Genomic DNA, 72,089 nt, shown 5'->3' on the forward strand with positions numbered 1-72,089 from the left:
TGGCCACAGGACTGGAAAAGGTCAGTTTTCATTCCAATCCCAAAGAAAGGCACTGACAAAGAATGTTCAAACTACCACACAATTGCACTTATCTAACACACTAGCAAAGTAATGCTCAAAATTCTCCAAGCCAGCTTCAGCAATATATGAACCGTGAACTTCCAGATGTTCAAGCTGGTTTTAGAAAAGGCAGAGGAACTAGAGATCAAATTGCCAACATCTGCTAGACCATGGAAAAAGCAAGAGAGTTCCAGAAAAACATCTATTTCTGCTTTATTAACTATGCCAAAGCCTTTGACTCTGTGGATCACAATAAACTGTGGAAAATTCTGAAAGAGATGGGAATACCAGACCACCTGACCTGCCTCTTGAGAAACCTGTATGCAGGTCAGGAAGCAACAGTTAGAACTGGACATGGAACAGACTGGTTCCAAATAGGAAAAGGAGTACGTCAAGGCTGTATATTGTCACCCTGCTTATTTAACTTATATGCAAAGTACAGCATGAGAAATGCTGGGCTGGAGGAAGCACAAGCTGGAATCAAGATTGCCAGGAGAAATATCAATAACCTCCAATATGCAGATGATGCCTCCATTATGGCAGAAAGTGAAGAACTAAACAGCCTCTTGATGAAGGTGAAAGAGGAGAGTGAAAAATTGGCTTAAATTTCAACATTCAGAAAACTAAGATTATGGCATCCAGTCCCATCACTTCATGGTAAATAGATGGGGAAACAGTGGGAGACTTTTTTTTGTTGTTTTTTTGGCTCCAAGATCACTGCAGATGGTGACTGCAGCCATGAAATTAAAAGACACTTACTCCTTGGAAGGAAAGTTATGACCAACCTAGACAACATATTAAAAAGCATAGACATTACTTTGCCAACAAAGGTTCGTCTAGTCAAAGCTATGGTTTTTCCAGTAGTCATGTATGGATGTGAGAGTTGGACTATAAAGAAAACCGAGCATCAAAGAATTGATGCTTTTGAAGTATGGTGTTGGAGAAGACTCTTGAAAATCCCTTGGGCTGCAAATAGATCCAACCAGTCCATCCTAAAGGAAATCAGTCCTGAATATTCACTGGAAAGACTGATGTTGAAGCTGAAACTCCAAACTCCATTTGGCCACCTGATGTGAAGAACTGACTCATTTAAAAAGACCTTGATGCTGGGAAAGATTGAAGGTGGGAGGAGAAGGGTACAACAGAGGATGAGATGGTTGGATGGCATCACTGACTCAATGTACATGTGTTTGAGTAAACTCTGGGAGTTGGTGATGGACAGGGAGGCCTGGAGTGCTGCAGTCCATGGGGTCGCAAAGAGTTGGACATGACTGAGCGACTGAACTAAATAGAACTGAGGAAGAAGCCTGGCATGCTGCGGACCCTGGGGTTGCAAAGAGTCAGACTTAACTGAGCAACTGAATTGAATTGAGGAATGAAGAAATTTCTGGCCCCTGACTTTGAAGATATCTGTCTAACAACACAGCATCAGGTACAATATCTTTCACCAGTTTAATTAGATATCTATTATCAGTTCAAGAAATTACGTTCTAGTACTATGTTTATTACATTTTATTTCACTGATGGATTTTTAATTTTAAAAACTTATTTTCTCTCATATATTTGTCTTTGTATTTTAATTTGATGACATGATGTATTGCTTTAATAGATTTTCAAAATGAAATCATCCTTGCAGTTTGAGATAAATAACTTTTGAATTTTTAATACATTGCTAAATTAGATTTTTCACTATTTTATTTAGGTTTATTACATTTGTATTTATACATGAAACTGCTGCATAATTGTGGTTACTTGGACTGCCCTTATCTTGTTTTGAATCAGAAGTATACAAACACTATAAAATTAGCTGGGGGCATTCTAGTGCACAGCTGAACCACCTGTTTCCTAAAGATTTCATAGAATTTCCTGAGCCTGGTAGGTATTTTTGATAGTAGAGGGGTAGGGAAATTATGAACTACTTATTCCAGTTGTTTGATGGTTTTAGACTCTTGTCGTTTATTGTTACCTTTTAAAGTGTGTTTCCATTAAATATGGAGTTGATATGAAATATACTCATAATAATCATCAGGAGAATTAACATCTTGTTTCCTGTCTTTTGGTACACTTGATCAGTCCCTCCCCAGGTTTCCAGGCCTCTGTCTGCTGTTTTCCCTCCAGCTTTCTGGCTGTGCTGTGCAATCTCTAGTCGTGTTCTTCCTTACCTGCCTGGCTTCTTCATGTGGAGCGGCCCCCAGTGATCTTTCCCGGCATATTTTCAGCCCATTCTCATTCCCAGTGATTTCTTCTTATGCCTTTACATAGCCAGCTTAGACCTCTTTCCTGAAGTTCAGACCCATATATCCTACTGGCTGCTTTCTATCTTTCTCTGGATGTTCAATAAGCATCTCAAAGTTAAAATGATCAAGTTTGTGTCCTAGTTTTATCTACCTATTCTTCTTGCAGTTTACTCTCTCAGTTAATAGCAACTCCACCTTGATTGCAGCCTTGGGAAAAACTTTGAGCCAGAGAACCCACCAAAGACCTACCTAGATTCCTGAATTATAGAAGCTGTAACATGATTTATGTGCTTCTCTAAGCTACTATGTCTGGGGATATTTTATGCAGCATAGCTAATACAAAGTATATTTAATCTTTTTTTTTTTTTTTTGCCATTCTTTGAACAAATTTGTATAAGACTTATGGTTTTTGTCTCTTAACTGTTTGGGAGAATTTATGTGTAAAGCCATCTGTCCTAGGGCATTCATTGTGGGAAGGTCTGTAATTATTTTTTCAAATTTTCTTTAATAATCATATTAACTATTTCTCCTAGTGACAGATTTAGTGAGCTTTATTTTGCCATATGTGTCACAAGCTTAGAAACTGTAGCTTGATAATGAAAGTAAAAAGTAAAATACTAATTGAAAAGGTGATGATGGTAAATAACTTTGACTGTCTTGAGGCCACTGTTTCATAAATGGAAGAAGGTCAAGATTGGTGCAGACCATGACTCTCTAAACATTCTTAAACCTCAAGTCTTTTTCACCTCACCACGGTTCAGTTTTAACTATAGACAGCTGTACTAGTCAAGGTTCTCCAGAATTTAATCAACAGTATATACATCTGTCTATTCATATACTTACACCCAGAGTTATATATCCTATTTATAAAGAAGTGTTGCTCTCTCAGTCATGTCTGACTCTTTGCGACCCCATCAACTATAGCCAGCCAGGCTCCTCTGTCCATGGAATTCTCTAAGCAAGCATACTAAAGTGGGTAGCCAATCCTTTATCCAGGGAATCTTCCAAAACCAGGGACTGAACTCAGCTCTCCTGCATTGCAGGCAGATTCTTTATGATATTTGCCACCAGAGAAGCCCAGTGAGTTCAGTTCAGTGGCTCAGTCATGTCCAACACTTTGCAACCCCATGAACCGCAGCACTCCAGGCTTCCCTGTCCATCACCAACTCTGGGAGTTTACTCAAACTCATGTCCATTGGGTTGGTGATGCCATCCAACCATCCCATCCTCTGTCATCCCTCAATGTTTCCCAGCATCAAGGTCTTTTCAAATGAGTCAGTTCTTAGCATCAGGTGGCCAAAGTATTGGAGTTTCAGTTTCAACACCAGTCCTTCCAAGGAACACCTAGGACTGATCTCCTTTAGGATGGACTGGTTGGATCTCTTTGCAGTCCAAGGGACTCTCAAGAGTCTTCTCCAACACCACAGTTCAAAAGCATCAACTCTTCGGTGCTCAGCTTTCTTTATAGTCCAACTCTCATATCCATACGTGACTACTGGAAAAACCATAGCCTTTACTAGAAGGACCTTTGTTGACAAAGTAATGTCTCTGCTTTTTAATATGCTATCTAGGTTGGTCATAACTTTCCTTCCAAGAAGTAAGCATCTTTTAATTTCATGGCTGCAATCACCAACTGCAGTGATTTTGGAGCCCAAGAAAATAAAGTCTCTCACTGTTTCCACTGTTTCCCCATCTATTTGCCATTTGTCATGAAGTGATGGGACTGGATACCATGATCTTAGTTTTCTGAATGTTGAGCTTTAAGCCAACTTTTTCACTCTCCTCTTTCACTTTCATCAAAAGGTTTTTTGTTCCTCTTCACTTTCTGCCATAAGGGTGGAGTCATCTGCATATCTGAGGTTATTGATATTTCTCCAAGCAATCTTGATTCCAGCTTGTGCTTCTTCCAGCCTAGTGTTTCTCATGATGTACTCTGCATAGAAGTTAAACAAGTAGGGTGACAATATACAGCCTTGACATACTCCTTTTCCTATTTGGAACCAGTCTGTTATTCCATGTCCAGTTCTAACTGTTGCTTCCTAACTTGCTTACAGGTTGCTTATGAGGCAGGTCAGGTGGTCTGATATGCCCATCTCTTTCAGAATTTTCCACAGTTTATTGTGATCCACACAGTCAAAGGCTTTGGCTTATTCAATAAAGCAGAAATAGATGTTTTTCAGGAACTCTCTTGCTTTTTCCATCATCCAGCAGATGCTGGCAATTTGATCTCTGGTTCTTCTGTCTTTTCTAAAACCAGCTTGAACATCTGGAAGGTCACTTGGCTTGGAGAATTTTGAGGCATCTATATATAAAAATGTATGTAGAATATATACATATTTATTAAATATACAAATATATAAAATAATCTATTAATATATATATTTATTTTCTTTATATTTATGTAAGCATACCTTGGATATTTTGAGGAGTGGTTCCAGATCACTGCAATATAGCATGTTATACAAATTTATTTGGTTTCCCAGTGCATATAAAATTTATGTTTACCATGTACTATAGTCTGTTAAGTATGTAATAACATTGTGTCTAAAAAACCTACATACTTTAATTAAAAATACTTTACTACTAAAAAATGCTAATCCTAACCCTAGCCTTCAGTAGTCATATTTTTTTTGCAATAGTAACATCAAAAATCACTGATTACAGATCACAAGAAATATAACAATAATGACAAAGTTTGAAATTCTGTGGAAATTACCAAAATGTGACACAGAGACATGCAGTGATCAAAAGGTGTTGGAAAATAAGCCCCAACAAACTTGCTTGGTGCAACGGTGTCACAAACTCGATTTGCAAAAAATTCAATATCTGCAAAATGCAGTGAAGCAGAGCACTATAAAATGAAGTATGTGCAGTGCTTAGTTGCTCAGTCATGTCAGTCTCTTTGTGACCCTGTGGACTGTGCCTGCCAGGCTCCTCTGTCCATGGGGATTCTCCAAGCTAGAATACTGGAGTGGGTTGCCATGCCCTCCTCCAGAGGATCTTCCCTACCCAGGAATCAAACTGGGGTCTCCTGCATTGCAGGCAGATTTTTTTATCAGCTGAGCTACTAAGGAAGCCTAAAATAAGGTATACTTGTATGTATATGGTCTTCTCTCCTAGCTCAGTGAGTAAAGAATCTTCCTGCAATGCAGGAGACATGGGTTTGATTCCTGGGTTGGGAAGATCCCCTGGAGAAGGAAATGGCAACCCACTCCAGTATTCTTGCCTGGTTATTCCCATGGACAGAGGAATATGGCGGGCTACAGTCCATGGGGTCACAGAAGTATGTATTTATTTGTTACTTTTACTATATAAATCATAACTTATAAATAAGGAAGTGATTCACATCATTATGGAGGCAGGTACCTCCCAAGATCTGCAGGGCCATTCAGTAACCTGTAGAACCAATGGCTTACTTCCAGTCTGATCCCAGAGGTCTGAGAAGCAGAACTAATGGTGTGGTTCTAGTCTGAAGGATGGTATGCTCAAGACTCAGGAAGGAGCATATTTCAGTCTGAATAAAAAGGCAGGAAAAAGTTACTGTCCCATTTGAAGGCCATCAGACAAGAACTCTCTCTTACTTGGGGGAGATTCAGTGGTTTGTCCTTAGAAGGCCTTCAAGGATGACCTGAGGAGCAACCACATTAGAGAGAACCATGTTTTACTCAGTCTATTGATTTAAATGTTAGTCTCAGCCAAAAACACGCCCACAGAAATAGCCAGAATAATGTTTGGAGAAACACCTGGGACACTGTGGCCTAGTCAAGTTGACACATAAAATTAACCATCGAAGTAGCTTACAATAATCTCCATTTTAGCTTCATAAGTCTTACAGTGAGAAGAAATACCTCTAAATTTCTTAAATGGATCCTTTGCTTTGTCAATATTAGTGTGGTTTTTCATCTCCTCAGACTTTTCAAAAACATTTTAATGTTTCAAATTGCATGGGGTATATGTGCCATGCAATTCTACTTGATTTCTAATTCAACCAGATGCCTGAGTTGGCATTTAAGAAATATTTTTAACAAATATTTTAAAATATATTCTGATGTAAAAGGTAAGTGTTAGAAGTAGTAAATATTTATAATATAGGCCTTGTTAACAGTATATCAACTACATTTTAATTAGTTTTTAAATTTTGTGCCTTAATCAAAAGAGTCAAAAAAGTGTCAAGTGACTCATTTGCTGAGTAACAAGGGTTCTATTACAATGAATATTGAAGAGTATACCTTTGGGTATCTTGTAATTATAATTTGAGCATTTTTCCAATTATACAAAAACATTTTCATTTCGTTTGAATCAGAATAATTTTAACCAAAGAAATAGTAATAAATCAGAATCATTTTACTTGTCAGAATTTTTACGAAAGAGGTCTTAACAGCCAGTGTGTAGACTTACAAAATTACTTCTATGAAATGGCTCTCAAGCAAATTCTTCTGCTTCTATTCAGAGGATAGTTGGCTTACTTTAAATCGATGTTTGGTAAACACTTCCCCACTTAAGAAGGTCGTAAAGCAACTCAGCATATCTTTATTTTAGCCTCCTATGCTCAGTAAATTCTCTATTTTTCAGTAAAGAAAAAGAACATTACCTAAGTAAATAACTTTGGATAGTAATTACTCATAAGACCTGAGGAAAAATAATAACAAATATCCAAGTGTCAGATTTAAACAAGTTTCTTAGCTAGAAGGTATTTGATTACTTCGATTTCTGATAGTATATGACCCTTATCTCATAGTAGTCCTGCAAGAAAATTATGGTATGAAGTTTCCTTAAAAACCTAAAAACAGAGCTATCATATGATCCATCAATCCCACTCCTGGACACACATCTAGAGAAAATCATAAGTTGAAAGGATGCATGCGCCCCAGTGTTTGCTGCAGCTATTTGCAATAGCCAGGACATGGAAGCAACCTTAATGACTATTGACAGAGGAATGGATAAAGAAGATATGGTGCATATATACAATGGAATATTAGTCACAAAAAAGGATGAATAATGCCATTTGCAATAACATGGATGGGCCTAGAGATTGTCATACTGAATAAGTCAGAGAAAGACAAATGTCATATGATGTTTCTTACATGTAGAATCTAAAACAAAGAATACAAATGAACTTATCTATAAAAGAGAAATAGAGTCACATACACAGAAAATGAACATGGTTACCATGGGTTAGGGGGATAAATTGGGAGACTGGAGTTGACATATATACACTACTGTATGTAAAATGCTTCCTTGATGGGCCAGATGGCAAAGAATCTATCTGCCTGCAATGCTGGAGACCCGGGTTCAATCCCTTGATCAGAAAGATTTCCTGGAGAAGGGAATGGCAACCCACTCCAGTATTCTTGCCTAGAGCATTCCATGGGCAAAGAATCTTGGTGGGCTATAGTCCATAGGATTGCAAAGAGTCGAACACAATTTATCAACTAACATATTCACTTTCTCATATATAAAGTAGATGACTAATAAGGACCTACTGCATAGCCCAGGGAACTCTAATCAATACACTCTAATGACTGATATGGGGAAAAGATCTATAAAAGAGTGGATATATGCATATGTATAACTGATTCATTTTGCTGTATATCTGAAACTTGCACAACATTGTAAATAAACTATACCCCAATAAATTTTTTTTAAAAAAAATCTAAATGTGTAAGATAAACAATACCGTTTTTGGAAACAAATGCAGAGAAGGATATTTGTAATATTGATGCAATTAGTTATTTCTTAAAAATGAAAAGTGCCAATCAAACAAACCCTAACCTATATTAGTTTTATTTTTGAAATTTAAAAATATTATTAATCAGGACACTTTTAAGAGACTTGAAATTCAACCATGGATACAAATAATTAGAGTGCATGTAACTTATTTAAAGAACTACACAGCATTAGGAAAAGAAAAAGAAAAATGGACAAAGAAAAAAATCTTTACAAAAAAGCATATGCAAATGATGATAACAGCAATGATAATGAAAAAGAACTAGAACTGGGAGTGGGAGTGGGAGAGGGAGGGAGAGACAGAGGGGAAGAAGAGAAGGAAAGAGGTAATCAATCCATTCATTGCTAGAGAATGCAAATTAATGAGATACATTTCTCTCTCACTAAAGTAGCTAATTTGAAAGAAACATGCAAGTCTTGAAGAAGACATAGAGCAAAAAGGAAGAACACTCTTCAGGTGACAGAATATGTTGTAAATAACCTTAAGCATTTATTTATACACATACACATATGTATATGTATATAGACATGTATTTATACACACAGAGACATATATGTGTGTATATATATATTTACAGGTATAATGCTGATGGAAGCACTGTTCTTAATAGCCTTAAACTAAAACTATTCAAATAATTCACATCCTCAAATGTAGAGAACACAAGAAAAATTACGGTATACGCACATGATACATGCAACGTAACAGTAAAAACAGAATCCTGACACAAAGAGTACAGGCTATGTGGTACATAAACATATACTTTATATAAACTGTGAAAAGTACAATAATAAGCAAAATACATTTATGTTTTTAGACAGATAGCATATTTGAGAGGGAACAGGGGCTCTTCTGAGGACTGGTGATATTCTATTTCTTGATATGGGTACTGGTTCCACAAATGTGTTCAGTTTGTGAAAATGTATTGATATTATGTATATAGTTATCTGCATGTTTATGATGCAGAGTTACAAAGATAGTAAGTCAGTGAGGGATACAAGGAGAGGGTTGAGGATGCAGTAAATTTGATCATATATTGATAATTGTTGAACTGTATGGTGGGTATGGAAGATTTCATTCTACTGTTCTCCCTACTGTCATAAGTTTGAAATTTTCCCTAATAAAAATTTAAACTAAAATATATAGAATATACTTAAGAAAAAAGAGGAAAGAACTTTTTTTTACCAGCTAACACATAGACTCCATAAAAGACTTTTTAAGACTCCACAAAATAACTTCTGGAAAAGCTAACATATTGATCATGATGTTTACTGATATACAAGTCCCTAAAACAACCCATAGCACATATTCGTCACTCAATATTGCTGAATGAAATAATGGTTATGTCTAGAAGGCAGCACGGTTAAGACATTATGATAACAGAACACACAAAATAGCTCACATTCTAAATTAGGAGATTTTGTTTGTAGTGTATTAGTGTAGACAAGACAAAATCTGTCTTTCATGCATCCTAGCTCCACATTCTTTCCCATAGGATTAGAAATCTAAGCCACTCCCTATGTAAAGGTAAGCTCTTCTTCATTAGTAACAAAGCCTGTTTGCTCTGTGAAGCAAATGCTTCAGCTTCACAATCGTACCTAAGCTACTTATGTGTGTGTGTGTGTGTGTGTGCTTTCTTGCATCACAAACATGAGCTCTTTTACTACAGGTAACCAAGAGTGTATTTACTGAAAAATGACATGAGCTTCCAGTTCCAAGGAATAAAAGCATATTTGAATTTTCAGAGTATCTGCTTTTTAAGAATGACAGGATAAGCTTTTGGAAAATTACATTATTTTTTGCAAAAACAATTTTGGTTAAATATATAACATTTCAGATTTTCTGTTTCTCACAAAACAAACTCAAGAAACTCATCTCTTTTAAAATGTTAATAGTAAATCTCTCTAGAAAATGTATGTAGAGTAGTTTATTTATAGTAGTTTATTTATACTTCAGTTGATCCCGAGATTTGCAGCTATGATTACAAGTCAAGTTCCAGTACATTTCACATCAATTATAAAGACCTATAAAGTACTCTGGTATGGAGTTGGTTAGCTTCACTTCCAGTGTTATGTGTCTGTATTCATGTCCCTCATAAATGTGAATAAATACATTTAGATTATGATTATCTTGCAAATAATAATAAACAATTATATATACACACATATATATATGCATATGTATATATATATGCATATATATATATATATATATGCTACTGTAAACTTTCTGTAGTTTTAAGTTTATGTATTTAAGATATTTTGGACATAACCTCTGGGGTACTTATAACAGTAGACTTGGACCCAAACTGAAAAGTGGTCTCCACTCTAAACCAGAGCTTGTATCTCATTATCTAAAATGAAATTCTAAGCTGTAAAATACTTTTATTGGTTTTAAAATAAGAATGAAATATACTTAGATTATTAAATATTAAACATTGCTTTAAAATAAATATCTAAAGTTTGGAAATTTTTTTTCCCCAAAGAATCTGTTTCCATTCATGCTTATATCCATCCAACAATAAGTTTATTTAATAAAGACTCTAGAAGGTTGTCCATTTGGATGTATTTTCAAGCAACATTCTATATTGATTGCAGGCCATTTGGCCAACAGTAATTAGTGGTGGAGTTTTACCACCTACCTTCAATGCAATCTGTTGTCTAGTAGAAGTGCTTAATTTAGAATTCAGATTTTGAAAACCTTATAAAACAGAAAATCTGAGACAATGACTTAACAAAAGTTTGACCAGAGGGATGGGATGGGGAGGAAGGTGGGAGGGGGGTTCAGGATGGGGAACACATGTACACCCATGGAGGAGTCAAGTCAGTGTATGGCAAAACCAATACAATATTGTAAAATAAAATTAAAAAAACAAAAGAATGGCTGGTTTCCAAATTCTCTCTATTTCCGGTCTCATCTCCCTCCAATTCATTCTCCTCTGAAGTAGAAACTGAGCATTCTAAAATGTAAATTGATTAAATTGCAATCCTATTTAAAACCCTTCATTGACTCCCCATCATTATTTGGATAAAGTCAATAATAACTTCATAAGCCTTTGTCCTCTGCTGTCTGAACACTTCTTGGGGGTTACTTTGGAGGACTATCTCTTTTGCTTTCTATAATGGTTCTTCCTATGTGTCATGCTGTCTTTTGTCTTCAATTTATTCAGTCTTCTTTACCTGATATTTCCCCACTCAACTCTACCAACGTGAAGACTCTCAAATTTCAAATTACTTTTCCTGTAAGACTTCCCTGGAACTAAGTTAATAATTCTTCCTATCGGCTTCCATAACACAAATGTTTATAGTAATTATTGAACTTATTTTTTCTGTGTTGTGGTTATTTACTTGTCCATCTCCACCATTTCTTTAGAAACTTCTGAGAGCATGAAATAACTTTCATTTGAAATTATGTATCAAGTATTTAACATGATATCTAGCTTATAATAAGTTCTCAACAAATATTTGTTGAGATAACTAATGAATAAATTAAGAGAATCCAAGTCATTCAGTTTAAGTCCTGAAGACACAGGTCATAAATAATACAAATACAGTCCTATATTATTGTAAATATTTATCATCCTGATCACTTACACTCCAGGCAAAACATGCTTCTTCAATGTATACTTAACATCCAGCTCTCCAGTTCTTAAAATTTGCACACTGGCCTTTTCAATATAACTCCCTCTCCATATTGAACTTTTTATTAAATTACTTATATTGACAACTGAGAGCTTCTCAAAAGTCTCCCTAGAGAGATGGAAACAAAGAATACTTGACCAGCCACAGTTAAGTTTAAGAAAGATGAATGATTCATCAAATGCTCTGGCGTATTTTGTTTTCCTTCCAAGTCACATGAATTGTTTGCCACCTGAGTACTTCTCATTTTTATTTTAACGTTTGCATATGTCAAATACAACTTGGATCTCTGAGCAACAAATAATTTATGGCTGGGGACTCTTTTTAGATGGAAAAACTCCCTCCTGTGTATAGCTGGAAGTGCCAATTATAATAAGTAGCCAATTCTGAACAAAAACAAACAACCACCTGAAAGTTCCTGTCATAGCTGGCGCACTAAACAGAAAATAGCTCATGCATCAGTGGAGGGCATTAGAGCATCAATAAATTGAATTTGTTGCAGGGAAAAAATCATCTGTGTAACTGTTATTCAAAGTTCCTCTCCCTGACCAAATCCAATCGTTTCAAGAAACTAAGTAAGTATGCTTACACTCAAAGGCTCCAAGAATACTGAAAAAGGCTATAGAAATTATCCAGCCAGATTTCTTTATAGAATATGGCTCATTTATTTGAGTTTACAAGAAAGTACTTCTGAGTATCTAAGCAACTCTGTCCATAACTTTTCAGAAACTATGCTATGTCATTAATGGTCAGTGTATCCTTGTCTAGTCATGAGACAAATTTGTACTCAGAAAATAAAATTCTATTTAAAAAAAATCAAGGCCAGTCTACCTGACTTAAGATACTTTAAATGTAGTATTCTTCAATTTGCTTGATTTCTGATTCTTTTCCCTTTTCTCCTTACTGTCATAAAGAGCTGGAATCCATTTCTGACATTTGACTGCTGACAGTTCTCAAGCCACAACTCTCCCTCTTGGACTTCAGCTCCATATCTTTGTGGACCAACTTTTTTTAGTCTTTACTGAATTTGTTACGATATTGCTTCTGATTTATGTGTTGGTTCTTTGGCTGAGAGGCACGAATCTTAGCTCACTGACCAGGGGTCAAATCCGCACCCCTGGCATTAGAAGGCGGCGTCTTAACCATTGGACCACCAAGGAAGGCTCCAGTGGTGCAATTAAGGTTCATGTCTAGGTAAGGTGATAAGAAAGCCTGGGTGTGCTCTCTTTGGCTGCCAGTGGGAAGTTCAAACCATACAAGCCCCTACTTGGGACAGAACACTTAGCCCTAGCCACCCTGCCCCTTCCACCGCAAAACCCAAGTTATTCCCTTCTCTCAGTGCTTTTAAGCCACTTCAGACCTATTTCAGAAGCCTGCTCTGCTCAACTCCAGAAAGCCTCCTTATGTGAGTAATAAAACTTTTTATACCATCTTGGGGAGTGTGAGACTACATAAGTCTCAGCATACACATCAAATTTCTAGTGACCACACAATCTCACACATTGTCTATGTCTGGGAGTCAATGTACTAATAACACACCAGAAAGCTGTGAATCTGCAGGATGTATTTCAAATAGGAGTGAGAAAGGAACGGAATCAAATTATTAAAAGTGAAAACCGAAGATCAAAACAGGTTAAGCTCACTTTAGAAATAAAATGTGTCACACAGATCCAACAACAAATAGGTCTATGTCGTTTCATTACAAATAATCTGGATAATTGTGAGGACTATATAATCTGCAGGGAGTGTCAATCGGTTTATAAGGCCAAAATGGAAGGTAAATAAAAAGAACTGAAACAGGTAGAAACTGTACAATCTCCCAAGCTTAATTTACATGTTGATGAGATATTAAAACAAAGGTATACCTCACCATGGGAAAGATACATTCCTGGAAAGTAATATATAAAGTAATATAGCATTCTATTCTAATGTTTTCTCACTGATTCCCAATATAAAATAGAAGATACATTCAGTAGAAGAAAACAAATCACCAACTCAATTGTTTAAAAATTATTTTTAAATAACTCATTTAAGATGGAGAAGTTAGTATCTTTCTTATGTCATTTTTTTTCATTTATTTTTATTAGTTGGAGGCTAATTACTTTACAATATTGAAGTGGGTTTTGTCATCTTAGAAGTTTATTCTATTAAGGAATAATTTGCATATAATAAATATAGTAAAATGCACATATAATAAAACATAATAAAGGTATGCATTTTAAGTGAACAGTTTTCTGAGTCTTAACAGATGTTTATATTTCTGTAACCATTGTAAAAATTAAGATATAAGATATTAATAATATTCAGAAAATATTCTCATATCCTTCTGCAGACAAATGATCTCTAAACTTATTCCCAGAAAATCACAGATATTATTTCTTTTTTTTCACAGATCTTGTTTTTATCACCCTAGAATTACTTTTACCTGTTCGTGAAATTCACATAAATGGAATTATAATGTATGTGTTCACTTGTGCATGATTTCTTTTGTTCAGCATGTTTTTGAGATTCATGTACTTTGTTTCATTATTTGCATTGCTGTGCATTATTCCATTAGTAATAATAGACAATAATCTGTTCATTCATTCAACTCTGGTGGACATTTAGGTTGTATCAAGTTTTTTTTCCTTTAAAGATGTTCTGGACTTCCACGTGAAAGTTTTTAATTGCAAGGCCATACAGTTTTTTCCTACCTTTTTTTCCTGAAAGTTTCATAACTTTTGCACCTACATTTGGGCTGATTACCAATTTCAAATTAATTTTCTCTATGGTGAGAGGTAAAAGTCAATAGTCATTACTTTCCTTTCAGAAATCCCTTTTCCAGCATCATGTAATTTAATTACCTTGTAGTCTTTGAAGAGAAAAATTAACATATATACATGGACTCTCTATTTTGTTTTATTGATACTTGTGTTTATTCTAACTCAAGTACCATAGACATTTGATAAGTGAAACTTTTTAAAAATTCTTGAAATTAGGTAGTAGAAGTCATTCAAGTATCTTTTTTCCCCCCAAGATTGATTTGGTTGGTACACTTTGTTTGAATTTCCAGATACATTTTTAAAACAATTTCAGTTTCTACAAAAATACTTTTGAGGATTTTTAACTCATATTGTGTCAAATCTATTAATCAATGTGAAGAGAAAAATTTAACAATATCAATCCAATTCATGAAATTAGTTAACACTTTCATTTCTTCTCAGAAATGTTTTGTAGCTTTCAGTCAGAATACATTAAGCAATTTTTCTTAAACTTAGGCTAAAATATTTCTTTTCCAAACTTCTGTATGTGAAAACAGTTAAATTTTATTGTAGTTTCTTTCTAGATTGCTTAGGATTTTCTATATAAACAATCATGCCATCCATAAATAGCAAGTCTTTTTTCTTATCTAATTATTACATATTTTATTTCTTATTATTACCTTATTCTGTTATCCATAGGGCTTCCCAGGTGGCGCTAGTGGTAAAGAACTCACCTCCCAGTGCAGGAGACTTAATAAGAGACACAGGTTCAACTCCTGAGTTGGAAAGATTCCCTGGAGGAGGGCATGGCAGCCCACTCCAGCATTCTTGCCTGGTGAATCCCATAAACAGAGGAACCTGGCAGGCCATAGGCCATAGAGTTGCAAAGAATCAGACATGATTGAAGCCACCTAGCATGCATGCACACATGTTCAGTTCAGTTCAGTTCAGTCGCTCAGTCGTGTCTGACTCTTTGTGATTCCATGAATCGCAGCACTCCAGGTCTCCCTGTCCATCACCAACTCCCGGAGTTTACTCAAACTCATGTCCATCGAGTCAGTGATGCCATCCAACCATCTCATCCTCTGTCATCTCCTTCTCCTGTCCCCAATCCCTCCCAGTATCACGGTCTTTTCCAATGAGTCACCTCTTCACATGAGGCGGCGAGGCGGCCAAAGTATTGGAGTGTCAACTTCAGCATCAGTCCTTCCAATGAACACCCAGGACTGATTTCCTTTAGGATGGACTGGTTGGATCTCCTTACAGTCCAAGAGACTCTCAAGAGTCTTCTCCAACACCACAGTTCAAAAGCATCAATTTTTCGGTGCTCAGCTTTCTTCATAGTCCAACTCTCACATTCATACATGACCACTGGAAAAACCATAGCCTTGACCAGATGAACCTTTGTTGGCAAAGTAATGTCTCTGCTTTTTAATATGCTATCTAGGTTTGTCATAACTTTCCTTCCAAGGTGTAAGCGTCTTTTAATTTCGTGGCTGCAATCACCATCTGCAGTGATTCTGGAGCCCAGAAAAATAAAGTCTGACACTGCTTCCACTGTTTCTCCATCTATTTCCCCTGAAGTGATGGGAACAGATGCCATGATCTTAGCCTTCTGAATGTTGAGCTTTAAGCCAACTTTTTCACTCTCCTCTTTCACTTTCATCAAGAGGCTTTTTAGCTCCTCTTCTCTTTCTGCCAAAAGGGTGGTGTCATCTGCATATCTAAGGTTGTTGATATTTCTCCTGGCAATCTTGATGTTACCCATGACCAAAAACAAAACTTTGAGTAGAAGAGATAGAGAGGAGGCATCTTTGACTTCTTCCAAAACTTAGGGAGAGAGCATTAAATATTAATTATTAAATATAATGTAAACAATGCCTTTTTCATATATGTGTGCTTTATCAGATTGAGGAAATTCCATACAATTCAAAATCCTCTGCAAGTTTTTGTCATGGATGGGATTGTGTCCTGTCAAATTCCCTTTTTGCAATCACTGAGTAGATCACAAAATTTGTCTTCATTTTGTTAATGTGAGAAATTGATTGATTTTTGAATATTGACAGCATTTTGCTTTCTTTGAACCATCTCTTCCTCATGCTAATGATATATCATACTGTTTTACATTGCTGTGCCAAAATTTTATTGAGGATTTTTGTACTTATGTTGATAAGGGTACAAATCATTTTATTAATTATTTCATGAAATGAACTGCTGACATGGACAAAGTTCTCTAATGTTTGATGTTTAGTTGATAGTTTGGTCTTTCATTTTTAGCTTATAAAAAGTAAAAATTTTTTTTCCCATTCCAGGATTTCATTGTATGTATAATATTTTTTTAATATGTTGTATTTTCAATATCTTATGTCAAACCTTTTTGTGTGCTTGTAATGTCTTCTTTGATCCATAGCATAATTTAATGCTCAAATATTAGGGGATTTTGCATGCATTTTGTTATTGAATTCTAATTTGATCCATCACAGTCATGTCTGACTGGGACCCCATGGACTCTAGTCTACCAGACTCTTCTGTCCTTGGGGATTCTCCAGGCAAGGATACTGGAGTGGGCTGCCATGCCCTCCTCCAGGGCATCTTCCCAACCCAGAGATAGAGCCCAGGTCTCCCACATTGCAGGCGAATTCTTTACTCTCTGAGCCAGCAGGGAAGCCCAATATGATTTCTAGCTTTGTTCATCTTGAGATCTGTGGAAAGCCCAGGGTGCTTCCTATTAATAATATTCTCTACCTTAGAAAGACTCAAACACTAAACTGTGTCTACCCTGTGGATTTTGTTGAGACTTTCTTAGAGTAAGTGTAAAGAAGGTCTTCCTTTAGGACATGGTCATTGTGACCAAGGCATGTTTTTTCTGTTGTCTTAGCTCAGGGTGTTAAGATAACTTTTTCACTCTGACTAAACCAGAGTTCCACTATCTCCCAGCATTGCTTAGTTTCTAGTATCTCTGTTCTGTTTTCTGCCCTGTAGCAGCCAATTTTGGGCAAGCCTTGCATAATCTCACCCTTTGCCTGGGTACTTCTACCCTTGGTGAAGAATTTGTGAGGATCTTTCTGTTCTGCACACTTCCCCATGCAGTCCGTTACTCTCCAATGCCCTGCCCATTACATTTCAGCCATTTCAGCTGTCCTGAACTCTGGTTTCCCCAACTCAGGGGCTCCACCGTGATCTCCTTGTACTGTAGCTATCTGCACTGTAGTCAAGAAAGAGTCCCCATGCAGACAGACAGTGAGAATATGGGTTTCATTTCATGATTTTCCCGTCTGGGTTAGATCACAGTCTTAGTCTGCATATTGTCCTATGTTTAATAACTGTTACCTGATATATTTTCTCCAGTTGTGCATATATGTTTTTCGTTGGTCTTGCTTTTTTAAGTAAGAAATCTAGTCCAGTAGTATTTACTTGATCAGAACCCAAAGTGAAAGCTTGTTTAATTGGTTTTGTTTGTTTAAAATCTTGAGTCCGCATCTTCCATCAATTGCAGTTTTCTTTAAAATGTATAAAAATGTAAAAGCCAGGTAATTTATTCAGGAGTGGGAGGAGTTTTTCCATTTTTTTTTTCTTTTAAAGTTGCCTGTCTACAAAAGTGATAGAGAATTAGAAAAAGGGTCTTATGTAGTTAGACACCCAGATGTTTAAAGGAAATACAGCTCTAGTCAAAAGATAGTGTTTACTTCTTTGAGAAGAAAAAAGAAAAAGGGAAACATTCTTCATGAGATGTTTCAGTAAGAGTGGAGACCTGACCTTCTAACAATATCCGGGCAGGAGAGGTTATTATGCAAATTGGTGTGTCCAGCTGTTGTTCTTTTCTGTGATGGATAAAATGAAAGAAAATAGGCTCAAATTGCTGCATGGGGGACTAAGGTTTGGCAGCTTTACAAATGGCCCTTTAGTTACTGACCCAAGGAAAGTGACAGCTGATTGCAGGAGAGTATTAAAAAATACTGATTTCACTATTGATTTATTGTTTCTCCATTCCCAATCAGAACTCAGTTATTGCTAAATTGTTACTGTTAGGAAACCGTATTTAACTTACATATAATGAACAAGTTTTACACACAGTAAAGAGTACAGAAAAAATTTGTAGATTAAAAAAAATTAAATTATGTTCTTCTCGAACAGAGAGTCATTTTTTTTATCTCCCTGACTTGATTTTTTAAGTGTTTTAGTTCAATGGTTTCTGATTCATAGTACAATCATAATAGTAGAAATAGCCAATGTATATAAAAGGATTTAGTGTTTTCAGTAACTTTTCACCTCTGCTATCTCATTTGTTGTTTCAGATATGCTCTTTCCATTTTATAGAATAGGGAACTAGAGTCCATGAAGGTGTGTAACTTGACCAAGTGAGTACTGATAGATCTTGAAATACTATTTCCATGTCAACCTTTTCTTGTTTAGCCCACCAATCTTTTCACTGAACGTCTTAGTGATCTCTCAATAAAGTGGTGATGTGCAACTCTGGACAGTGTTGATGTGTTCCTCTGGACAGTGACAATGGGCTTGACCAAAAGAGCCAACCATAGTGACTGTCAAACCCTCAGACCCTTCTAGAAACTCTTCACAGGAACTGGAAATAGAAAATAAGATAGCAGCAAGTTCTGCTGGAAAGTCTGCTGCTGCTGAGTCGCTTCAGTTGTGTCTGACTCTGTGCGACCCCATAGACGGCAGCCCACCAGGCTCCCCTGTCCCTGGGATTCTCCAGGCAAGAACACTGGCGTGGGTTGCCATTTCCTTCTCCAATGCATGAAAGTGAAAAGTGAAAGTGAAATCGCTCAGTCGTGTCTGACTCTTAGCGACCCCATGGACTGCAGCCTACCAGGCTCCTCCGCCCATGGGATTTTCCAGGCAAGAGTACTGGGTTGGGGTGCCATTTGCCTCTCCTGCTGGAAAGTCTAGGACCTAACAAAACAATGTGGAGTCAAGAGGAAGCAGAAATTATAAATATTCAGAAAGAGTATGCAGTACAGAAAGAATCACTCATTAGAGGGTGGAAGGGCAGAAGGCAGTTGAATTTCAAAGGGAAAAGAAAAGAGAAAGAAAAAAAAAGATGATATGTGTCCAAATACGACATGGACACATAACATAACAGGGTCAACATTCAATGCTACAAGGATCAGAGATCTGTTTTGCTCCTTAGGCCCCCCTCATAGTCTCTGATTCTGAATCAGTTCCTGGGAGGGAACCCCCCATAGTGCAGGTGTCTCATGATTCCCCTCCTTCCTGAAGGCAGGCTCCACGCTACACCCTTGCCATGAGATCTTCCTGAAGCTGCATTGTTGATAACTTCCTGGCTACATAGGCATATATATCTCCCCAATATCTCTACTATCTCCCAATATTTCCGGTTTCTTGAAGATCATTTGTCCCTTGTCAACAACATACCTGAAATAGACCATATCACACAGCATTGATTCCAGCAGCTGAGAAAAATTAACGCTGACAGACCAGAATAGAAATGTCTGGAGAAAATAATTTAAAATAACAATGACTCTAAGTTACATCAAGTTGTTTGGTTAGTAGAGTACTTAGAAACATTCTTGGTTGTGAAAGAAACGTATGTATCAGAGATGCAGAAATGAGCAAATGGCTTTTTCCTACACAAGTTTTATTTCTTTGAAACTCTAGGGCAATTATTTATGGCCACTACTGCAGTATGCAATTTTTATTCTAATCATTTAAGGTACTTTATCTTTTACATGCCTGGCTAGCTGTAGTGAAACTCACTGAGATGAAGAATTCTGTATCATTTTATTTACATATTTCTTCACAGCACTGAACCTTTGTGCTGTCCTGCACTCAAGGCAGTACCTTTGAAGTAGCCACTGACCAAATAAAAGAGGGTTACTTTTACTGAACACCATCACGATTCATGTAGAGTACTATGTGCTTCATATTCCTTGGCATGTGATTTAATATTCATAAAAGTCTTAATAATTATGAGCTATTACATGTGAGTATATGGCATCTCAGAATGACAAGTAGCATAGCTGTTGTCCCACAGTTTATATGTCACAGAGTTAAAGTTGGAAACCAGAACCTCTGATTTAGTAGCCTCTGTTTTCTCCACCACCCATACGACTTCCCATCAGTTCTACATTCATTCAAAAAACAGAAATTTAAGAGATGACTGCACCAGGAGCTAGAGATAGACCGTTGGAACTGAGGATACAGTGTTAAATAACAGCACCATTACCACCAACAAACCCCAGGCTGTTTGTATTATGAACGGAGCTTTTACTCTAATGAGTTTCTTGAATTTTATGGCTCACAGATTGTCCCCAATCCGTAATCTCTATTCATTTCTTCTCCCTCACCTTGCATATGTATATGATGTCTAACATGCAAGATGACCATTTTGCATATACAGAATTAAAGATCATGCCCCTTCAGCTTTCCTCATACAACTAGTGCTACTCACCCATCACAGACCTCCATCCCATGGGTATTAATAGGCTTCTGAAGGCAGTGAAAGCATGTATGTGTGTGTGTGTGTGTGTGTACACACGTGTGCATGCACACACAGTCACGTCCGACTCTTTGCAACCCCACCAGGCTCCTCTGGGCATGGGATTTTCCAGGCAAGAATACTGCAGTGGGTGCCATTTCCTTCCCCAGGGGATCTTCCTGACCCAGGGATGGAAGTCCTGTCCCTTGTATCTCCTGCACTGGCCACGTGGGCTCTTTACCAGCTGGGCCATCGGAGAAGCCCAATGAAAGCATGTGCATATCCAAAGACTGGATTCTTTCAAAGACAATTTTCTTTCAAAAGATTCTCTGGTTTGCAATAACAAATTTTATCCTTTCTTGGTCACATATTGAAATTAATTTTAATTTGCAGAACCTTCTTGGTTATGGTATAGAATTATGTCTGCCCAATAGATATGTTGAAATTCTACCTCCCTATACCTCAGAATGTAATCTTCTTTGGAAACAGTGATGTGGCATACGTAATTAGTTAAGTTATAGTCACACTAGAGTCAGGTGGGTCCCTAACCCAATCTGACCAATGTTCATATACAAAAAGGGAAATCTGGACACAGATTCAAGAGGGAAAACAGATGGAAGAGAGGGGTAGAAGACAGCCATGTGATTGGGGAAGCAGAGGAGGGAGTGATGCGTTGATAAGCCAAGGAATGCCAAGGATGGCTGACAAATGCTAGAAACTAAAAGAAACAAAGAAAGATTCTCCCCTTCCCTTCTGACATCTTGATTCTGGACTTCTAGCCTCAAAAACTGGGGGACAATGAATTTCTGTTGTTTAATACATCCAGTTTTGATAACAACAGCCAGAAGAAACTGTTTCATTTTTCTACCCCTTTCTTTCTTCTTCCTCTACCCTCTTCCCTTTTACTCTTTCCTTCCTTCTCCCTCTTTTTCTACTTCTTTGGGTTCTGTTTCATCACCTTTCACTCACTGACTTTCATAGATCCCGGTGGCAAGAATCAGTGACACTCTGCCACCATTTCTTCTTACTTGATTGATTTCCCATGTCTGACATCTTCTCCATAGCTGCCTTGCAAAACCACTGTCAGAGGTGTTTAATATAGATCCTCTTTTATTTATGAATGCTGAGGAATGCCTGGGAGGTTCAGAAACTCTCCTCCCAGTCCATCTTACAAGATGGGTGAACTGATGAAAAAGTCTTGGAGTGATGTTGCTACTCCTATTTAAAGATGCTGAAGCAAGTGTTTCATTGGTCCTCTGGCATCTTTATGTCTTCAGAGATTTGCAATCTCCTTCATTCAGAGAGTTATTCAGCGTGCAGAAAATGATGAGCAAGTCTGAGAACATGTCAATGTGTGGATGCTCTCCGGTTCCAGGCAGACAGGCCATTTTCCTCCGTCCTGTCTCTGTGTCACACCAGGAGTGTTTTGCTTCTCACAGAATCACTGGGCCACTTCACAAAGCAATTTTCTGCTCCCAATAATCACACTACCCTGCTGGCTATACAAATCATCCAGTATAGAGTATCCTTCCTGAAAATCTTTTCTCAAGGAAACGTTACTCGAAGACCTGATTTTGTGCAATGAGAAAGGAATACTTGTCAGTGGCTATTTTCTTCTCCAAAACATCTCACCTTGCAAAGTTTTCTTGGTTCCTTTGCCCTTTGATGTCAGGAAAAATGAAGAAAAAGAAAAAGGCACAAAACCATTAGTGAGACTTTACTACATTTTGGTAGGTCAATGTAATTTTATATGTATAACACACATTTTAAAACAAGTAGCAAATAATATTTTAGAGGCTATTTTGTTTAGCAGATAATTACAGAGTGATTTTTATTGTTCCTAGAGACTAATGCTAAGAGAGTCAGAGCTAAAACCCATGCAATCTATTTCCTTATGGAGTTTACAGTCTAGTGGGGGACGGAGATGTCTGTATGTACAGATAGCTGCCTCTAGGTACAGGCTGTCTGGGTGAGGCTTGGTGGTACACTAGAGAGATGCACAAGATCTGAAGTCAGATTACCTGGGTTCAAATCTTGGCTCAGCCACTTGCCAACCTCCAATCTTGAGCAAATTACTTAACCTGTCTAAGCCTCCGTTTTCTCACTGATAACTAAATCCCTCAGCCACGGGGCTATTTTGAGGGCTTTACAATTATTGTACACAAAGCCTCAGCATAGTTCTGGATACACAGGGAGCACCAAAGAATAGGAAGCATCTCTTCTTCAGGAGGAAACAGTACTCGGGCAGAGGGACTGAATGAATGCTGTCCACTACTGTGGGGACATCCGTGTGGAATATTAACAATCTGGAAGCTACTCAGCTTTGGCTGCGCTGAGTAGCCTCACCAATCTGTTTAACTCTCTCCATAGAGACCAACTAGTGATTGCACCCAAAAGAGGAGGGAAAAACTACAGGGAAGACAGAGAAATGACTTTTAAAAAAGTCAGTGACATTGTTGGCACCTGCCCCCTCCCCTTCTCCTGAGATCTCAGGAGCTACTCCAAGGAAGAACACTTTCTGTGTCACACACAGCAATTACTTGGTTGATTTTCTGCAAGGAGTTGCTATTTTTCTGTTGACAAGGCACACTGAATTGATCATTTTGCATTACATAATATTCAATTTACTGTCTCATAACACTTTATTTGTTTTATATCAGGAGCTGTGTGCCACAGGGCTATGATGATGTTGAAAATGCATCATTTCAGTCACTCACGGGCACTGCTAATGATTTGGCTGCCAGCTTTTTAAACTTGAATTAATTTGGAAATTTAGTGCCCAAGTAAAAAAAAAAAAGTAGAGAATCTACTCTTGAACGTAAGTAAAGCCAGATGGAGGCTGAGGTGTAAGGAAGAGAATTTATTTTGGTGGAGGCTGTGATGCCAGGTATTTACCATTTGTAATACCAGACTTCTTAAAAATAAACCTAATTTTAGAATAGCCTTAGGTTTATAAAGAAGGTGTGAACTAGTTCCCAGAGTCCCCATACCTGTAACACTCAGCCTTCTCCCTATTGGTTATGTCATATTATATAAGGTCCATTTGCGGTGACCACTGAAGCATCATTGTAAACTAAACTCCACATTTTGTTAAATTTAGTCAGTTGTTACCTAATGTTCTTTTTCTCTCTCAGGCTGTCATGCAGAATACCATGTTACATTTAGTCACCATGCTTTCTTAGGCTCCTCTTGCCTCTGACAGTGTCTCAGATTTTCTCTGTTTTTAATGACTTTGGCAATTTTGAGGAGCAGTGTCAGGCATTTTGTAGAGATGTCCCTAAAATTGTTTATGTAATGCTTCTCTTTATGATTAGACTGAGATATGGGGTTTTGTGAAGAGAATGACAGAGGTAAGGTTCTATTTTCATCATCACATCATATCAAGGGTACCTGCTATCTGTGAGATGTTATCATTTTTTATGTCAACCTTCACTGCCCGGCCAAGGTGATGTTTGACTCCACTGTAAACTTGCTCTTTCCTTCCCCAATTTCAAACTGTGCTCTTTGGAAAGAAGTCATGTAAGAAGTAGGATTTACGGTCCACTTCCTTGAGAGAAGAGGTTTTGTTTGATTTTCATCTGTGCTTGAGATTTGTCTATTTTCTCTCATTTATTTATTTTTTCCATCATTTATATCTATATGGACTCAGAGGTTTATTTTATACTTTGGGCTCTAACCCCATATTTTGTTTATGTTGTTCCTAAATTGCTCCAGCTTTGGCCACTATTTGCTTTTGTGTTCCTTTGACACACCCACATCATGGTGAGTTGTTTTGTTCTGGTGCCGGGCCTTGTTTTGAATACTCCGTTACTTCCTGGCAACACAAGATACTCCAGGCTCATCTTGAGCCAGCCCTAGAATTAGTTATTTCTTCAAGTATGGATCCTTTGATGGAGAGGATAACACCATTGGGAATCGGTACTATCAATAGACTTTGAGATCTGGGTGTTGGGTGTGCTGGTTGTTTCTAGAGTGTCTGCTTCTGATACCAACTTTGTTGCCATTTGCTCTTGATTCCCTGGGGACTCAAACTGTCCAGGGACCCACCCTGTAGTGGCTCATCTCAAACATTTCTTCCTCAGCAGCTCACCACAGGACAGCTGAGCTAAACCATCCCCTCCCCCACACCAACCCTCCATCAAAAGCTATACACCTGTGTCTCCTTCCTTCACTGCTCTTGTTATCAGTTTCTGAGGATAATTAGTTATCTGGACCTTGCAGAAAATCGTCCAGGTGATTTTCAATAAATATTTGTTACATTGAATTGAATCTGATAATCTAATTCCCATTAAGTTGTCAAAAACTGATAATGGATTAAAGCGTCACTACTCACATGAGATAACTGGATTTTTAATAGAGAATTTCTGAAGACACGGCTCGCCCCCAAGAAAATGACACCAAAAGGTGGCAGATGCTTGGGAAGATGTATGCAACCAGATAAACCTCAATTTAGTGAGTCCTGGCCAGCATTTGGAAAAATCAAAAGAAGAGAGAAAATATAAAATGCATCACATATAATTAGAATAAAGATTGCTTTGTGAAGCTTTGGAGGATGTGTATTTATGTGTGTGCGTGTGGGTGTGCATGCACATGCACACGCGCTCGTGTCTATACACATTAAGTGAGTCATGATAAACATCACATCAAAGGTCATCATGTCTAAGTGCTATTCTTTCCATTATTTTATATAAGGATGTAGAGGACATTAGAAATCTTAAGGATTATTATATGTGCTTGCTTGCTAAGAAGCTTCAGTCATGTCTGTCTCTTTGTGATCCTATGGACTGTAGCCTGCCAGACTCCTCTGTCCATAGGGATTCTCCAGGCAAGAATACTGGAGTGGGTTGCCATGCCCTTTTCCAGGGGATTTCCTCAACCCAGGGACTGAATCCTCTTATGTCTCCTACAATGGCAGGCAGGTTCTTTACCACTGGTGCCACCTAAGAAGCCCAGAGATTGCTATGCCAAATCTCGATCTGGCAAAGCAAATCATTTCAGTTCCAGTTTTTCCTTAACTTCCTTTGGAAATATTTCACAATCATTGTTCTGGTCAGTGGCATGTCATATTGGTAGGTTTGGCTATGCTGTGGTCTGTTTTTATGGATATGAAAAGATATCATGCATATATGATAGGAGATGATTCTTTCCTTTTACTCTCTAGTTTATCTCTACTGAGTAGTCCCATTCTTCTAGGTATCCAGGTAAATAACAAGACAATATAGTGTAGCATTAAGTGTTCATAAAACAATCTCTGACATTCTGAACTGTGTGGCTTTAGCCCAGGAACCTCGGTTTTCCCATGTGTAAAATGGGACTGATGTTAATATTCACCTTACAGCATTTTGGAGATAGAAAGACTTGGTATGCTATACTTTCAATAAACAAGGTCAATGAATAGGTCAGTATTTTGTGAACTGTAGATCATAACTCATCAGTGGATCATGAAATCATTTTAATGTGAAGTGAAAGTCACTCAGTCATGTCCAACTCTTTACGATCCCATGGATAGTTAGTCCATGGGATTCTCCAGGCCAGAATACTGGATTGGGTAGCCGTTTCCTTCTCCAGGCGATCTTCCCAACCTAGGGATGGAACACAGATCTCCTTCATTGCAGGTGGATTCTTTACCAACTGAGGCACCAGGGAAGCCCTGGGAAATTAATGGGCTACGTACAAAACCAAATAATGTAATAGACTAACATAGCAGAGTATCTGCAAGTGCTTAGAGTAAATCTGACTCCCAAAACTTTGGTTCTATATATTTCTGTCTCTGTCTGTTTACTTGTGTGTGTCTGTATGCATGGATACTGGGTCATTAGGTAAAATGCATTTCTTACTAATGGTCATGAACAGAAATACCTAAAATGTCAAACAGATCTTCAGTTCAGTTCTGTCACTCAGTCTTGTCTGACTCTTTGGGACCCCATGAACTGCAGTATGCCAGGCCTCCCTGTCCATCACCAACTCCCAGAGTTTACTCAAACGCATGTCCTTTGAGTCGGTGATGCCATCCAACCATCTTATCCTCTGTCGTTCCCTTCTCCTTCTGCCTTCAATCTTTTTCGGCATCAGGGTCTTTTCAAATGAGTCAGTTCGTTGCATCAGGTGGCCAATATATTGGAGCTTCAGCTTCAGCATCAGTCCTTCCAATGAATATTCAAGACTGATTTCCTTTAGGATGGACTGGTAGGATCTCTTTGCAGTCCAAGGGACTCTCAAGAGTCTTCTCCAACACCACAGTTCAAAAGCATCATTCTTGGGCACTCAGCTTTCTTTATAGTCCAACTCTCATATCCATACATGACTACTGGAAAAACCATAGCTTTGTTTAGATGGACCTTTGTTGGCAAAGTAATGTCTCTGCTTTTTAATATGCTGCCTAGGTTGGTCATAGCTTTTCTTCCAAGGAGCAAACATCTTTTAATTTCAAGGCTGCAGTCACCATCTGCAGTGATTTTAGAGCCCAAGAAAATAAAATCTATCAGTTTCCATAGTTTCCCCATCTATTTACCATGAAGTGATGGGACCAAATGCCATGATCTTTGTTCTTCCCCACAAACTTAATTAACCCCTCCCCATCCTTTAATTTTAAGCTCAGCTGTCCCTCTTTCAGACAACCTTTCTTTACCTGCCTCTCAGGTTTAAATCCTTTAGCACATTATGAAACTGATTTCTATCACTTAGCTGTAATTTTACATTTGTGGCTCAAACAGTACGAATCTGCCCGCAATGCAGGAGACCCAAGTTTTATCCTTGGGTCAGGAAGATTCCCCTGGAGTAGGAAATCTGAGTGACTAACACTTTCACTTTTATATAATTATTGGGCTTCCCCTATGGATGGCTCAGTGGTTAAGAACCCACCTACAATGCGAGAGCCACAGGAGACGTGAGTTCGATCCCTGGGTCAGGAAGATCCCCTAGAGGAGGGCATGGCAACCATCTCTAATATTCTTGACTGGAGATTCCCAAGGACAGAGGAGCCTGGTGGGCCACAGTCCACAGGGTCACAAAGAGTTGGACACAATTGAAGCAACTCAGCACACACACACACATTTGACTGTTAAGTTAGCAGCTGTATCTCCCTTTTATGTTGTAGGCTCACTGACAGTTATGACTGGTCTTTTTTTTTTTTTTTTTTTGTCTTGCTCCTATATTCCTTGCGTTTAATGCAGTATCTTGCACATAGGACCTACTCCATAAATGAAAATGTGTATCCTCCATTTCCTCCAACACACCCCATGTGTATTCAGCTGTTAAGTCCCATGGATTCTTTCTACTTATTATTTCTCATATCCGCCCACTTTACTGCATTATTTAAAGAACTTAACTGTTCTTGCCTAAATTTCAGCAATATTCTTCTAACTGATCTTATCTATATCCTGCTGCTTTTCCTCCCACTCTAATCCAATTAATTTTCCCCCTAAGTGATATTTTTATTAACATAAAAATATGATCATGCCACCTCTCAGCTTAGTATCTTTCAATGGCATCTAATTGCCCTCATATAAAAGTTCAACCTTTATTATGTAGGGGATACAGACTTGCAATCATAATGCCATTGTGCAAAACTTTAACTTTGTTTTCTTACAACTGAATTTAATTTTCCTATTCTGAACTACATCTGGTAGGTTCAGAATCAATTTAGTCACTTTCATGTAAACTTAGTCCAACTTAGTGATTTTTAGTCAATAAGGATTTATATTCTAGTCACATAAAGGATTCTAACTCTAATTTCCTTGTATTCTTCTAACAGTTGAGTCTAATCCTTGGGAGACTGAGTGAGAATGGCGGGGGTGGCTTGCACAGTTGCCACCACTGTTTTAAGGGAGAAGGCTTCTCCTTCTTGCTCTCAATCTGCTTCAGCTCTCTATCAGCCCTGTAATTCTGGCTGTGTTCTCTGATGTTCAGTTGGATGTGAGCAACTCCATCAAGGGTGACCTGGGTAGCCTACATCTGACTTGGCTTCTTTAGCATTCCAGTGATGGTTGCCAATGGTAAAGACGACCATTTATTCCCCTGTCTCTGAGGGTGACTGTCTATGCCGTAGCCTTCTGATGAGTGACTCCTGTATCACCATGCTGATGTCCGAGTACCATCTGATACTTGTGTTTTGTTCATTCATGCTCTCTCTCTCCCTCTTCTCCTTTCCTCTTTCTTCCTTAAATGTGATGCTTCACTCAGAACATATGGGAATAGTCAAATGTCATGCCTTTTAGAACTGAGACCTACAAATGGGCTCTCATCCTGTCCCTAAAACTTTTCACTAAGCATTTGACTATCAGGCCCGCAGTTTTGATGAAGCACTGCCTTTCTCTTCTTTCCCGTTCCGTTCCCAAGGCCTCAAGCGGTGGGGGACGGGGGGAGGTGGATTCTATTCTGTAAGAGACCCTAGTATCACTCAGCAGTGATAAGCCCTTCAGAATATGATCCAACTGTATTTTCTCTCCAAAGCTTAGAGGCTTCTCAGTATTAGAATGAAAGGAAAAATGGAGTTATGACCACTTGCACTCTTTATTTCCACCTTGTGTGTCTGTTAGTCACTTAGTTCTGTCTGACTCTTTGCTACCTCATGACTACTGCCCACCATGCTCCTCTGTCCATGGAATTCTTTAGGCAAGAATACTGGAATGGGTAGCAATTCCCTTCTCCAGGAGATCTTCCCAACCCAGGGATCGAACCCAGGTCACTTGTATTGCAGGCATATTCTTTACCATCTGAGTCACCAAGGAAGCCCATATTTCAACTTTGGAATTTATAAATTATATGTTTTTCTTTATTCATGTTAATGTCCCAATTTAAGAACTTCCCTCTGGAATTAATGTTAATCCAAATACTCCCATAGGGACATGTATGGTTGGAATGGAAGATGACATTTATTTTATTTTGCAAGACACATCCTTTTATTGCTTAATATAATTCTCACTGCAAGCTTCTGTGGAAGGTAGAATTACTTTTCTTGTTTTGCCAATGAGAAAACAAAGGTATAAAAAAGAAGAAACTTGTTTCAGACTGTACAACAGTTAATAAGACAGAATCTGACCCAGGAACTCTTAATCTGGAGTCTTTGCTGTCAATTATATTTCTATGCTGCAAGAGCTAGAGCTAAGTCGCTTCAATCGTGTCCGACTCTATGCATAGACGGCAGCCCACCAGGCTCCTCCATCCCTGGGATTCTCCAGGCAAGAATACTGAGGTGAGTTGCCATTTCCTTCTCCAACTCATGCATGCATGCTAAGTCACTTCAGTCGTGTCTGACTCTATGTGACCCTATGGGCAGCAGCCCACCAGGCTCCTATGTCCACAGGGTTCTCTAGGCAAGAACACTGGAGAGGGTTGCCATTTCCTTCTCCCATGCTGCAAATACCTCCATAATTTATACCACTTCAAACCTTGGTTCCAGGTGCTCTAAGTTAGTGGTAGAATGTTCTTTCTCTGTTTTCCATCCTATCATTTGAAATTCAATGTGCCCTATTATTTCCTCTGCAAGCTTTCTTTTTAATCATCTGCCTCCCTCTCCCTACCCTTAGTCTGATTTCACATGCTCCAACTGTTGGTTTAACTAATCCTGGCCTCCCACTAGACCATGAGCTTACTGAAAGCAAGAATCCCATTCTTTTTTCTTTTTAATTGACATACGGTTGATGTGCAGCAATATTGTACAAGTTACAGGTATAATATATAGTGATTCACAATTTTTAAAGACTATATATACTTCACTTATAGTTATAAAATATTGGCTCTATTCCCTGTGCTGTATAATATGTCCTTATAGTTTATTTTATACTTAATAGTCTGTACTTTTTAATCCCCTACTCCTGTATTTTCCCTCATCCCTTTCCTCTCCCCACTGATAACAACTAGTTTGAGAACCATGTTCTTTAGATATCTGTATTTCAATGACTATTCTAATGCCTGGTACATAAAAATGTGTTCAGAAAAATTTGTCAAATGAATGACGAATAAAGAAATTTTAAAGCTGAAGATACTGTGAAGTACTGATGTAGAAATAACAGAAACTTTAAGAAATGAGAAATATGACAGGTTTAAATGATGCCTGTTTGATAGGAATAGAAAATTTAGGTTGAGAGACTTGGGTGGAAAATTAAGCTCTCCTGAGGCTAATAAGCCTCACTATCCTTGGATATCCATCTTGTTTCACACAGTCTTTGAAGAAAATACATAAAATAGTATGTTTTCCCAAAGGTGTCTATCATTCATGTATTTTGAAGTTACTGAAATACCAATAAAAGAACATTCTGTTGCATGCAAGGATTATCTATGGCCTTTTGGGAGATTAATCCTCAGAATCACAAGAGGGAAAAAGACTTCTACAGGTTAGTAAAAGAAACACTAGGAGTCTGGTTTTAAGAAGAGCTACAGAAAGAGTGGAGCTAGTGGCTGCTAGTGGAGCCTGAAAAACTAAAGCTGCGATAGCACTGGGCCACAACTATTTAGAACATATCCAGGAGAAGCAAAAAGAGAATCTCATGGTCCAAGACACCTGGCATCTTGGTGAATCTCCCCCACCAGAAATATCACTATTAAGTGGATAGAGCAGAAACGCAAGCCATGCCTGTTACACACAACATTTGTGTTCTCTTTCCAAATGGCTAATTTTCAAGGCTACCCAAAGCAAATGCTCCAGTCTGAAAAACTGCCAGAACTTATTAGCTCATTCAACAAGGACAAATTTGTCCTGCTCTCCTTATTCCCTAGGACAGGTACCTATTAAAGGTCATCAGTTGATTTATTAAGAAAAGATAAATCAGGAATCCAAACAAAATGTTTGCAGAATGTCAGAGACGCAAAAGGCTGAACTAATTACTTGAAAATATCTGTTTGGTATTTGACTAAGAATCAATTCATTAGCATTCCACACCATCACTTTTGCATAAAGAAGGAAAATAAAACATGCCAAAAAGAATGGAAATTTTCTGGGACTGAACCAAGGAATAGCATTTTCAGAGTAAAACTGCATAATATGCTGTATATTTTAGGTGCAATTATCAGATGTTGATATGATATTTTGTTTGCTAACCGCATTTCTGAGTTCAGTGTGTGAACTACACAAGGCGTTTAAGAACCACAAGAGTGTAGAATGTTTTCCAAGTACTTAATAGGTAATGGTCGAACAGTTTAGGGATGATGGCACACTACCAAATTCTTCAGAAATTTATACCTCTAAGCAAATGTAAATAAAGAAATATAAGTTTAAATGTATCTTCCTCCTCTATTTTCATTACAGCAATCTCAGCATGTAGATTTTTGATTAATTTTTAAATAAAATTGTGTTTTCAAATGCATAATAACCCATTTTTGAACAACCCAGTTGTTTACCCAGGCAGGTGATTTTTGCAAAACTTTTGTTTTATTTGAAATCAAATATTAGATACTGTTATTCTTTGACTTTTGGTTCTTCACTGGTTATGAGGTGGGGAAAAATAAAAGCTTCTGGGGGCAAGTCTAGCTCCTCTGCATACCACTTAACTTCTGACTGTGCACAGGTGCGCATTTTCAACCTGTTCACAGCTTTTCAGGGACAAGACCAGTGTTCCTCCTTCCCTTGTATTTCCAGAAGCACAAAACCAGTAAGGAGAACACTATAAGCAGCCAATTAATCCTCATCTGGCTAACTCTACTAATGTTCCTTCCAGAACCAAGCAAAATTATGCCTGTTGCCTCATATAATGATACTGCTTTTCTTCTCTCTCTCTTTTTTTTTGGTCCCAGAGATTCTTCAGTTCAAACTCATCAATCTTTAAAACACTTTAGAGTCAACACTGTATATGATTATTTTTCCAATGATATTAACCAGTTTCCAAATATTTAATAAGCCTGTTTTCAAGATGCAATCCATAGCAAGACATAATAAGAATTGTTACGTGCTATAGTCCAGGTGTTAATGACCATCTGGGAAAGCTGATAGTCCAAGGAAATATCCGATAGTAACATTATGATTTCTGTTATAGCTCGTTTGTTTTCTTTTAATTAGGTAAGAAAAGAAAACAAATCTCTTCTCCTACTGTGGCTGTCTGAAGGAATAACAATGCCTTAGGCAACAGGTATGGCCATTTTAATTAACTGGCAACAAAAGTAGGATTCAATTTCCTAGAACTTATCTACCCTTGGTGAAGGGAGACCTTGAAAACACCATACAAATTGTCAGTCTCTAGCCTTCTAATGTGTGTATGCATGTATGTACGCATGTGTGTGTATATGTATGTGTGTATGTGTATATGCATAGTAGGTATGCGTGTATATATATATATATACATATATACACATGTAGGTATGTGTATATATATATACACATATGTAGGTATGTGTGTACACATATATACATATATATGTATGTGTGTATATGTGTGTGTGTATACGTATATACATATGTAGGTATGTGTATATTTGTTGTCGTCACTTAGTTGATCAGTTGTGTTCAGCTCTTTGCCACTCCATGGGCTACAGCCCACCAGGCTCCTCTGTCCATGGAATTTTACAGGAAAGAATATTGTAGTAGGGTGCCATTTCCTACTCCAGGTGATCTTCCCAACCCAAGGATCAAACCCTCTCTCCTGCACTGCAGGCAGATTCTTTACTATCTGAGCCACCAGGGAAGCTCATGTGTATATAATACACACATTATATATACATTACATAAGTATAAATGAATCTACCTGTGTCTGATTATAAAACACTTGCAGAAATATTTTTAATGACTTTAAGACTCTTTTGAAGAATCATCTACAGAATACAGTGCATGTTTGCAGAACAAAATAATGTGCTTTCTGATAAAACATTATGTAATAGCTTTTTGATTATTATATCCAAAATACTACCCGATGATAAGTGAAGATGCTTCCATAATGCTAAGTAGATTGCAAGTGTCTGATAGTGAATGTTTAAAAATGTGCATGCTTTCAGTACTGTTATTTGGTTGGATAATTTAAAATAAATGAATACTTAAAATCCATGTGTCTTCAAAAATTCTTATTATTTATTATACATTATAATCAGAGATGGGACATTTCAAAGCATGAAACACAAAGCAAGGTCCTTTGCTCCATAAAACATCAAATGGAAATTAGAAATAAATATACTGTTTACTAAAGGGAATAGAGTAATATTTTGCTTGTTTATTGGAGCAGAGAGAGGTCATGAGAAAAATAAAACAGGACAAAGACAAGAAGAATTGAAGAAAGGCACAAGAGAGACTGGTTGGCACACACAATATGGGAAAACCTGGGGAGACCACGAAAAAAGCACTGAAGGTGACAAAAAGCTGAGAGCAGGATATGGTTCCACACACATGTATCAATGATAAGAATCAAAAAGATGCAGCTTCTTCATCTGAAAATTCCCTGTTTATGTTTTAAGGGAACTTGGAAATGAGTGTTTAAGTTTGTTTGTCTGTATGTTTGTTCTTTGCTCCAGAGCTATTTAAAGGAATACTTTATGTATACTACCTCATTAATCTTTTCTTATTATGCAGAATGTAATTACTTCTGCTTTACATTTGAAAAAACATGTTTATGGTCTATTTTGATGTAGAGCACTATTGTTCAATGAACATGAATTGGAAATAAAGATGAGACAACCTGGCTCCATTTACCAAAACATGGACAGGACTATAAATTTGGTTGGCAAAATGTAAAAACACACTCAATATGTTCTTATATAATTTTGATATATGTGACATGAAGTGATAGATGATAAAAGTGAGCAGTTTATCTCTTACTCTGTCCCCATTTCTGAATAGATAAGGTTTTTGAAAATATATTGAGTTTTATATGTGTGGAAGGGGTGTAACATATTTTCCTAATTAGAGAAAACACTTTCACAAAACAATTGGTATAATACAAAGAAGATAAGGCAACATTGTTTAAACTCTGTACAAGTGAGAAAGTTAATACTTGCTAAATGATGGTTTATCTTTGGAAAACACACATTTTATTTTTGTTCTCATTGATCAAAATATTTTTAAACTTCACATTTTGAATACATTATGAGCAATTGACACATTCTTATGGCTGTCCCAATCATTTAATATGAATGAAGTGCATTATGGATGAAGTCCATATTAAATGCATAATATTGGGGGGCGGGGGGAGCCACTGAAAGCCATTTGATGTCAAGTCCAGAAGTTTCCTGTAGCTTCTGCAGAAAAAAAGAATATTCTAGAAAACTGCAAAATATTTGGTACATGACACACTGAAAAGGGAAAAAATGCAAATTACATGTGAACAAGGTTATTCAAGACCACATGGCCTATAATTGCAAAATATCGAAAACAATCTAAATACACACACATTGGTAAGTGGTTCATTAAACAATGAACACAATGAAAATGTAACTGTGAAATGAATGAGGAAAGCTCTATGAACTGATGTGCAATAATTCATAGGGTATGTTGCTATGTAAAAAAAGAAAGGTACAAGAACTTTATGGTAGATTCTGTATGTATGGTAGATTCATGCAAGACAGAAAGATATATAAAACATATACATGTGTCTGCTCTTTTGTGGGAAAAAAAAAAAAGAACAACTGAAAAGTTTGACAGGAGTGAATGAGGGTGTTTCCCACAGGTGATGAGTGAGAAAGTCATGGAAAGGATGAGGAATGATGACACAGCAGAAAGTATGGTAAGAGAGTGAAACCTCTCTGTATATACTAAACAAAGCTATTATCTCACATTCTCAGAAAATAAATTTTTAAACCATTAGGTCACACGGGAAAATTGAAAATGAACTAGAAACAGTAAAAAAACAAAACAAAATCTTTCTACATTACATATGAATCACATTACTACAATGAAGGAGACAAAGAGGAAAACAACCAGTAAAATTTGGACAATATAGTATTTCAACTACTCTAAGTGAATTAAAACTGCACATGACTATCATACTCTAGTTAACATGCTTTCCCACATAAATATAGGCTACCATTCTGAAACCATATGCACTCTGTGAAGTGAAGTCGCTCAGTCATGTCTGACTCTTTGCTACCCCATGGACTATACCCTACCAGGCTTCTCCGTTCATAGGATTTTCCAGGCAAGAGTATTGGAGTGGGTGGCCATTTCCTTCTCCAGGGGATCCTCCCGACACAAGAATCGAATCCAGGTCTCCCGCATTGTAGGCAGAGTTGTTACCCTCTGAGCCACCATGAGCACTCATATGCACTCTCAGTTCAGTTCAGTCGCCCAGTCGTGTCCGACTCTTTGCGACCCCATGAATCCCAGCATGACAGGCCTCCCTGTCCATCACCAACTCCCAGAGTTTACTCAAACACATGTCCATCAAATCGGTGATGCTATCCAGCCATCTCATCCTCTATCATCCCCTTCTCCTCCTGCCCCCAATCCCTCCCAGCATCAGGGTCTTTTCCAATGAGTCAACTCTTCGCATGAGGTGGTCAAAGTATTGGAGTTTCAGCTTCAGCATCAGTCCTTCCAATGAACACCCAGGATTGATCTGCCTTAGGATGGACTGGTTGAATCTCCTTATAGTCCAAGGGACTCTCAAGAGTCTTCTCCAACACCACAGTTCAAAAGCATCAATTCTTCGGTGCTCAGCTTTCTTCACAGTCCAACTCTCACATCCATACATGACCACTGGAAAAACCATAGCCTTGACCAGATGGACCTTTGTTGGCAAAGTAATGTCACTGCTTTTTAATATGCTATCTAGGTTGGTCATAACTTTCCTTCCAAGGAGTAAGCATCTTTTAATTTAATGGCTGCAATCACCATCTGCAGTGATTTTCGGTTCAGTTCAGTTGCTCAATCATGTTCGACTCTTTGTGACCCCATGAATTGCAGTGATTTTGGAGCCCAAAAAAATAAAGTCTGACACTGTTTCCACTGTCTCCCCATCTATTTCGCATGAAGTGATGGGACCAGATGCCATGATCTCAGTTTTCTGAATGTTGAGCTTTAAGCCAACTTTTTCACTCTCCTCTTTCACTTTCATCAAAAGGTTTTTTAGTTCCTCTTCACTTTCTGCCATAAGGGTGGTGTTATCTGCATATCTGAGGTTATTGATATTTCTCCTGGCAATCTTGATTCCAGCTTGTGCTTCATCTAGTCCAGCGTTTCTCATGATGTACTCTGTATATAAGTTAAATAAGCAGGGTAACAATATACAGCCTTGGTGTACTCCTTTTCCTATTTGGAAGCAGTCTGTTGTTCCATGTCCAGCTCTAACTGTTGCTTCCTGACCTGCATATCGGTTTCTCAAGAGGCAGCTCAGATGGTCTGGTATGCCCATCTCTTTCAGAATTTTCCACAGTTTATTGTGAACCACACAGTCGAAGGCTTTGGCATAGTCAATAAAGCAGAAATATACGTTTTTCTGGAACTCTCTAGCTTTTTCGATGATCCAACAAATGTTGACAATTTGATCTCTGGTTCCTCTGCCTTTTCTAAAACCAGCTTGAACATCTGGAAGTTCATGGTTCACGTATTGCTGAAGCCTGACATTACTTTACTAGCGTGTGATATTCTAGAGCTGAGCAAATAGGTATATATATATATATCAACAACCACAGATATTCAGATAATACCACTTTAATGGCAGAAATCGAAGAGGAACTAAAGAACCTTTTGATGAGGGTGAAAGAGGAGAGTGAAAAAGCTGGCTTACAACTCAACATTCAAAAAATGAAAATCATGGCATCTAATCCCATCACTTCATGGCAAATAGATGGGCAAAAATGTGGTAACAGTGACAAACTTTATTTTCTTGGGCTCCAAAATCACTGCATGTGGTGATTGCAGCCTTGAAATTAAAAGACGCTTGCTGCTGGCTCAGATGGTAAAGAATCTCCCTTCAATGCAGGACACTGCGGTGCAATCCCTGGGTCAGGAAGATCCTCTGGTGAAGGGACTGGCTACCCACTCCAGTATTCTTGCCTGGAGATTCTCACAGATAGAGGAGCCTGGTGGGCTATAGTCCTTTAAGTTGCTAAGAGTCGGGCAAGATTGAGAGACTAGCACTGGTCCTTGGAAGAAAAGCTATGACAAATCTAGACAGAGTATTAAAAAGAAAAGATATCACTTTGCTGACAAAGGTCCATGTAATCAAAGCTATGGTTTTTCCAGTAGTCATACGGATGTGAGAATTGGACCATAAAAACAGGCTGAGTGCCAAAGAATTGATGCTTTTGAATTGTGGTGCTGGCAAAGACTCTTGAGAGTCCCTTAGATACCAAGGAGATCAAATCAGTCAATTCTAAAGGAAATAAAAAATCAACCCTAAATATTCACTGGAAGGGCTGGTGCTGAAGCTGAAGCTCCAATACTTTGGCCATCTTATGTGAAGAGCTGACTCACTGAAAAAGACCCTGACACTGGGAAAGACTGAAAGCAAGAGGAGAAGGAGGTGACAGAAGATGAGATGTTAGGATGACATCACTGACTCAATGGACATGAGTTTGAGCTCCAGGAGATAATAAAGGACAGGGAAGCCTGGGGTGCTGCCGTTCATGGGGTCTCAAAGAGTTGGACATGACTTAGCAACTCAACAACAACGATGACAACAACAACAAATTGTGAATAATGGGAGCCAGATCTCTTACTGATAAATTATACTGTTACGAATAAGAAATGGGGCACAGCTGGAATCAACTAATATAGATAAACAAATGTAAAATAAATACAGCTATGTATATGTTCATGTGTTTGCATACATATGTTTTCTAGCTCTTTCCGTTGAGAGGACCCAGAAATAATGACACACCAGTAGCAGTGATTACACCTAGAACCTAGATCTTAGTTTCTAAATGACACTGCCCAGCAAAAAGAAATAATGAAACTGGGAGAAAATCTGATTCTAGCATCAGTATAAGGGAAGAATAAGGTCAAACTGGAATATTTTGTGGTCTCAGAAAGCCATATAGTCTCAAAAAATGATGAAGATATCAAATGAAACAGAAGTCCATGTGAGAAAGGCCTCCAGGTTCCAATTTTAGGAAGATTTGAGCAAAATAATAGATAACAGACGATCATCTTAATGAATTATGTGATAGCTAATTTTATGTGTCAGCCTGACTGGGCCCTGGAATACCCAGTTTAAACATTATTCTGAGTGTGTCTGTGAAGGTGTTTCTGGATGAAAATACCATTTGAATTGGTGTACTCAGTAAAGGAGACTGCCCTCCCCAATGTAGGTAGATATCACCCACTCCATTGAGGACCTGTGTGGAATAAGAAGTGGAGTAAGAAGAGACTCAGCCCTTTGCTTCTAGCCTACCTGCTTAAGTGAGAACATCTCATCTTACCCCTTCCAGCCCTTAAACTGGTATTTATACCATTAGGCTCTCCTGGTTCTCAGATTTTCAGACTCAGATTGGAACTATACCACCATTTTTCCTGGGTCCACAGTTTTCAGAGGCCAGATCATGGGACTTCTCAACCTCCATAATCACGAGTCAACTTTTCATAAAAAATCTCCATATATCTATATCTGTCTCTATATTTAGGGGCTCCCCAGGTGGCACTAGTGGTAACGAACCTGCCTGCCAATGCAGGAGACATAAGAGACGCCAGTTCGATCACTGGGTTGGGACGATCCTCTGAAGAGGGAATGGCAATCCACTCCACTATTTTTGCCTGGAGAATCACATTGGACAGAGGAGCCTCGTGGGCTGCAATCTATATGGTTGCATAGAGTCAGACGTGACTGAAGTGACTTAGCATGTAAGCATCCATATTTGAGAATCCACAGAGGTCCTACAAGTTCTATTTACCTGGAGAAAATGGAAAAAATTTCTATTTTTCCATACATAGAAACATACAGAATATAATCTGAAAAATACAGAAAATATATAGAGTATAATCTGTATTCTGAAAATATAATCTGCACTCTGATTAACTGAACATAATTTATAACTAAATTTTAATGAGTCTAAACAGATAAACAAACAAACCTGGGACAAAAAAAATAAACTCCACAAACTAAAAATAAAAAGGGAAAAACAGTAACTTTCTACTGGAGAAACTTAGTAGACACACTTCAGCTGGGTGATCATAGTTCACATGGCCAGCCATAAGAAATCTCTATATTGTACACCTTCTGATATGTCACACTGAGAAAGGAACAAAATCATCTATGTGCTATTCCTGGCCAGAATTTCCTAAACCGAATTTTTTAAAACTGAATTTAATCATGAGAAAACATGTCCAACCCAATTTGAGGGACATTCTACAGAACAACTGGCCATTACTCTTGAAAGATAAAGACATGATGAACTGGTCCAGATTAAAGGAGATGAAACGCATGTGATAAGTGTATGATCCTGGGTCAGGTCCTGGTCTAGAAAATAGGGACATTACTGAGACAACTGATAAAACTGAAATAACGTCTATAGATTAGTCAGTAGTGTTTTATCAATAATTTCTGGGTTTGATCATTGACTACGGTTTCATAAAATGTTAATGTTTTGGAAAGCTGGGTGAAGTTTACAAGGAAATTCTTAGGACTATCTTTGCAACAATCCAAGTCTGAAATTATTTTCAAGTTAAAAATTAAAAAAAAAAAGAAAAAAACTAGTGGTAAGACATGAGGACAGACTAAAAGTTTTGAACCTCCAGATCCCAGTTCATAATCAGATGATACTAAGGAAGACAGTATAAACAGCAGCAAAATGGCCAATTTGGGGTTCAATCATCACAGAATGAAGAATTTTGAGCACACCATGTTTGTTTTGAATGTGAAGAAAACGTTTCAAACAGCAGACACTGTAGCTTTACATTTAATAACAAAAGACCATCTTCCCTGTCACAATTGTATACAAGTACATGCCATATTTGTTTCTCACACAAGGCAATGGCAAAATGTGATATCACTTAAAAGCAAAGGATAATGTTATGCTACTGCTAAACTGTCCACACTGCATAATGGAATAAGTCTACTTGAGTCAGAGTACCTTAGATGTTTTATTACATATTTATAACCTAAAAGTTACAAATATTTAATACATCTACTTATATCCACTGTTGGCAACTAAGGCAACTGGACAAGGCCAACTAAGATAAATTGCACCCCATGCCCTGAGCTGAAAACTATGAGACTGAAGCAAACATTTTAGATCTACACAAATGTCTGCTAAACTAAGGGGAAGTAGAAAATATATGAAGGACACATGAAATCGGAAGATCTACATAGCCAACTTCAGAAGTCAACAATACAAAATGAAATAAGTTAATACAGAGAATCTAGGAGGCACTCAGTGTCCATATGAGGAAGATCAGCAAGACAGGCATTACCAAGTGTACATCACAATATGAATAGACAAAGTGCGAAGTGAATGGATGTTTTCCCCAAGCCACAATCTTTTGGAACACAGGTACATAATGATTGTTCAATAAATGTAAGTTATTCCTATCATACTATCATGGGCTTCTCTTCCTTTTAGTATCTTATCATGTTTCAAATTTCTATTTTTAGGAATGTTTTACTATGATGAACATTGCATACGTTCTTGTATATATTTGTAAATGAATATGCATAGATGAAAGTAACTAAAAATGCTGTATTGGTGGGATGGTGGTGGTGGTTTAGTCGCTAAGTCGTGTCCAACTTTCGTGACCCCCATGGAATGTAGCCCGCCAGGCTGCTTTGTCCATCGAATTTTCCAGGCAAGAATACTGGAGTGGGTTGCCATTTTCTTCTCCAACTGGTGGGATAGATAGTCACTGTTGAACAGGTATAAAGAGTTTCAGCTATGCACCATGAATGAGGGACTTCCCTGATAGCTCAGTTGGTAAAGAATCCACCTGCAATGCAGGAGACCCCGATTTAATTCCTGGGTCAGGAAGATCTACTGGAGAAGGGAAAGGCTACCCACTCCAACGGATAGGTTACCCACTCTAGTATTCTTGGGCTTGCTTCCCTTGTGGTTCAGCTAGTAAAGAATCTACCTGCAATGCAGGAGACCTGGGTTCAATCCCTGGGTTGGGAAGATCCCCTGGAAAAGGGAAAGGCTACTGGAAAATTCCATAGACTGTATAGTCATGGGTTGTAAAGAGTCAGATACAACTGAGCGAATTTCACTTTCACAACGAATAAGTCCTAGAGACCTGCTTATGACATTGTGCCTCATCTAAACTGTACTGAATTGTGCACTTCAAAATTCAAGAGGGTAGATCTCAAGGTAAGTGTTTGTATCACAGTATAAACGAATGAATGAACAATAAAACAATGTGATCAAAACAGCAATGTTGGTGATATCAGGAATGCTCCATTTCTTGTTCTATTTCTATTTGATAAACCACATTATTGATGTTTGCACATATACATAGATATGTTTTAAATACAAAAATGGGGAGTGTTTGCTATCATTTGGTTTAAAAATTCTCCAAAATGGATATGGGTTGAATTAGTTCTGAGGGCGACCTTGTACAGCAGTGATCGCCAAGGTGAATTCATCTGACTTAGCTGCCTTGTTAGTTCTACACTCCTTTCTCTACCTAACCAGACAAAGCGATGTGCAGTGGTGTGGCATTAGAACAATAGAGAGCAATACCAGTGAGCTGATCTAGGAGCTCTGGCCTCTGCCCCAGCATCATGTCGCCTCCTGTTTGAGAGCAGGATTGAGCACACAGGTGACACTCCTGGAAAGAAAACCAGTCACAGCTTGAGTGACAGACTTTGTTCTTTGATGTGGTAGGGTCACAGAAACTAACTTAACTGCAGAAATACTAATCAGAAAGTATTCATCTTTCAGGTTGTAAAAGTTATAGGAAATAGGTCCACATACAGCCTCCAAATAGATGAAAATATGTTCCAAAGTGACAGCCTGGATAGCCTCAGGTAAAGAATGGCTTCTTCCTAAGATCGTTTGTATTCAGCAACCTCTATGCCTACAACACTAATCACTATGCTATGAAGCCATCTCTATTTAAAAGAAATCCATACAATGTAAGAGGGTATCTTTAAATTTCACCAAGATTAATCATTCAATGTCTGTGTCTTCACCTTCGCGTTTGACCCACCTATTCATTGTAAATGACTTACAAGATCATACTTGGACATTTTCTAGTAATAATCTGTTGAGAGGAGAAATCATGTACAGCAAGGTGAGAGGTCCTCCAAAGATTAAGAGGCAGTTCTGAGGCAGGGCAGGGTAAATGTCCTACCCTATCAGTGGAGTAGTTAAAACAACCCCAGGGAGGTGGTCTTATGTGTTAGCAAAAGAGGTAGAGAGATTGGCAAAGCGAGGAAAGAAAATCCAGGCAGATGCTCCAAGTACATGCAGAAGGTGCCAGTGAATCCCAATCAGACTGGTGAATAGACTTTCCTTCAAAATGTGTGTGTTCAGTCGCTAAACTGTGTCTGACTCTTTGTGACCCCATGGACTGCAGCACGCCAGGCTTCCCTGTCCTTCACTATCTCCCAGAGTTTGCTAAAACTCATGTCCATTGAGTCATTAATGCCATCCTACCATCTCATCCTCTGTTGCCCCCTTTTCCTCCTGCTTTCAATCTTTCCCATCATCAGGGGCTTTTCCAATGAGTTGGATCGTCACACCAGGTGGCCAAAGTATTGGAGCTTCAGCTTCAGCATCATCCTTCCAATGAATACTCAAGGTTGATATCCTTTAGGATTGACTGGTTTGATCTCCTTGCTGTCCAAGGGATTCTCAAGAGTCTTTTCCAGCACCACAGTTTGAAAACATAAATTCTTCAGCTCTCAGCTTTCTTTATGGTCCAACTTTCACATTTGTACATGACTATCGGAAAAACCATAGCTTTGACTATATGGACATCTGTGGGCAAAGTGATGTCTCTGTGTTTTAATATGCTGTCTAGGTTTGTCATAGCTTTTCTTCCAAGGAGGAAACATCTTTTAATTTCATGACTGCAGTCACAATTTGCATTGATTTTGGAGCCAAAGAAAATAAAATCTGCCACTGCTTCAAAAATTATTGGTCACACTGTTGAATGAAAGTATTTATTCTCCCATCTTTATGCAATTTTGAGATAGCAAGAACTTTTAAATAAGACATTTAAATTATCTATCAAAAAGGAAAGGGGCAAGCAGAAAACTCAGTAAGTTGATGCTACAAAATGGAGATCCAGAGAAGACACTACTGACATAGTTGGGGATGCCCCATGAGTGCAAAACCCCAGAGGATGCAACCTGGGCCCTGTCAACTGTATTTTTAAGACCCTTTAACAAGATCTTAACCCTTTAAGAGTCATGATTTCTGTAGCTACTTTATCCGGCCACTTAAGTTTTGTGTTTTATAGTCCTGGAAAAAAGTAATAGCTTATAGATGCCCAAATGACCTTTCTTTAGTTTCTGGTTGAAACTACAATGACTAAGCACCATCTTGACCTCCCTGTCACACTAGCCTCACACCACTGCCTTCTGCAGTCAGTTCTGCCTTCATATTACGATGGTTGATTTTATGTGTCAGTTTAACTGGGCTTGGGGTGCTATTTGGTCAAATATTATTCTAGCTACTTCTATGAGGGTATATTTGAATTGGGTTTCACATTTAAATTGATAGACTATTTAAAGATTTCTCTTCTTGGGTGGGAAATTGGGTGGGCTGTGTTTAATCAACTGAAGGGCTGAATAGAATAAAAAAGTTTGACCCTCTCCTGAGCAAGAGGAAATTTCTCCTATCTTATTACCTTGAGCTGGAACTTCTTCCCCCAGCCTTTAGACTCGAACTGAAATATCAGCTCTTTTTGAGTCTCAAGTATGCTAGCATATAGTCTAGAATTATGCCATAGAATCACATCATTGGCCCTCTGAGGTCTTCAGCTTGCTGAATGAAGATCCTGAGACTTGTCAAGCTCCATGATTACATCAGCCAATTCCTCACATTACCTCTGTGTGTGTGTGTGTGTGTGTGTGTGTAAAATAACCTATGAAGAGAATATACTAACACATTTAATTGGTTCTATTTCTCTGAAGAACTCTTATATTCCCATGATGTCTACTTAAAAAAAATCCATCGCTTCTCAAGTATGTAAAGAATACATTACTGGACAAATAATAATATCTTTCTTTGAATTAAAGCATTTTAAATGTTGAAGGTGTCTGCCTGGGACTAGGAATGGTAGCCAGATATCAATATTTAGTCACTTTTTAGAGAAGGACAATTCTAAGAAAAAAGAGAATGGAAAAATAAATGTAAGAGATCTGGATTCCTAGTCAGTGGAAACTCACAAGACTACATTTCAAGCCTGAGAAAGTGAAGGAGAGAAAAACTAGAAAATGAGAGAGAGAAAAGATGGATGCATGCAAGGAAAGACTGAGCATCAGATTGCTTTCATCTTACCTACTACTTTCGATAGTTTAATGATTCCTTCCAGTAGCATGACTAAGAAAAGGTTAATAGCAAATAAATTGGATGTTTTCACTAAGTGTAGCTTTTCTAATACACTTCTGGGTAGTGTCTTAAGTTTCTGGAAACTCTGTCAAATAATATGTATCACACCTTAACAAGATTTTGCTTATTCATATCCATGCAAATCCTAATTATAGGAAAGCTCTTATACAATTGCAAAGTTTAAAGAAAAAAAAGCACAAAACAACTCAAAGTAGTATTTAAAAGTCCTTTTTGCTTGACCAGTGGGATTCCTAAACAATACAAATGTTTTCCTTCTCACACACTCACACCTGCACCCCTGACCACCAGCACGCCTCTTCCTTCTAAACTGCCCGTGAAGACACAGCTCTTGCCTATAATTCAGTCCTCCTGAGGGGCCTTACCTGTCTGTACCAACACCCACTTCCCAAGGAAAGTCGAGGATCCTCTAAGTATATAGTCTAACTGGAAACCTATTTGCCACCATAACAAGTAGTGATTAAAGGGTCACTACTAAAGCTCAGTATTTCTTTAGTCACTGCCTGGCTAGGACAAAAGTTTACTGTGTCATCTAAGCGTGTAGTCAGAAACAGAAAATATGAAAATAGTGACCCTGTAACTGAAGTAGAAAAATGACATTGCTTTCTCCAATTCATTCAAAGAAATGATCTTTTATGAGACTGTCATCTTTTTTCATAGATGCCTTCTGATACTTCCCTCCTCTATGCATGGTCCTTTCTCATAAAATCCTCTATTATTTTTATACTTATTGTGGGCATGTCTCATTCCCCTACTTAATATTAGATATTTTAAGGCAGGCATGTGATATTATTGTTTCTCATCACCATCCAATTGCCAAGCCCACACAGACAAATGTTACTCATCTGAGAAAAAACTTCATTTAAATTCAAATGCTGGTGTTTAATTGGATTGCTTTCCTGATATCCCGACTTGTGAACTTTGTTTCTCTCTTGTTCCATCATTTTATTGCTGTTAGAAAGGTCCCCAAAAAACTTTTGGGCAGAGAAAATCATCAGCTCTCTGTCCCTAGAACTCTTCTCTACTTCACTTTCTCAGACTAGAGATGGAGTCTTCCCAGGAGTCCAGAATGCATACTGATTTGGTTCTTGATCTTGCTCTTTCTAAGAAGTCAATACCTTAATGGCACTTATTTAGCCTTAAAACACAAGTCTCATATAGATCTTTATATAATATTATCTTGAAATAATGACTGAACATATTTCAATCAGATAGCTTATATGTGTATATACATATAATATTAGAAGGTGAGGAGAGGTAAAGGAGGAAACTTTAATTTAGGTACTTAGGTATATAGTCTTACTCAGAATTCCTAATGAGTTTGGTATATTTTAACACACTTTACTAAGCATATAACTCTACCATTTCCAAACAGAAATGATCAAATGATGGTGATTTAATTGCTGCTGCTTATCTTTTAATCCACCCATCATTTATTTCTTGTGATTTTCTTCTCATTTTGAGTAACAAATACTCTTGCTCATAGTAACATCAGAGGAATAGGTTTGTACAGAAATATTTCTTATATCTCAGTAAGATGTTAGCATTGATAAAATGAGCACACATTTTGTGTCCAGAATATCCATTCTTAATGCCAGTTAAGAACCAGTTATTTTGGTTAAAATTTCAGACATAGAGATCTGTTAGCCTTCACAGTCACAATAGAAATATCCCTATTTAAAATTCAAGAACTTTCTGGCAACCAATATGAACAGATTGTTAATTTTTTTCACCCCCAAGGAATATGCATCATTCATATGGCATGTTTCAAAGTATAATTTTCAAAGTCATCTATTTTCTGTTCTCATTTGCTAATGTTAATATATACAATGTTATTTGTTTATTTTGTGAGTATCCTTCCAACAAGGAACAGATTTCTCACATTTGTACATTAAATAGGAGTAGCAGAACACATTTCATACCATGACACTGAACTTCAGTGATCATCTGCTCTGTCTCACTAACACAGACGTGTATCTGCGCCAAATAATGTGCTGTTAACTAACAGAAAAAGATATTATCCCAAAATTCACTTTACCTGATCACACATTTTCTCCTTTTCCAACACCCTGCTTTAATCTTAGACCTGGGGCCTCAAATATTTTTAAAGCCAATCTTTTTCTCTTACTTTCAGGGAGAGTAGGTAAGGTTGTAAAACTAGCCTTTCTCCAAGTCCATGTAATTTCCTACTCACCAACCATGTGACTGGGGGTAAGCCACTTATTTTCTAGAGTGTCCTAATATGGATCATGTACACCAACAACATCTACCTTAGAAATGTATTGTGAAAGCTAAAAGGAAAATAATAGCTTATAAAATGTTAAATGTACTATATGTGCAATTCAAAGAGGCAATAAATGTTATATGAGAAAGTCACCTAACTAGATAGATCCTCAAGACTTTATTTTGAAACATAACCAAAACCAGAGAGAATATCTGTTTATAGACAGCAAATAAAGAGTATCAGATGAGCAACAGCAGCAACATGATGAAATGAGATGTCCCTCACTTGTATCCCTCTCTCTCTGACTATTTGGTATCTGTCCATGGACAAAGTTACTTTGTGGAAGCTATGCGATCCAGCACTTTACACCACAAGGGACCTAGGAGTCTTGTGCACACTTACATCAGGTAATAAGACCTTGGTCCTGACTGTGGACCCAGAAATGGTCTGTATACCAGCTCCACTTCCTCTCATCTGTGCTCTAAGAGCCCCTAGAGAACACAGTCCTAAGCAGTTATCCTCTCACAAGAGCCTTTATGGAAGTCCAAGAAACACTGTGTGATAGGTCACAAAACAAATCTTGGCATGTTTAGGAAGACTGAAATCATACTAAATATTTTTTCTGACCATCATAGTAAGAAACTAGAAATCAACAACAGAAGGCAAATTGGAAAATTCACAAATATGTGCAGATTAAACAATATGGTACTAAACAACCAATAAGTCTGAGGGAAAAAATCAAAAGGGAAATAAAAAAATATCTAAAGGGGAATAAAAATGGAGACACAATATACTAAAATTTAGGGGATACAACAAAAGCACATCTAAGAGAGAAGTTTGTAGTGATACACACTTTCATTAAGAAAAAAGAATGAGCTCAAATAAACAACCTAATTTTCCCTTACATACAAAAGAAACAAATTAATCCCATATAGATCAGAAGGAAGAAAACAGCAAAAATTAGAGCAGAAATAAATAAAATAAATAACAGGAAAACACAAGAAAAGATCAATAAACTAAGAGTTTTGTTTTTTTTTCTAAGAAAAATGGAATTGACAAACCTTTAGCAAAATTAAGAAGGAAAGAAAGATTCAGAACAATAAAATCAGAAATGAAAGAGGACATAATTACAATCAAAACCACAGAAATACCAAGGATCACAAGAAACTACTATGAACAATTGTACAGCAACAAATTGGATAACCTAGAAGAATGGGATAAAATCCTAGAAACATAGAACCTATAAAGACTGAATCATAAAGACATAAAAAATATGAACAGACCAATAAGAAGGAAGAAAAATCAATTAGAACTCAAATATCTCCCAATTAAAAAAAAGCTAAGGACCAGATGGTTTCCCAGGTGAGTTCTTCTGTTGCTTTTCCGTTGCTAAGTCATGTCCATCTTTTTGTGACCCCATGAACTGCAGAATGGCAAGCTCCTTTGTCTTCCACTACCTCTCAAAATTTGCTCAAGTTCATATCCACTGAATTCTATCAATCTTGTAAAGAAGAATTAACACTATTCTGTTCCAACAAAAAAATTGAGGTGGAAGGAACACTCCTAAGCTCATTTTGTGAGGCTAACATAACCCTGAAACCACAGCCAGAAGAGAACACTAAAAGAAAACTAATGCACAATATCCTTTATGAATATAGAGCAAAATTATTCAACAAAATATTAGCAAACCAAATTCAACAGCACATTAAAAGAATTATACACCATGACAAAGTGGGATTTATCCCTGGGATGCAAGAATGGTTTAACATACGTGAATTAATAAATGTGGTGAAGTGAAATGAAGTGAAGTGAAGTCGCTCAGTCATGTCCGACTCTTTGCAACCCCATGAACTGTAGACTGCCAGGCTCCTCCATCCATGGGATTTTCCAGGCAAGAATACTGGAGTGTGTTGCCATATCCTTCTCCAGGGCATCTTCCCAGTCCAGGGATTGAATCTGGGTCTCCCTCATTGCAGACAGACTCTTTACTGTCTAAACCACCAGGGAATCTATTAAGAGAATTAAAAATCATATGATCGTCTCAATAGACGAAAAAAAAAAAAAAAAAAAGCATTCAGCATATACCATCTTTTCATGAATAAAACTCTGAAAAAGCTGGGTTTAGAAGAAACATACTTCAATATGAAGGCCATATATGACAAATCAACAAGTAACATTATCCTCAACAGTGAAAGTTTGAACAATTTTCCTCTAGATCATGAATAAGCCAAAAGAGCCTACTCCTACTACTTCTATTCAACACTGTGCTAGAAGTCCTAACTAGAGTAAACAGATAAGAAAAAGAAATAAAAGTTATCCAAATTCAAAATGATAAAGGAAAGCTGTCTCTATTTGCAGATGATGTGATCTTATATATATAAATCCCTAAAAACTTCAACAAGAAACTCTTAGAACTAATTAACAAATTCAGTAATTGTGGGCTATAAAAATCAACACACAGAAGTCAGTTGTGTTTCTATACAATAACAACAAGATATCTGAAAAAGAAGTAAACAATGCCATTGACAGTAACCCCCAAAACAAGAAAATAAGAATAAATTTAAGGAGGTGAAAGATCTGTACACTGAAAACTCTAAGACTTTAATGAAAGAAACTGAAGAAGTGACAAGGAAATGGAAAAATATTTTGTGTTCATGGATCAGAATTAATATTGTTAAAATAGTCCTATGACTCAAAGCCATCCACTGAGTCAAGTATGGTGACTCTAGAGTTCTCCATAATATTCTTGAAAACTGCTAACATGGTAGATCTTATCTTCACTCCAAACAAAGAAATGACAGTTATGGAGGTGATTAAGTATACTATGGCAATCATTTCAAAATACATGTATGTCAGATCATCATGTTTTACACCTTTAACTACACAATGCTATATGTCAATTATACTTCAATAAAATTAAAAAATACTTATTATAATAGGTACATTCAGTTCATAAGGAGACTTGCAGAAATCTGGGATGGCTACAGAACATGGAAAACATTACAAAATCAATTTGTATGAATCAAAATAGAATGGTAAATTGACATATGACTAGCAGTTGTTCATGCAGAGCATCAGAACAGGAACATAAGAAAAAATCTGGGAAAAATTAGTTTCCAGGAGCTATACACCTACAAAATTGCTAGGACCATGTCTACAATATGGACCTCCAGATATTTAAATTCTCTCACTTCTGTTTTGAAACATCCAGGCTTACTACCTGATGGAAAGATCCAGTAAGACCTTAAGACGGCATTCATGAGCAGTTTTTTTTTCAGGTTCCGCCATATTTTTAAAAAATTGGAACATAATGGTTTTATAATGTTGTGTTAGTGTCTGCTATACAACAGCATGAATCAGTCGTATGTATACATACGTCCCCTCCCTGTCCACACCCCACCCCAGCCTTCTAGGTGATCACAGAGCGCTGAGCTGAGCTCCCTGCACTGTGTACAGCTTCCCACTTGCTATCTGTTTTATGCATGGCCGTGTATATATGTCAGTGCTACTCTCCCAATTCATCCCACCCCCTCACTCCCCCACTGTGTCCACAAGTCCATTCCCTATGTCTGCGTCTCTACCCCTGCCCTGCAAACAGGCCCATCAGTACCATGCTTCTAGATTCCAGGCAGTCTCACATACAGCTTCTCAGAAGATGACCCTACCAGTGTGAGCAATCAGTCATGTTGAGGACTAGACAGTGGTCTTGCAACAGTGGCATAGCAAGCTGCTGTGTACCCTGCTTTCTGGACCTCACTCCTTTCCCTCTCTCCCTGCTCTCTGGGATGGCAATCACTAAAACAGTAGCAGCATCTTAAAAACTGCATTCATATGCTTCCCTGATGGACCTTACCTCAGACAGTGAGTATTAGACAAGGTATGGTTCTTCCAGGACAAGGATTCAGCTAGGTCTTCCCTAGAATGTGGGTTGTAGGAGTAAGCTAGAGTGTGTGAGGAAGAAGATTTTGGGTTACCTGACTTACTTCAGAAAATTAACTCAAGGAGAGAAATAAGTTCACTGTTTGAAATAAGTTCACTCTAAAAATGGAGCAAGGGTTCAACAAGGAAAAACCTCAGTCTCTAACATATCTGGGATACTGAAGCTGTCATCATCATAGAATATTTTTAAAGGAGCAAATTATCACAATGACTTACATGATGAGACATAACCATCAAGTCTTTATAAAAGGGGTTTCTTGATAGCTCAGTTGGTAAAGAATCCGCCTGCAGTGCAGGAGACCCTGGTTTGATTCCTGGGACGGGAAGATCAGCTGAAGGAATAGGCTACCCACTCCAGTATTCTTGGGCTTCTCTTGTGGCTTAGCTAGTAAAGAATCCCCATGCAATGCAGGAGACTTGAGTTCTATCCTTGGATTGGGACAATCCCCTATAGAAGGAAACAGCTACCCAGTCCAGTATTTTGGCCTGGAGAATTCCATGGAAGCCTGCCAGCTTCCTCTGTCCATGGGATTTTCCAGGCAACACTGGAGTAGGTTGCCATTTCCTTCTGCAGGGGATCTTTCTGACCCAAGAATCAAACCTGCATCTCCTGTAAGGCAGGCAAATTCTTAACCACTGAGGCACCAGGGAACTCTACTCAAGCACCGTAATAACCTATAAAACAACAGTTTCAATATACCTGGTAGGATCTTTCACATCATAACAGGTGCTAGATGCCTTTTTTTAAAGTCTATATTGAATTTGTTACAATATTGTTTCTGCTGTTTATGTTTTTCTGGCCATGAGGAATGTAGGATCTCAGCCCCATGATCAGGGACAGAACAGCACCCTCTGAACTGGAACCTGAAGTCTTAACTAGTAGACTGCTAGGGAAGTTCTTTGATGTCATTTGAGTAACAATGCAGACTACCTGGGCCCCAGAAGGTGGGTATGAAGAGATTATCCTCTTTAGTTTTTAACAACTTCACAATAGGAACATGTATTTGCTCAAATAATTTGAATACCTATATATCAGTAAACAAAATTTTACTCTAGTTTTGTTAAATCACTCTTTTGGCTTTGTTCATCTCAGCCAGACATTCAACATAACTCAATATAATATGAAAGAACATTTTTAGTGACTTTGTAAGAAATGAAAACTTTCAAGAGTAAATGGAAATAAAGCAGATCTCGTGTTAGAGATATCAGTTGTGCAGGGGCAAGGAAAGTATATAAATGGATTGCTGAGAGGGCAAAGAATGGGCAGCCAGGAAACACTTAGAGGTAATGGAAAGATATTATTCAATTTGAACCATGGAAAGATACTACTCGTTAAAGATGCTATTGGGCATAGTTAATATGATATACCATTAAAATAAAGGACTAAAAGACACATGCTAAAGGTGTTTCCCCTATAAGGCCTGAGATATGAATTGCAGTGGTTTAATAATTCATTGCCAGTTATGCTAAAGAATGTGACACTTTCTGGTTCCAGATTTTTAACTGGCAATTTATACCAACTCTAGGAAAGTTATACAACCTATGTGGCCATTATACTTTTTTTCCTCTACAAAATGACAAGAAGTAATGGGCTTCCCTTGTGTCTCAGATGGTAAAGAATCTGCCTGAAATTGAGGAAACCAAGTTCAATCTTTCAGTTGGGAAGATCTCCTGGAGAAGGGAATGGCTACTCACTCCAGAAGTCTTGCCTGGAGAATTCTGTGGACAGAGGAGCCTGAAGGGCTACAGTCCCTGGGGTCACAAAGAGTCGGACATGACTAAGCACGCAGATACCACACTCCAAGATTGCTCCTCCGACTATTGGATTTTTCAGTCAAGAATACTGGAGTGGGTAGCCTTTCCCTATTCCAGGAGAGCTTGCCAAACCGGGCATTGAACTTGGTTCAGTGTATGTATACTTATATATATGTTAACTTTGCCACAGCTTTAGGTTTACCAAAAAATTGTCATAATAGTACAGAGAACTTCTACATATCCCATGCCTCATTTCACCTACTATTAACATTTTTTGTCTGTACTATGTATTTGTGAATGAATGAATAAATAAATAAAATACTGGATGTTTTTGTTCATGTGTAGAAAGTGATATATCAATATTAATCAAGAAGTATAATATAATTCTTGGGTCTGGATTTTGATGAGGCACTAGCAGTATATTATTACAGTTAATGAAAAACAAACTGGAGTTTTTTAATTATTTTTTATCTTTCCCAGTCAATTTAGCAACAGTTCAGAAAAAAAAATTAATTTATTAGTTTAATGAGAGGGATTTCCCTGTTTGTCCAGTGGTTAAGACTTTGCTCTCAATCCAGGGGGTCTGGGTTTAATCCTTGGTCAAGGAACTAGATCCCACATGCTGAAACTAAGACCCACTGTAGCCAAAAAAAAAGAAAAAAAAGAAAGAAAGAAAGAAAGAAATTTAATGAGAAAAAAATATTCCTAGAAACTATTTCATGGAGAAATGCAGATGTGAGAATGGAAAGGACATTTTTTAAATGGTGAGTTATTGTCAAATCATTACATTTACATTATTTTTTTTCCCCCACACAATATGGAGAAAGAATGTAAATACAGATGAGGAAAGACACCATAATGATAACACTGAACAACTGAGGATTCGGTCCATCACTGGAATCAGGAGAAAAGGTAAAATTATTCTGCCTATAGGGCAACAATGTGTTGGAAATGGAGTTATGCTAAACATAACCTTTCCCCAACCTTTATTCAAGGTAGAAGCTAAACATTCTCTTTTCACACATAATTTCATCATGCAATTACCTCAGAGGAAAAAAGATAACAAATATAACCTTGACAGGCAGTGCAATCTTTTGAAGTAGCCTTTCCTCATTCTAAAAATCTGAGCTCACCAGATATAATTTCAGACTAAATACAATGCTAAATTTTCTGACAAGTAAACGGGCAAACACTGTAGAGATAAATAATATATTAATTAATATATTTTGTTTTAATTCAGTAAAGTAATAGCTATTTACAAAGCATTTAGTTGTATCACCATTATTTCAATGATGAACTCAGTTTAGTAATAAAACAACATTTTCCTCAATGGACCATTTCTCAGCTTGTGCAATTTACTTTAAATATTAAGTTTAAAGGAAAAAGAGCTTGCCATCTTATCAGTTCTTTCAGGCTGCCATATTTTACCATACTATAGCAAACTAATAATTATCAATCCTTAAATGCCCTTCTTTTTTGCAAATTAGTTTCAGAAAAGCAATTTAAAAGTTTTTTCATTTTTCTCAGTAGACTACAAGATAATATTCTTTTAATTGCAAGGATTGGAACGCTTGATACTTTCCATTTTTAGTACAGCATATTGACTGCAGTCATTATTCTATTTTGTACTTTTCTAGTGGTATTACTTCACTGCTACTCTATTTCAGATAAATTAAGGAACACTAATTCTGATTCATCCTTTTGTGCCAAGGTCAAACTGCCTGTTACAGATGCACAGTAGTAACAGTATCTTTTTTAACCCCACAATGGAGCTCTCCAATGCTCAGACAACAGAAGAGAAATTATGTACCAGAGAAAATCACACCGGCTTCAGTCTATATGTGTGTGTGTCTATGCTAAGATGCTTCAGTTGTGTCCGACTCTTTGACACCCTATGGATAGCAGCTCACCAGGCTCCTCTGTCCCTGGAATTCTCCATGCAAGAATACTGAGGTGGGTTGCCATGCCTTTCTCTAGGGGATCTTCCCGACCCAGGTATCAAACACGTCGTCTCTTAGGTCTCCTGCATTGTTCTTTACCATGAGGGCCACCTAAGAAGTCCCAATCTATATGTGTGACTCTTCTGTAAATGCACACAGCTGATGTTACTTAGTGTCCGTAAGAAAAAAGACACTATGAAAATCTGTTAATTATTATTTTAAATAAACTTGGCTGGCTTGATTAAAACTCACTAACTGTTTAAAATCCAAAGTTAAAATAACATAAAACTAACAGAATATAAAATGTAAAGGGATAATTTAGACTTCAGAAGTTGATTTCCTGGCAAACTAAATTTTATCTATTAAAGGATATGGAAGAGAGCTAGTGATTCAACTAGGATCCAGGAAAATGACAATACCCAGGTTTTCTGGGAGTGTTTCCTAGAGGCAGTGATTAAAAGCTAAGTGATTTTGTGACTGGAAATAGTTAGCATGGGAGCGCAGAAGTTTTTTCTTCCCTCCCATTAAGTGTGAGTCTCTGAGGTCAATTCTGGACCTGGTTGGGAGGTGGTAACTCAGGAATGTGGTTGGAAGGTGCTTGAAGTCAGAGTTATACCAGAATTTAACTCCTGCTTGAAGGAAATCTGGGACTTTACAGAAGTAAATTGTATTAAGAGTAAATGGAAATAACACACAACTCAAGCATGGATAAAGGGAAGGTCTTAACGCCAAATTTGAGGTTTCTGTGGGAATAAGCACGGGGTTCTAATGGAGCTCATAATGTGGATAAGAATGAAGAATGTAAAAAGGAATTTATAGGCAGAGGAAGAGCAGAGCCATCTTTAACAATGGCAGGGCCATAAGAGCATTTGTTATTCAGTATTCTCAGGGATGGTTACATGTCCACTCACACACAAATAATTAAAATCCAATTATTTAAGTTGATAAAGCAATGAACAGAAGATAAAACTTAACTCTATCTAAGCCAGTGGTCTTTAACCACTGAAAAAGCAAACATGCAAGTGATAAAATGCTTTTAGAACTCTTGGACCTCCTAAGCACTCTTAAGCCAACATAATTCAATATGGCAGCCAACGTGATTCAATATGGCAGCCAAAGTGATTCAATATGGCAGCACATTCAATAAGATCTGCATTTCTGATGTCTAGAAAGTTTTACAGTACTCACTGTAAGACCAGAACTCTTCAGCTATCTTTTTCATTGGAACGTCTCACTTTGTGAAAAGTGAATTAAATATGATAAAGCACTAAATAATATCAAGGAATTGGGGATGAGGAAGAAATTAAACAGGAGATAATAAGGAACATATTCATAGATTTGTTTATTTAGGAAAAGTTCATCAATTCTGAACTCTCCAGGGAGCAAAGTAAGTGCTTTTCATTCAGGCAACCCTGGGTTCAAAGCATAAATACACTATGTACTTTGAAATGACCTTGAGGAACTTATTTACTTCTATGAGTCTCTCTTTATATGAAAACAAGATTAATATTACTTCATTAATCATTCCTTAATGAGGATAAAAGAACAATGTACAGCAAAATATTTTCCACTACTGCAAAGCATATAGCATATATTTAATAAATCAATCTGCCTCTTTACATATTTATATTTTCCATATATTTGAGTGACTTCACTGTATTAACCTAAACATTTTCTTCATATTTTGAACAAAATATGTTTTAACTGTTTTGTAAGTTTTCCTTCCTTCTTATACAATTTCTTAGAAATATACAATATACAAATATACAGTATACAGAAAATACAATTTTTTTTTGAGTTTACCAAGGTCAGCACCTAAAATACCAATATACTTTGTATGACACACTTGTATGAATCACTATGCTAAATGGTCCCAAGCTTCTTCCATGTGGTTTATTAGAATTAGCTTGTAAAATATTTTTGTTAATTAAGTTTTTAAGTAAAAAATTTGCTCCAAAAATATACACCTATAACTGTATTTACACTTTATTTATCTATATATTTATTGATTTACTCTATAATTGTACTTTTTAATTCCAAACAAATTATATTTCCTGAAAGCATAGCCATGAAGTGAAGAATGTCTAGAGCACTTTGAACCTGTTATCTTCCAGACTGTAGATCCTCAAAGAAACTATCAATACAAAACTTCCTGACTTTAAAAATATATAATTAAATCTATAATACTGTGATCTGACTTTATAAAGTTTAAGTAAAAGCAGTAAACTTCATTCTTATACATAAGCATTTGTAATCAACATCATGATAAAATTAAGATTCAAATCATATCCACAGGAATTTCTAGTTAAGTCCAAAGATTCATATTGTAGAGTGTTGATAGCTTGGCTGATATGAATAGTCACTAAGAGCCAAAAATACTCCGTTTACAAGTACATATGGTAGGTGTTGAATGAGGAACACAATTTAAAGAATCAGGATATAATTGCTTGGAATCATTGCTAGAAAGAACACATTCAATATTCTCACTAAAAATAATTGCTGCTCAAACTTTCTGGTAAAGCTTATTTAATTTCTAATGATCAAGAAGATAGACTTTTTAAATTTAGAGTTCAAAATAAGAAGACATCATTACTGCTTAGGCAGCTGCCTAAGATGACATTTCTCTGACATTTTCACCTCTATGGAAAAGACATCTTACAAAATAATTTTTTTCAAGCAATGAAGTTAAAATGGTAATCATATCCGCCAAATTCTTCAAGATTACTTCTTCCTTTGAAAAATGTCATTGAAGAATTGCTATATATGAGATATAAACTGTATTCTGTCTTCTGGTAGTGCATGTACTCAAGTGTTATACCTTACAAGCTGTGTATCACTGAAAACACAATACAATACAGAATTTTTCCCAATTTCTTAGTTTTTTAAAAAAATAATTATGTGATCTTAAGCAGCAAATAGAAAATACTTCAGGTATCATTAGTTCATTTGTTAAGACATTACACCTGGGTGCCCTGATTATTGACAGCATAAACTGTATGATGGAAACCAAAATACAAAACCTAATGAAACCTTTCCAATTACTTTTTTTCAAAACTAATATAAGCCTAATACTGAAACATGACAAACATCCAAGAAAAACTCTAGCTCGTTCTCACATATCCACAAAAACAAGTTTTTTTTTTTTTTTAAATAAGCAAATTAAGCAATGTATTAAAATAAACATGAGCAAAAACTTTTTGAGTTAAAATATGCTTTGTTAGTAGGGTACAAAATAATGTAATTCTGCAAATGAAAAGGTCAAAGGATGAAAAATAATGGGATACATTTAGAGATGTGAAGAGTATAAGGTCATAGACTTGCTATTGCTAGAGCCAAGATTACCAGCAGTCTGTTAATGCCTATTTCAATATGTTTTCAAATTTTTAACACAATTAAGAAAACTATGGACACTTGTGATCATTTAGAGGTGCACATAAATTAACTGAATGAAATGCCTTACAATTTAAGTTTTCTAAGACATCTAATTAAAGCCTTGGTTAGAGTTTAGTTAGCTATACTCTTTAAAGTCCAAAGAAAGCACCCAATAAGAGTCAATTTCTGCAAGACACAGAAATGAGCTCTGAGACCTAAACAGCATTTCACTATGACTGATTTTTCTTTTGTGATGTTTCAAAATGAAGTTTGCCAAACAGATGGGGTTCTAACTCATTTCTGAAAACAACATAACACAAGGAGTAAAAAAATAAATGGAAAACATCTTAACTTTTGGACAAAATACTACAGATTAATCATTTACAGTTGAAAACAAAAAGAAGGAACATTTAGTTGTATGTATGTCTGCATTTGTTTTTCTTTTGCTTCTCTAATTTACAAAGTAGGAGGTTAAAAGTGGATAGTTGTCCAAATCAGTTGGAATGTTTTATTCACTGATAACTCATTATACCCAACAGGCAAGAATTTAAACAAATTTGTTTGAAGATGAGAGTTAATGTTCTTTGTTTGATACTAGCTTCTACTGCTATCATATTTATAGTACAAGTAAGTATGCACAGTTTGTAATAAATAAACAAACAAAGCCAATTAAACCCAATGAAGGTCTCAGGATATCTGAGCCAGCAGCCATGATAGCTTGAGAACACAGCATTAATAAATCTCAATTTCTTTTTTAAAAAGTAGAACTTCCTGGATACTTGGATTTCTTCCAAAAAGAGCACTCTTAGAACACTTTTTGTAAATAAAAATCATCCTCTCATTCAAGAAAGTTGAACTAGAATGTTTTGTTATCCCCAACTTATTATTTCCTATAATATATCAGAGTTCACTGCTTAAATCTAATTTTGGTTGATGGAAGTTACAATGCCAAAGAGGCTTCTTAAGACCGGTGACTACTGAATTTTCTCATTAAAGTCTACTCATCCACCTTCTTCTTACCAGTGGAAAAAAAAAAAAGATGATATTCAAGAACTGGGAAGAAACAGACAACACATCTAATGTTTATTTCAAAGACTGCTTTGACTATATCCACATGAATGTAAAATGCAGTAGATATTTTTATTTTACTTATGTTGATTGAATATGTATAGCAATTTAAATATTAGTTATGTGTATAGGCCCAATAAGATAGGGGGGCTTCCCAGGTGGAACAGTTGGTAAAAAATTCCATGTGCCAATGCAGGAGACACAAGAGATATAGGTTTGACCCCTGGGTGGGGAAGATCCTCTGGAGGAGGAAAGGGCAATCCACTCCATTATTTTTGCTCGGAGAAGCCCATGGACAGAGGAGCCTGGCAGGCTACAATCCATGGGGTCACAAAGAGTTGGAGCTGACAGAGCAGACACACACAGACACAGTAAGAAAGGGTCACTGCAACTAAATTAGAAGAAATCAAGTCTACATCCATATTAGAAAGAGTGATATGGGTGACATATTTAAAAGGTGGCATATGAGAAACATATATCTTGAAATCCAGTTATATAAAAATAATAAGCCAAAACTTTAAACATATAAGCCTCTAAACAGTAAAAGGTTAATGCAAGGCAGGTGGAAGACACTCCCAGGAAACGGGTGATGAGCGGTTCAGTCTAATTTCCTTGTAACATGCAGGTGAAATGCCTGCTGTAATCCTAAAAGATGATGCTGTGAAAGTGTTGCACTCAATATGTCAGCTAATTTGGAAAACTCAGTGTGCCCACAGGACTGGAAAAGGTCAGTTTTCATTCCCATCCCAAAGAAGGGCATGCCACAGAATGTTCAAACTACCACATAATTGCATTCATCTCACATGCTAGCAAAGTAATGCTCAAAATTCTAAAAGTCAGGCTTCAACAATATGAGAACCATGAACTTCCAGATGGTCAAGATTTAGAAAAGGCAGAGGAACCAGAGATCAAATTGCCAACATCTGTTGGATCATAGAAAAAGCAAGAGAGTTCCAGAAAAACATCTAATTCTGCTTTACTGATTATGCCAAAGCCTTTGGCTGTGTAGATCACAACAAACGGTGGAAAATTCTTCAAGAGATAGGAATACCAGACCACCTGACCTGCCTCCTGAGAAGTCTGTATGCAGGACAAGAAGCAACAGTAAGAACCAGACATGGAGCAACAGACTGGTTTCAAATTGAGAGAGGAGTATTTCAAGACCGTATATTGTCACCCTGCTTATTTTACTTATATGCAGTTTACATCATGTGAAATGCTGGGCTGGATGAAGCACAAGTTGGAATCAAGATTGCTGGGAGAAATGTCAATAACCTCAGATACGCAGATGATACCACCCTTATGGCAGAAAGTGAAGAGGAACTAAAAAGCCTCTTGATGAAAGTGAAAGAGGAAAGTGAAAAAGCTGGCTTAAGACTCAACATTCTAAAAACTAAGACATGGCATCTGGTCCCATCACTTCATGACCAGTAGATGGGGAAAAAATGGAAACAGTGAGAGTCTTTATTTTGGGGGGCTCCAAAATCACTGCAGATGGTAACTGCAGCCATGAAATTAAAAGATACTTGCTCCTTGGAAGAAAAGCTATGACCAACTTTGACAGCATATTAAAAAGCAGAGACATTACTTTGCCAACAAGTTCTGTCTAGTCAAAGCTATGGTTTTACCAGTAGTCATGCATGGATGTGAGAGTTGGAATATAAAGAAAGCTGAGCACCCAATAATTGATGCTTTCAAACTGTGGTATTGAAGAAGACTCGTGAGAGTCCCTTGGACTGCAAGGAGATCCAACCGGTCAATCTTAAAAGAAAATCAGTCCTGAATATTCATTGGAAGAACTGATGCTGAAGCTGAAACTCCAATACCTTGGCCATTTGATGCGAAGAACTGACTCATTAGAAAAAACTCTGATGCTGGGAAAGCTTAAAGGCAGGAGGTGAAGGGGACGACAGAAGATGAAATGGTTGGATGGCATCACCAACTCGATGGATATGAGTTTGAGCAAGCTGTGGGAGTTGGTGATGGACAGGGAAGCTTGGCATGCTGCAGTCCATGGGGTTGCAAAAAGTCAGACACTACTGAGCAACTGAACAAACGATATATATATATATATATATATATATATATATATAAAATGTGTGTGTATATATTTATATTTTATATAAATATTATATATATTTATACTTATATATGTATACATACATACATACATATATTTATAGCAAGGAGAATCCTTATCTGTGGAATGCTTTCAACCTGTTGTTGGCATTCTAGGACTTGGCATTCTAGGACTGCTTCTGTTAGCAAGTCAAACTTTATGTTGCCTGGCTTCCTGAAAAATGCTCCCTAAACCATGCATCTTTCAGAGAATAAAATGGAAGCAATTCATGCCAGAAGTCCCTTGTTCTGTGTATGATAGCCTGGAGGTAGTTATCTCTTAACAGAACGAGTCATGAGAAAAACATAAGAGCCAAAGAGAAGTTTGGACTGAAGGTCCAAACCAGCTTTGTGCTTCTCTTGCCCCCGTCAAAACTCAAATTTTTGAAATTACTGGAAGAGGCTGATACTGGTTGAGATCTCTGAGTCTTATAAGTTTGATTATCAAACTGATCCTTTGGGTTATCTGAGAGTTTACAACATTGCCAGGTACTTTATATTAGTCAAACTTTTTCATAAGATACAGAATTTTTAAAAAAATGTTATACGAAACATCAAATCTTAGTAACCTTAAAACTCTCTTGGCATATAGGTAGAAATCAGCATTTATGCATATTTAAAAGGTTGTATGTCATTCACTCTTGAGAACTGAAATGAGCAATTTGTCTTTTCTAATCATTTGGGAGTTGCTGAGAATGACCCTTGCAACTTGCAACTACTGATGGGTCTTGGCAGATTATGCAGAGAAAATACACTTTACAGTCAACTTGGACCTTACCTATTTATACAATTTTACTAAATTGCTCTTATGTCTGTGGTGACAAAGAATCATAACTTTAACAGAAGTTATTATAAGCATTTTGAGTAAAAGAGGTTAATAAAATTTCTGGAAGAGCTCGGGAAGCAGAAACCTGCAAGTAATGGCACCAGGAAGAAGCTACTGCTGCCCCTTAGCAATTAGGCAAGAAAACACTGCTGGTGTTTTGGCTATTCCAAAGCCTGGATGTTGGACCACAAAGAAGGCTGAGCACCAAAGAAATGATGCTTTCAAACTGTGATGCTGGAGAGACTCTTGAGAGTCCCTTGGACTGCTATCAAGCCAGTCAATCCTAAAGGAAATCAACACTGAATATTCATTCAAAGGACTGATACTGAAGCTCCAATACTTTGGCCACCTGATGTGATGAGCCGACTTACTGGAAAAGACCCTGATGCTGGGAAAGATTGAGGGCAGGAGAAGGGGCTGACAGAAGATGAGGATGAGGTGGTTGGGTAGCATCACTGACTCAATGCGCATGAGTATGAACAAACTCTGGGAGACAGTGAAGGTCAGGGAAGCCTGGCATGCTGCAGTCCATGCAGTCACAATGAGTCAGACATGAATGTGACTGAACAACAAAGCCCGGATGTGGCTAGATACTGGTACATCTATGATCAGCCTCCACAAAAACTCCTATCTGCTGGAATCTGAAAATCAGTCACTACTACTGCCTGAAGAAGGTCCCCTGTGCCTGCTCTGCTGTCCAAGAGTTCATATCAGGGCATCTCACTGGCAGAACTGAAATCTGATATTTCATTCTTGTGACCCGGGAGTCTGGAAAACGTAGATCTGGGGCTTCAAGACTGTGAGATTTGGAGAGAGTGTAAAACTGGGTAGCAATGGATGCTGACTTTTATGTTTGTAAGATAAACAATAAGTACCACCAACCACAAACACTGATACATAATAATTCTCAATAAATGTTATCTCTATTATACTAACATGGCTGATTACATACATATGTATAGATCCAGATAATAAGATTATAGTAAAATATTTAAACTATATGTTTCATCATTTTCTGTTTATATTGTCCTTTAAGATTACTTTTGTTTGTGCTTATGTAATTTTCTTTTATAAAATAAAAATAAAAATGTTAAATGTCTGTGTAAGTGGACTATATATATATATTTTTTACATTAAAAATATATTTACTTTGATATTATCCCCAAACCCACCAGTAAAGTTTTTTTGTTTTTGTTTTTGTTTTCATTGTAGTGGTTTTTGTCATACATTGACATGAATTAGCCATGGATTTACATGTGTTCCCCATCCCGATCCCTCCTCCCGCCTCCCTCTCCATCCCATCCCTCTGGGTCTTCCCAGTGCACCAGTCCTGAGCACTTGTCTCATGTATCCAACCTGGGCTGGTGATCAAGTGGACTATATTTAACCATTTGGGATGAATGATTTTAAAGGTTTAATGTTGTTTATTAATAAATTAAAATCCATATTCAGAAATGGATCCACTTGCAACTTATTTACAGTTGCCTCAAAATGTCTGATATCACCAAAATATATTAGAGAAAGTTTAATTATATGATTTGAAAATCACTGACATTAATATACAAATTATTCTATTGTCTTCAAAAGCAGTTATTTCTAAGACATTTTGTTTCTATTAGTGAAACTAGATTTTGGAACTCATTTTATGGTTTAAACACATAGCTACTTAATTTTTGTTGGCATCCAAAAATGAATTTATTTGATTTGGACAATACTACTTTACATTTTTAAAATTTTTTTTTTGTAAATTATGAAAGTATGACAATATATTTATAGGAGGCTTGTAAAATATAGAACAAGGTTATATACAGCTTCAGTATATATTACCATTTTTTAAAATAGGTCAGTTTTCATTCCAATCCCAAAGAAGGGCACTCTTAAACAACATTCAAAGTACTGCACAATTGCATTCATTTCACATGTTAGCAAAGTAATGCTCAAAATCCTTCAAGCTAGGCTTCAACAAAATGTGAGCTGAGAACTTTCAGATGTTCAAGCTCCATTTAGAAAAGGCAGAGGAACCAGAGACCAAATTGCCAACATCCACTGGATCATAGAAAAAGCTAGAGAATTCTAGAAAAATCATGTACTTCTGCTTCACTGACCCTGCTAAATCCTTTGACTGTGTAGATCACAACAAACTGTGGAAAATTCTTCAAGAGATGGGAATACCAGACCACCTTGCCTGCCTCCTGAGAAATATGTACACAGGTCAAGAAGCAACAGTTACAACTGGACATGGAACAACGGACTGGTTCCAAATCGGGAAAGGAGTATGCCAAAGCTATATATTGTCACTCTGCTTATTTAACTGATACACAGAGTACATCATGCAAATGCCAGGCTGGATGAAGCACAAGCTGGAATCAAGATTGCTGGAAAAAATATCAATAACCTTAGATATGCAGATGATGCTATTCTTATGGACAGAAAGTGAGGAGGAATTAAAGAACCTCTTGATGAAGGTGAAAGACAAAAGTGAAAAAGCTGGCTTAACACTCAACATTCAAAAAAGGAAGATCATGACACATGGTCCCATCACTTCATGGCAAACTGATGGAAAAACAATGGAAACAGTGAAAGTCTTTATTTTTGGGGACTCCAAAATTGCTGTAGACAATGACTGCAACCATGAAAATAAAAGATGCTTACTCCTTGGAATAAAAGCAATGACAGACCCAGACAGTGTATTGACAAGCAGAGACATTACTTTGCCGACAAAGGTCCATATTGTCAAAGCTATGGTTTTCCCAGTAGTCATGTACGGATGTGAGAGCTAGATGATAAGAAAGGCTGAACACCAAAGAATTGATGCCTTCGAACTGTGGTATTGAAGAAGTCTCCTTGAGACTCCCTTGGACTGCAAAGATCAAACCTGTCAATCCTAAAAAGAAATCAGTCCTGAATATTCCTTGGAAGGACTGATGCTGAGGCTGAAGCTCCAATACTTTGGTGACCTGATGAAGAGTGCTGACTCACTAGAAAAGACCCTGATGCTGGGAAAGATTGAAGGCAGAAGGAGAAGGGGACAGCAGAGGATGAGATGGAGAGCTGACTCGATGGACATGAGTTTGAGCAAGCTCCAGGAGATGGTGAAGGATAAGGAAGCCTGGCATGATGCAGTCCATGAGGTCACAAAGAGTCGGACATGACTGAGAGAGAGAACAAGATATATTAAGATTTTTGTTGAAGTTTCAATATCAAGATCTCAAAAATTAGTATAATATACAGAGAAGTAGAAGGATATAGTAGACCTGAAAAGTAATGTGAACCATACCAATTTAATATAATTAAGCTTTATACAATTTTCACACAACATTAGGATACAAATTCTGTTCAAGTTCCTACAGACTGTAAACTAGGAGACCCTGGAACATATCCAGTATTTTTCCATTTTTTATTGGAATTTCTTAATTTCCTATTTCTCCTCAGTCGTCCCAAAGAACTCTATTTCTCTCTGATCATTTATCACCCTTCATTGGAACTGTTCTGCTGCTATATAACAAATATGTACCAATATCTAGCAAATAATTGACTCTGAATAGATACTCAAACAACAAACCTAATGATCCTAGCAATACACACACATACACAAACACACATACACACACATTTTTAAGACCCTGCTTACCAGGAGAAAAAATAAAAGTGTGATACTACCTCAAATCTAATTTTCAAATTTCAGAGAAATGAGTCTGGTTGGCTGAATTTAAATTGCATGTGGAACCCAAGCTGCAAGGAAGTCTGAGATGATGACATATAAGGGCTTCCCAGGTCACACTAGTGGTAAAGAACCCGTCTACCAGTGCAGGATACATAAGAGATGTGGGTTCAGTTCCTAGGTTGGGAAGATCCCCTGCAGGAGGGCATGGCAACCCACTCTGGTATTCCCGCCTGGAGAATCAGCAGACAGTCCACAGGGTCACAAGTAGTTGGACACAACTGAAGCAAATAGACACATGAGCATACGCTGTGGCATAGATATGCTGACATACGTATTGTAGCATATATAGGTGACACATATACTACAGCATATATAGATTATTCTAACTTGCCCAATATAGGAGGCATACTTTAAGGAGTCATAATAACCCTTAGCAGCAATCTTCCATGTTTGTTAGACTGTGCTGTCTATCTTAAGCACGTGGGCATTTAATTTTACTATCACAATCCTATAAGACAGTTAAGATTCCCATTCTACACAAGAATAAATTGGGCTCATGTTGGGGGTTCACACAGTTGAAGACCACGTGGCTAGCAAACCCCAGTTAGTCTTCTGAACATATAACATCTGAACTTTATATTAAACTTGTTTTTTGAAATAAGACTTGAATCAAACTGTAATTTGTACTTGGGCAGACTAGTAGGATCATGTAAATTAGTTCTTATAATAATCAATGCCATATATTAGCATCTGAAAAAAATGTTAATGATTTTCTTTTAGGGAGAGAGATGGGAAAAATAAAATTCATGGTATGTGTACAATGCATATCTAATTCACAAAATTGGTTATAAAATCCCAATCTAAAAATTTTAAAATGGATGGTATACTTACATTTTTTGGTTGATTTCTAATGTGTAAAAGATGATAAAACCAAGAATGTGAGATGCTTAGCAATTTTCCTGAGATCACAAAGAGCAATTTGGTGACTTTCATTTAATCACAAAGCCTGGGTTTGTTCCACTATACTAAATAGATTCACAAGACAGCCTCAGAAGCTGTAAATACAGTTTAAATAGATTTGAAATATACACTTTAAGGGGAAAGTTTTAATTTCATTATACATTCATTATCACTTTTTTCATTATATAGCTCCTTGCCCATATGTTTTTTTTTCAGTAGAAAGGCAAATCTATTTCCCAGATAAGATCAAAGAAGCATACCAACTGTGTAAAATTAAAGTGTTTAAGAGAATCACAGAGTAGAATATAAAAATAATCTAGTAACTTTGGTAGACTTCTTTAGGACATGTAAGACTTGCAACAAGAAATGGTAAATTTGAAGAAAAATGTTATACCTTTGCTATTATTATAAGTGCCAGTTAAGCAATGATTTCACACTAGATAAATAGTATATAATTCTCATATTTTAAAAACATGGATACTCTTACCTATGTGTTTTTATTCGTAATAATTATGATTGAGCTATGGAAGAAATGTTTACCATTTGTAGAGGCTTGAATAGTGTCCTCCCAAAATGTATGTCTACCCAGAACCTCAGACTTTGACCTCATTTAGCAACTGAATCTTATTTGGAAAGATGAAATTGAGTTAAAATGAGGTCATACTAAATTAGGTCATACATAAGCCAATGACTGGTGTTCTTATGAACAAGTGAAAGGGTTAGTCACTCAGTCAAGTCTAACTCTTTACAACCCCATGAACTGTGGCCTGCCTGGCTCCTCTATCTATGGAACTTTCCAGGCAAGACTACTGGAATGGAAAGTTGCCATTCCCTTCTCCAGGGATCTTCCTGACCCAGGGACTGAACCCAGGTCTCCTGCATTGCAGGCAGATTCTTTAGCATCTGAGCTACCAGGGAAGTATCCTTATAAGAGGAAAATCTGAAAACAGAGACATGTACAGAGAGGCAATAGGCACACAAGAAAAGCACCATATGACTGCACAGGGAGAGATTGTACTGCTGCTTCTACAAGAAAAGAGATGTTAAGGATAACTGGTAACTGCCAGAAATAAAAAAAGGCCAGGACGCATCTTCCCTAGAGCCTTCAGAGAGAGCGTGGCTCTGCTGGCATCTTGATTTCACGCTTCTACCCTTCAGAACCGTGAGACAATAAATTTCTGTTTTATTAAGTCACCCAGTTTGTGGTATTTCTTTACAGCAGCCCTAGAAAATTAATATATCATCTAGTAATTATATATATCTTGCAACATATTTTTGAAAAAATTAATATCCTGAATATATGTTATTTATGTATTTTAAATATATAAAAATAAAAACATTTCCATATTTGGTAATAGAAACATCTCCTTTATTATTATTGTATTTAGTCATGTTTTTCTACCAAGTATTTCTTTTAATCAGCTTGTAGAATATAAAGTTGCAGAAATATATTCATCTTAAATATTTATTTTGTAAGAATTAACATTTATTTTAACATTCATGAGAATAGTAATTTATGTTAATATCTGCATTTATAATTACATAACAGATCTTAATTTTTTGTCATTAATTCTATCCACTCTTTTTCTTTTACCACAAGTAGTATTGATTTATATTCTCTATTCAATTTCTTGAAAATACAGGTGTGATTGAAATGTGAGTTTTACAGTGAAACATAGGAAAACAGTGAATCTAAAATAGGAATATGAGATTAAAATAACTTTTAGTTTGATTCCTGACTTAACATAAATGTGTCTTTCTGACTTAAAATTCTCTTCACTGTGTAAATGTATGGCATAAAACACTGCCTTTTGTGAAATGAAAAATTTAGTAGATAATTAATCATGCCAATTGTTTTAAGATGGATATTAATTTTTAATGCATAATTTGAATGAAAGCCACTGAATTACAGAAATAACCCATGAAATCTTTGGCTTATGGGCATTTGGGGAAAGCTATAGGATAGCAATGAACATAAAGCTTCCAGAAGAGATCACTTAGAAGGTTTTTCCTCTCATACTAGAGAATTTCTTCTTGTACAAATTTGCTTTTATTCTAGTGGCAAAAAAAAAAAAGTAACAGCAAAAAAACAAGTCCTGAGGAATATGATGATGAGAGCATGAAACCAGAAAGCTCTGAGAAAATGACCATGCTGTGATTGAACACATGTGGATCAAGGTGAGACCTGAGTAGGATAATTTGCAGGGCATACCGAGTACAGCAAGAATCCACAGAAATAATATTAAACTATTTAAAATCAAGAATTATTGGTTTATCATTTCTGTCGCTTGGTATATATTTGTTAGTGCTGATTTTTACATAAGCATGACTTCAAACAGTACTCTTTCTAAAAGAATCATAAACTTATGAGAAAGTTGAAAGTACAGTGTAAATAATATTTTTTAATACTTTTTGGTCCATCATTCCCAGATGTTTTAGTGTTTTCTGCCAACCAGGAAGTTCTAACAGCCACAATAAAACCATCAAAATGAGAAGGTTAATTTTAATATGTTAACTATTTTTTAATTATCAGACCTTATTCAAATCTTGCCAGTTGTACCAAAAAAAAAAAAAGTCTTTTATATAAAAAGCATCCCATTCAGAATTACATGTTATGTTATGTTTAGTTATAATGTCCTCTCTTGTCTCTTTCCATTTAGAGCAATTCCTTTAATTTTATGACATCAATATTTTTATAGACTACAGGTTGTGTTTTTGTTGTTTATTTTTTAGAATATTTCTCCATCTTGCTTTATGTAGATCAACTAGATTCAGGGTTGCATCTCTGGCAGGAATATCTCTTACAATTTCCGCTAGGTTGAATCTCTTAAGTAGCTTGTCTTAACCTCTCTGTCTCTGCTCATTTTATGTCCCCTTTCTCTCTAGACCTTGCTTCCCAGGTGGCTCGGTGGTAAAGAATCTGCCCGCCAGTGCAGGAAGCACAAGAGACGCGGGTTTGACCCCTGGGTCGGGAAGATCCCCTGGAGGAGTAAATCACAACCCACTCCAGCATTCTTGCCTGGGAAATCAATCCCATGAAGAGAGGAGCCTGGCGGGCTACAGTCCATGGGGTCACAAGGAGTTGGGTTTGACTGAGCACACACACACACTCTATCTGAGCCATGTCACACCCCCATTCTTTCCCCATCCCCAAATCTCACAAGCCCCAGAGTTTTTTCCCAATTTGACAGCCTCTTGCAGGCACTTGCCTTTGATTTGCTCCATCTGAAAATGCTGAGAGCTCTAAAACAGCAGTCCCGAATCTATTTGGCGCCAGAGACCGGTTTCCTTGAAGACAATTTTTCCACAGACAGAGTGGGGGTGTGGGGATGGGGATGGTTTGGGAGTGATCCAGCTCATTTACTGTGCTTTTCTGTTATTATTAATCAGCTCCACCCCCGATCATCAGGCATCAGATCCCAGAGGTTGGGGACCCCTGCTCTAATACTTTCTCTCTTTCTGATGTAAACAAATATGCAACGTCAGTCATTTCTGGAAGAGAAATACCTAATAATTTGGCAGTTAAACTTGAGCTGATAGACACAAGGGATTATCTTTCTCAGGCCCCATTTGCACATTAACAGATCCCTCCCATCCTTAGCCTACCGGGGCAAGGGCAGAGCTGGCATTAGAAGGGGTTAAATGGCCTTGGGCTCATTTCTCTTGGTAGGATTCTGTATTGGTTTACTGTATTGTGTTTAATAAGTTCTTAAATATATAAAGTAAAATTAAGTAAAACAAAACTTCAGATATGCATCCAGCAAAATGTAATGCTTGAAATATCCCACCCTTGTTGATTCTTTGACATTTATTTTTTAATGCCACTTCACCCCAGAAAATGGAAGATTGGTAACTCGATAAGTGTATGATCCAGTGGTTTAGACTCTACCTTCCAATTTGAGGTACCCGGGTTCCATTCTTGGTCAGGGAACTAAGATCCCACATACTGTGGGGCAACTAAGCCTGCCAGCCACAACTAGAAAAGAAGCCTGTACGTCACAGTGAAGACTAGTGCAGCACAAAAAAAAAAAAGGAATTTCATGGATGTCTCATTCCACCAAAATTCTTCCTTTCCCAGGTTCTAAAATGTGGAGTAGCCAGCTCCACAGAAAATCTTGGCTAGTTCGAAACAAAATCTTTATTCTAATCTGCAATCCTCTCCATTCTCCTTTCAAATTTCTTTAGCATATAGGAACACCTATTTTCCATCCCAGAGAGCTTAATATCATAACTAACTATACTTCTGATAGTTTCAGAGAAATAAAACCTTCCCTGATGTCTCTGTAATTGAACAAATGTTCTGCTTAAATCTCTCATTCTTCCCATTGGGAAAAATTCATGTCTCACCATTCAGAAAACTTCATTTATTAAAGGCTTTTCCCCCTCTACTCACAATTGTGACTACATTCCTAGGGAGTAGAGGGTAACCTTGCAGAGGGTTAAGGCATTGGTTGGGTGGGTTGTTGAGGGAGAACATTCCTGTCTTATCTCATAGTCATCATCAGTCAAAGATGTACACATTGAAATAGCCTCACTTTCATTTGCTTTATCATTATTGTTCCATGCAGGTAATTAACTGCATCATATCATGTGTTCTGACAACAAACCATCACCATGACTCACTCATTTTTAGCTACTCCTTTGTCACTCTTAGACCACAAGAGACGTATAACTCCCGAGGAATTTTGAGGCTATGCCAAGTACACCTGCCAACATTGCCATCTTTCCATTCAGTAGTTACCAGAAACTCTACAAAGGATGCTGAAGTGGTCCCTCAAGCTTTCAGATATTCTAAATCTATTCAGATTTCCTATTTTCTACCACTTCCTAGTGGGATATTAATGAGAGAGAGGCCACAGAGTCCCTTTGCAGGATTATCAACTAGCATTTAATTAGCTGTGTTCTGACACTTTCTCTTTCCCCAGATGATGCTATTCCAGGGTAGGGGGACAGGAAGTCTCATATATGATAGGGTACAGGTAGTCCTCAATCGATTGTTATA

This window comes from Muntiacus reevesi, chromosome 3, assembly GCF_963930625.1.
Source record: "Muntiacus reevesi chromosome 3, mMunRee1.1, whole genome shotgun sequence".
NCBI lineage: Eukaryota > Metazoa > Chordata > Mammalia > Artiodactyla > Cervidae > Muntiacus > Muntiacus reevesi.